Source organism: Phodopus roborovskii, unplaced genomic scaffold (assembly GCF_943737965.1).
Source record: "Phodopus roborovskii unplaced genomic scaffold, PHOROB, whole genome shotgun sequence".
NCBI lineage: Eukaryota > Metazoa > Chordata > Mammalia > Rodentia > Cricetidae > Phodopus > Phodopus roborovskii.
The window spans coordinates 75,711,520-75,781,786 of NW_026126418.1; the positions used below are offsets into that span (position 1 = coordinate 75,711,520).

Genomic DNA, 70,267 nt, shown 5'->3' on the forward strand with positions numbered 1-70,267 from the left:
ATGTATGAGATTGAATCAGTCTAAAAGAATAACAGATCAAACACCTTTAATCCCAGCACTAGAGGGGCATAAAGGACAGGAGCAAGTATTCAGTAGGAGGCATTCATTTTCTAGCCACATTGAGGAAAGGTTACAGTCTGAGGCTTGGTGAGAGCTCAGCCTGAGATAGCAGTAAGAGCTAGTGGCCAGCTGCTTTGCTTTTCTGATATTTGGCTTGAAGTTTGAACCCCAGCATCAGTTTCTGGGTCTTTTATTAATTCGTGCTACATCATGAGTGTTGGGATTAAAGACATGAGCCACTACTGCCTGGCGCCTATCTTTTTTAAAAATCAACTTTTTAAACTAACAAATAAAAAAGTATAAGCTATTATGATTATCACATGTGGAAATATATTTGCACTGTAATATATCCTAGGCAAACAAAATTTGACAGAATACATTGTTAACAGTTATCACCTTGTACTTGTTCCTGGTACTTTGAATGTTCTAACAGCTATACAGATATGCCCTAGTAGCCCCTGTAATCACTAACCTATTCCTGAGTTTAACTTTTCTAGATTATACATGTAAGTAAGATCACCTAGTATGCATTTCATTCACCATGTCTGTTCTTCAGGCTCAACCAGTGTGCAAATGACGGGATCTCTATTTTTGAGGCTGCATAGCATTCCACTGTATATACAGTCCATATCTTGTCCATTGAAAATGCTGCAGCCTGTCCTGAAACTCGCTCTGTAGACCAGGCTGGCCTCGATGCTGGGACTAAAGGCATGCGCCACAAACGCCCGGCTAGTCCACATGTCTTTACAGGAGTAGGATGGGTGTTTTAATTACGAAGTATTCTTTTTTCAGATGCTATCACGATGGGAGTGTTTCCTTGAGTTCTCTTTGAACAGTTTGTTAATGTCATAGGCTACGAATCCTGTATGCTGCTGCTGATCCTACAACTTCACTGATTTCATTTCTTAGCTGTGACAGTTTCTGAGTGGAGTCTTTGACGCATTCTGCATGTATGATCATGTCACCCACCCCTATAGACAGGAATAATTTCTTATCTTCCTCTTGGATTTAGATACCTTTTTTTTCCTTTCCCAACATGTCTAGGATTTCCCACATTACACTGAACAGAAGTAGTAAGAAAGGGATCACTGCTCCTGATCTTAAAGGAAAGGCTTTCAACTTCTGACACTTGAACACATCATCAGCTACAGATTTGTCACTCATGGCCTGTACTGTGTTAAAATGCATTTCTTCTTTTACACTAGTTAACCGAGCTGTCATAAAAGGATGTTGGAATTTTTATCAGATGTATCTTTGGTATCTGCTGGTATGTTTTAGTCCTTCACTTAGTAATCTGGTGTATTCTATTGGTGGACATGGGTTCACTGAGTCATTCGATGGTGACTCGTGATCCCTTCACTTGACTACTGGCAGCTGTGGATGTCCTGTACAGGAAGCTGTACTAAGAAGGGTGATCCTGACCTTCAGATGCCCATGTAACTCAGCTCTCACCTGGCAAATAGAAGCCAGAGAAAGGGTCTGAATCTGCTCCAACAATTATATTAGATATCTGGTCAATGACTCCTTCCTGAGCAAGGTATTGTCGTCCATGATGGGTATATGCTAGTGATGTCACCATTTCTATACAGGTGGCTCTAAAATCAAAAAGGATAAAAATGGAGAACATTTTAAAACGGCTTTCACACTAGTTCTATTTTAATTTTCCCCACTAAATCTGATGGCCCATGTCCTGGCTTCCTTTTCAGATGAGGACACAAGAGCAACACTATTTTCCTAATTTGGAATCACTTGTTACAGTGGAGTTCAAATTTGAGGCCTGACCTTCAGACTGGAGACCCACTATTTCTCTAACAGCTATAACATACTAAGCAAAGAGCACACTTGCCCAGGATTAGAGGATATGGTCACATGAAAACAGCTAAAACTTCTCGCAGGGCTTTGCCAAGCTCAATATGTCATGATATAATGTGTGATTTCCTAGAATGCTTCCTGAATATAAACAGCAGTCCTGAGACTGCAAACTGTGTACAGTCTCCAACAGCACAACCCACTTAAGACCCACAGTTGCTTTCTGACATTCCAAAAAAGGCATTTATCTCTTAAGAAGGCTGAGTCCACACACCTGACCAGCACGTCCTCACCCGTCAGCTCTCTCAGGAGCTGGGTCACCAGCCCACTTGTGGTACAGTAGTTTAAAGATTCTGACGACACAGAAGAAATCTCTACAATTAGCTGAAAGAACAGAGAGACAAAAGGTCAAAACAATCCCAAAACCACTAGATCTCACTTAAGTTAAATGCTGAACTATGCACTATATTTGTAATTGAGTTCTCTCTCTTCCCTTTTTTTTTTTTTTTTTTTTTTTTTTTCTCTCGAGACAGGATTCCTCTGTGTAGCCCTGGCTGTCCTGGAACTCACTTTGTAGACCATGCTGACCTCAAACTCACTGAGCTCCACCTACCTTTGCCTCCCAAGTGATTAAAGGTGTGCACAACCACTACCTGGCTGTAATTGAGTTCTTAACAATTCATGATGCTTCTAGGAAAACTTCACTGAACATAAAACAAATTGCTCTGGCAGAGAAATAGTCCACATCTAGGTATATGTGTAATTCCACCAAGAAACCATTACTAAGGGCATTAAAGCTTGCACCATCAATAAATGTAAAAATGAGTCCCCCCCCACCCCTCAGTAAGAGAGCACTTGTCTAATATGTACAAGGCATGTATCTTAAACGCCACAAAACAAAACAAACAATATGTATCTGTCTGTCACATCTTCGTCTGATAAGCATGTTCTGAAGTTGAATGACAAAGGATGCTGAAAGGGTTTAAGCAGAGAAGTGGTAAATCAGGAATTTGCTTTTTACATCTTTATTTGGTTATTTATTTTGTGGAGGGGAGTGTGTGTGAATGAAGCGAGGTGGGGACCAGAAAGCAACTTGTGAGAGTTGGTTCTCTCCTTCTGCCATAAGAATTCTGAGGACCAAATTCAGGTCATCAGGCTTGGTAGCAGGTGACTTTCCTCACTGGCCCAAAGATCATTCTTCTTCTATATACTACAAACATCATGCTGAACACCACAAATATACACAATTTAGTGTATTAATTAAAATACAAATTTGGGGAAAACAATACTCACTGCACTTAGGAGAAATTAGAGATGATGAGAAAAAAGGAGGGAAATTTATCTGGATGCAAATACAGTGCAGAAAGTTATATTGGTTGGTTATACCAGTGAGGAGGAGACAGCTTCAGTAACTGATGTGAGGACGGGATGTGTGACAAGGAGAAGCCTTTGTGAACAGTGAGCTCAAGGTCCAGACTCAACAAAGAACGACTGGACAGCACAGACCAGGAATTCAGTCCGAGCACAAATGTGACGGGCCAACACTGAGCAAGTGGCTGCATCAAGGTTGAAGTCTTAACTCAGAAGAGAGGTGTGAATTAGAAGTTTATGTACCAAAGTCTTATCACACAGGTGAAAATGGAAACCAAAATCATTAGAATAAATTTGCCTGAGTGTTGTCTTTGTTTTTTTGTTCTTTACTCTTTTGGCTTTTGGGGGAGCCCACCAGCAGCTCCCAAGTATATCACACATAGGCTTATTCTTAGTTATGAGTGCCCGGCTTTAGCTTCTCTTATTTCTAGCCAGCTTTTCTTATCTTTAAATTAACTTGTCTACCTTTGCCCTCTGGGCCTTTATCTTTCTTGCTTCTGTATGTCTTACTTTCCTTCTTACTGTGGGGCTGGCAGGGTGGCTCCTGACGTCCTCCTCTCCTTGTTCTCTTCTTGGTCATTCCTTTTCTTCATTTATCCTTCTATTATTCTGTCTGCCAGCCCCACCCATCCTTGATCCTGCCTCACTATTGGCCATTCAGCTCTTTATTAGACCATCGGGTGTTTTAGACAGGTAAAGAATCAATCACAGCTTCACCAAGTTAAACAAATGCAGCATATACAAAAGTCACACACTTTAAAATAGTATTCTCCAACACTCGAGTATAGAGTGAATGTGAAAGCACATGGGACATCACAATCATCAACAATGATGTCCAGTAAGGAATAATGAGCCAGGAAGCCGAAGAAATAGACAAAGGAACACCAAAGCTCACAAAGCCAGTGTCCTCAGGAAGGAAATAAATTATGTAGTGAGGCATTTAAATTATACATGGCTTCATTTTAGATATGCTACTTATGTGTGTGGACTTGGGTCAAATATTCTTCAATGGTGAGATTAACAACATACAATATTTATTATATTGGTCAATGAGATAGGGGCTAAGAAAGTTGGGCATTAACGTGCTTACATGCATGCATGAGGACCAGTGTTAAAAATGCCCAGTGCAGTGACATGCAATTATAATCCCAATGCTGGGCAGACAAAGACGGGTAGATCCCTGAGCTCACCAGCCAGGCAGCTTAGCCTGATCAGTGGATTCCAGGCCCACAAGACCCTGTCCCAGAGAACAAGACAGATCCAAGGAATGATGCAGACCAACTTCTGGCTTCCACACGCTCACATCTCATACCAAGTGCAAACACACAAAAAGAACTAATGGCAGTGTTTGTGTGAGGTTTAGCAGTGTTTAACAGGAAACTGGTGGGAAGAACAGCCATTTCTTCCCACCACCAGGACTAACACCTTTTCAATGGTGTCCTGTCAAGAGTAATACTTACACCACACTCTAAGTTTGTGAGTATCTCCCTTATCAGGATATGGATGCATCTTGATAATATGAGCACCATATCATATGGTCTAATGCAGACTAACTACTCAATAAATGTGTGCAAGTGAGCCATTTTGCCTTCCTTTGTGCATGTACTACATTGTTTTGAAAGTATCAGAGAGTGTGCTTTTAGTCTCACCTCATATACCCTGTATCGAACGACGTCATTTGTTTTCATTACATTTTTCAAATCATCCAGCAAATTACTTTCAAATAAAGCTTCCAGTCCAGCTTGAGTTAGTGATATTCTTGACAAGGATTTAATAGCCTTATGCAGAAAGAAAATATTTCTTGTCAAAAAAAACACAGAATTTTTACACTTACTTCCTAAGCCTGATATGAAAATTAGTACATAAAATGCCCCAATCTAACAGGTATTCATTCACATTTTAGCTACTGCTATTCATTCATTCATTCTTCTTTTTGAGACAGGGTTTCTCTGTAGCTTTGGAGGCTGTCCTGGAACTAGCTCTAGACCAGGCTGGCCTTGAACTCACAGAGACCCACCTGCCTCTGCCTACCAAGTGCTGGGATTAAAGGCGTGCACCGCTGCCACCATCACCCAGCTGCTACTGTTATTTATAACTGGAAAACACTAAGCAAACAAATATAAGTCTGAGAGACATGTGTCTTAGGAGCTCACTGCTATGTATTTGACATCATTTACATACGGCTGTACATTCAATTCTACCTTAACTCTACAAATCATCCATGAAACTTTCTCTATTGACTTTAGGATACAATGCCTCTACCAAACTCACCGTTTTGGCAACAGATAAATTTTCTCCACCAATGCAATAAACAATTTGTTTTAATAGTTCAGTGTTATTCAGAATCTCAGTAACAGCTTCAGAGTTTTCAACAATTCTTCCAATCTGAAAGAACAAAACAACAAAACAAAACAGTAGAGAGATTCTTCCCAAGGAGAACACACAAATACAGGATATCTATATGTTTTCTAGTTTATAATTATTTTATTAGTTATTACAGCTATTACACAAATTCCTACAAATTCACAATGATCCAAATTCACTAACGCCAAAGGCAAATAGGGTATAGTCATACTTTTAAATGGAAAGGAACAGTAAAGAGTATGTAAAGAATGGAGACAGGTAAATGAAAACAATATAAATCCTAATATGTTAATTTTAGTTACACAAATCTTGGATAAATTACTTTCTTTGAGTTTAATTTTTTAAATTAAGCAACATCAAATAGGAGTACAATGTTTAATTCTTGGGCAGTAAGAAGATTAAAAGAAGATAGGGTAAGCATCTGCTAGTTTCTGGCTTCATAAGGGGAATGGGCAAATATCACCCCGACTGAATACCAATGTAGAGAAGGGGAAGGCTGAAGACTGTCTACTGGGTAACCAGCTGAAGTGCCTAATGTTCTGGCAGGACCCCAGCAGCACGTCACAGAAATGCTACGACAGGATCAGAGTTTCTATCTTAACGCTGGCTAATGAATGTCACACTTAGTTCATGCTTCTACAAAACAATATAATGTAGAAAGGGAACCTTTAAACACTTAAAAATCATTTTCTTCAGAGTAGGCACTCCTTAAAGAAAAACAACGGGTTTGTTTTGTTAACTCAAACAGCAATGGCATGATACCTGGCATGTTGGAGAACTTCAATGAAAAGTTGGCAGAGAACGACTGTGATGCTTCTTGCATTTACTCTAAAATTGCATACCTGGGACAGAGTGAGGGTTTTTACAGAATCATCTGGGTGAGTCAGTCCCCTCTGTAGGTCAACCCTGAGGTTCCTGGCCAAGTGAACTGGCTCTACAGCTTGGAGCAACCTCTCCAGAATGGATACACACAAAGCAGTCTGTTCCCTAAAGGAAACATCACAGAGCTTATTCACATCATGCCAGACTGGAAACAAGCACCTAATGCTTAAAACTTGGCTCTATAACAATTTCTTCCTGAAGATTTTCTCCAAAGTAGTAGTGTCTAGTCACACATTAGACATCTGGTATATATCCATTGTCTGATGACTGTGTTGGGGCCACGGAGACAGACAGGACACATTGTCTAGCTTCAGAGAGCTTATTCTAATAGAAGATACACATACAAAAAGATAGACAGATTACAGGTGAATGCTAGAAACTATAGGAGATTAAAAATAAGTTTGGAAGGTATGGATAAGGATTCCAGGGCCAGTAATGCTGAACTATGTTTTATGGGAGAAAAAAATGGGAATGAGTGATTTAGACAGGTGTTGCAAGCAGATGAAGTAGCAGCATACAAGGAAACAGAGAAATAAGCTACTGCATTAAAACTTCAGAGGAACCTCACAGAACATGTTATGACTGGGGTCAATATTGGAGGTGGGGGGAGAGAGATGGTGAACGGGTAAGATGGATGGTAAAGAAGTGAAACTAAACACCACAGATGCCAGATGCTGATAGTCTCTTATGCTCTTCTTGAACTAAATGCTGGCACTTTCCAGAGAAGCAATGCCAAGTGATGGAGTGGCTTTATGCAAAGAACTAACATAGTGACATTTAGCTTACAGTAATCTCTTGGGGGCTGGGGATGTAATTCAGTGGTACAAATCCTAGGTCCAGTCCCTAATGCCAGAAAGCAGGAAGAATAAACAAATGCACGAAGAAGGAAGATCAAGCCACCATGCAGTGTATCAGAGAGTACAGGAGGAGATGAAGCGAGCCAGTGAAGTGGCAGCCAAGATAGAGAAGGGGTACACAAGAAAACTACCAGAAAGGTAAACCAATCCCAATCTGTCGACTACCCACTGAAGGTATAGATCTTGTTCCAAGAACAATTTATTACAATTTATTTGTCTTTTAATAGGCAATATAAATAAGTGCGCTAACCTATATCTGATGTCAGTACAGAATTAAACTGGCCTAACTTTCCTATTTGTGACAAGAATAAAAAATCAAAAGCCTTAAAAAACAAACACAACTGGGCTAGAGTGATGGCTCAGTGAGTAAAGCACTTGCCAGGTCTTACAGTGAGGACCTGAGTTCAGATTCCCAGAACTCACACAAGCTGGCTGGCTCAGTGAAAAGAAAAAAAAAAAAAAAAAAAAAAAAAGACTTGCTACATAAAGCCCAATGACTTGCAGAAGCCATGGAAAAAGTTGGATAAAGTAGTATGCACCTGACAGGAAATCAGCAGGATGCTCATGGGCCAGCAGAGGCTCTCAACCTGGGGTGTTCAACCCCTTAGAAAACCATGTCATTGGAACACAGACATTTATATTACGATTCACAGCAATAGCAAAATTACAGTTATAAAGAAGCAACAAAAATAATTTTATGGCTGAAGTCACCACAGCATAAGGAACTATATTAAAGGGTCACAACATTAGGAAGGTTGAGATCCACTGGCCTGGAGTAGGATGGGCAGGGGCAGAAAAACACAGAAGGCATGTCTCAACAGTTGGAAGGTAAGAATGGAGCCCTTGAAGGTGCCCCCCCCACAACCTCTCTTGTGAAAAGCATTTTAAAAAGCAGTGATGGGTTAAACTGTATTGTGTATAAATTGCAGATCCTATGTGAACCTTAGCTGACACACAAGCTAGAGGTGGTAAGCTAGAATCATTCTTGTTTGACTTCTACGGTGTTTATCAGTAATCTTAGGTGTTAATTACTTCCCTCACAAAAAGAGTCCATCAACTGAATTAAAATTCCTATCAGCAGAGTCTCTTAGGTGTTCTAGCCAAGATAACAGCAGTGTAATGTGGAGATGGCCAGAAATTATCCAGAGGAGAGCCACTCCCACAAATTGCAACTGGCACTGTAGACATCCAGCTCTAAATTTCCAATAAAACCGCTTTCTAGGTGCCCACCCCATCATGTAGCAAGTCGTCTTTTCCACTTACTCTACTCCCAAACTTCCCAACTTGAGTGCCTGTAGCCAGCCCACATTATGACTTCTCAGTCTTTTCATTTTCAGTGTGAAAAGCTGGCTAGGAGTGGTGTGCACCGGGGGCCCAAGCTAAAGGCCATAAGGCTCATCTTGTATTGAGCATGACTGAGCATGTATTTTATGTACAGTGCTTCAGGAGATGCAGAGATGAAATATGGTTGCTGTCCTTAGAGATGTTTCAAACCACAAAGATGGACACGAACTATAACAAAGGAACTGAGTCCAGAATTGTGAACAGAGACGATAATATCCACTAAGCTGTCTGAGGAACAGTCACTTGCAGGGATGGCTTCCGCTGGGCCTTTGCAGAATAGACCAAGAGGGGGGCATTCTGCTAGAAGCACTGATAAGCATGACTTTAAGAAAGTGCAAGTCATGCCTGAAGAACACATGAGAGGTGAACAGACAAATTTAGTGGAGTAAGTGATAAGTATTAGACTGGAAAAGATAACTGGAAATATACCAGGAAGGGCCCAAATGCCAAACTACATAGTCATGATTTCACACTGAAGGCAAGGATAACCAAGCCAACTGACCCAAGACATTAAACTCTGGTTACAGGGTGAGGACTGCTCAGAGAAGGGAAATAACCATTAAAATAATGGCTGTTAAAACCAACTCAAATGTAGCAAAAGGAGAATGAGAGCTTATATTGAAGAGAGAGGATAAGAGGGGTAAAAAGCCTTCTGAAAGCATTCAGTGTTGATCAAAGAGTTCACAATCTTTTCAAATTAAACAGTCACTTTTCAATTCTGGCTCACATAAAAAAATCCACTAAATGATACAAGATGTTTTTAATTTAATATTACAGGTGCACGTTAAATCAAATGTTGCTATGCTAGCATTGTGACTCCAATTTCCATATTAATAGTTTCTACAGATAATCCTGGGTTATAATCAGTTTATTCTTGCCTGTAGGGAGTATATAACGGACTAAATTACACATATCGGGATCCTAAGCTTTGCAATTTCCTTTTCTAAATCCACATTTTCATATCCACATACACAATTCAAATTTTAAATAGCTGCGCAATGTGATGCAGCAGTAATTTATGTCCTTAATTTGATTGTTTCTACTTTTTTGCTGTCTCAGAAATCTGCTATGACTAACCCTCTAAATACAGTACACTGTAATACAAGTATACAAGCGTTCATACACTGGATGCTGAAATTAAAAGTCATGCATGCAGAAGATCCCCTTTAGAACAGGTGAACCGTCCAGACCTGGTCAACACACACTTGTGGAGTTTTTCCAATGGGACAACCTTCATTTTTCTCCGAAAAACCAGGGGAGCCGTGCCTACCCACCCGTCTCCCCAGCCGCGGGGTTCTCTCACCGATTGTTCTCGTTAAGCAAGGAGAAGAGCGGGCCAAGGCGTAGCTCCGCCGCCTGCTCGCGAAGCTCGTGAAGCGGCACAGCGTACACCACGGACTGCAGCGCACGCAGTTCCTCCAGCGGCGCCTCCAGCCGGGCCACCTCCCTCAGCAGTGTCACGGCCTGGCCCGCCATCTTCCAGGTTCATGTCCTTCCACCCACCTACCAGGTTTGGGAGCCCTTCTCCGAGTCTCGCGAGACCTGAGTGGGTGTAGCCTCCCACCAGTCTGTCAAGTCTCGCGAAGCGAGATTCTTGGGGATTTGCTGAGAGCGGTGCCCGCCCTTAGCCGCTTGGACCTCGGTGCTCTGCTTGGGCAGAGTTACGGTGAGGATGAGGATGCGGATGCGCTGGGAATCAGAGGCATTGCGCGTGTTCTCCTCAAAGGCCTCCGCGGCGGAACGGGGATGGGTGAACCCGAATCCGGCTATGGATGGTTAACCACAAAAGGTACGCGGTCCTACGTCAGGAAGACAGCCGAAACCAAAGTTCCTGAGAACTGGACGCTGGCCTAAATAACAACCTGGACGTGTGCCGCACCGTTTTAACGTCTGTCAGCCAACGGGAAGCTTAAGACACGTTTGGGTCTAGTGTACACAAAGTTTCCGGTCTCTTCAAGATTCTGTGTGTGATGGAATCATCCAAAGGATGGACACTACATTAGTGTTTGGAGTGGAGGAGCAGGCCATAAAGGGCTGGCCTCAGACTCTGAAGGCCATTTGAGAGTTTGTTACATTGTATGCAATACAATTAAATTATTGACTATTGTGTGTGTGTCTGTGGGAGTCTGTCATGATGGATGTGTAGAGGTCAGAAGACAACTTGCTCCCTTTCCGTGACTTGGGTTCTGGGATTGACTCAATTCATCAGATTTGCTGGCAAGCACCTTTACTTCATGAGCTATCTCTCTGGCCCAAAACTCCCCAGTTTAAGTGTGTATTTTGTTGAACACACAAACACACACACACACACACACACCTACCTACTACTGCTACCACCAGAATAATCTAGATATAAAACAGTTCCTTAGCCGGATGGTGGTGGCACACACCTTTAGTCACAGCACTCAGGAGGCAGAGGCAGGTGGATCTCTGTGAGTTCGAGACCAGCCTGGTCTACAGAGCAAGTTCCAGGACAGCTTCCAAAGTCACAGAGAAACCTGTTTCAAAAACAACAAAAGAATAAACAGTTCCTTGACTAGTTTATGCTGGTCTCTGTACAGCTAAGCTCTTTCCCTGTGCCTGGAGTTGTCAAATTAGGATACTTCACAGTAAAAAAGCACAACCCAGCTGGCGTTGGTGACTCATTCCTTTAATCCCAGCAGTCAGGAGGCAGGAGCAGGTGCATCTCTGTGAGTTCCAGGTCAGCCTGGTCTACTGAGCAAGTTCCAGAACAGCCTCTAAAGCTACAGAGAAACCATGTCTCAAAAAAAAAAAAAAAAAAAAAAAAAAAAAAAAGCACAGCTCATAGACAAGTATACTTACTGTCAAATTTGGTCCCTAGGACAAACCATGTGGTTGGTAGACAAGAGAGAACAAATTCCCACAAAGTTGTCTTCTGACTTCCATAGGTACAGTGTGGCACATGTGTGCCAGAGCTACACAGATACACTATGTAAGTAAATGAGCAAAATATAGTTACTTTTTTAAAAAGTTCAAAGAACAAAAAGAATATATATTTGTATTTGCCTGCACCTGTGTCTGTTGTTGTTGGAGGTCAGAAGAGGGTATTGGGTTCCCTGAAATTGGGTTTATGGATGGTTGTGACTGCCATGTGGGTTCTGAGAACTGAACCCATGTCCTCTAGAAGAGCAATAAGTTCTCTTGAGCACTAAGCCATTTCTCCAACCACAAAACAATTTTTTTTTAAATTTTTAAATTGGGCAGTCTATGGGGCCTGCTGGCATTGGAACCAGTATTTATCTTTAGTGCATAAACTGGCTTTTTAGAGCCAATTCCCTATGGAAGGATACTTTCTCAGCCTAGATACAGGAGGGAGGGCCTTGGTCCTGCCCCAAATAATGTGACAGACCTTGATGGTCCCACATGGGAGGCCTCACCCTCCCTGAGGAATGGATGGGGGTGGGATGGGGAGATGGTGGGGGAGTGGGAAGGCAGGAGGGAGAGGTAACTGGAATTGGTATGCAAAATAAGATTGTTTTTAATTTAAATTAAAAAAAAAATTTAAAAGTTGGAAGCCCTAGCAACCGAGGACTCTCTTCCTGAAGGACAACACTCAGTTGGTGGCTTACTGCTTTTCTCCAGTTTGGGCACCTCCCTTGCTTCTAAGTGTGTCTAGTCTTTGTTGATATGGGATGGTGCTGGGTTTAATTCTAGGAAAAGACAACTGGCCTGGGAAGGAGGGATCAGTTCGGTGGGGGGAGAGAAGTAGGGAAGTACAGGAAGGTAGGGAGGGAGGCAGGCAGGCAGGCAGACAGGGAGGAAGCCTGGTAGGGAGGGAGGGAGAGAGGGAAGGAGAGAAGGACAAGTGACAGAGAAGCAGCTCTTTGTGTGTGTCATTTGTTTGTTTTCATGGGTGGCTTTGTCTTGTTGACAGAAGGGTTTTATCTGTGTGTTGCAGCTTTATATGCTGTGGTTTCTGAAGGTTTTTGTTTTCTAAGAAAGGTTTGTCTTCTATCTGTATGTCTGATTATATTGTTTACTTGAAGAGAAAGTAAAAGTAGCATTATTTTTGCATGAGTAGAGCTCTGGAAAGTAAGCTCAAAGGAGAAATGAGACCAGTATGAAAAACAAAACAAAAAAACGTGCCAGGCTGCTGGCAGTTGGTCTCCTGGCCAGCCTAGCTGGGAGGGGCAGAGCTGGATGTTGTCCTGGAAAAAGGTGTGTGTGGGTGGAGGAGGGTGCAATTAAGGCCCTCTGTTTGGCCTACCAGCAGCACCCTACCTAAGGCTATATAGTCCACCTTTACTGCCTAGTGCTAAATCCCCAGCAACACCATGGACAGGCCAGAATCACGGTGCCCTCCAGCAGGCTCCCTCAGGCTATTTGTCCTTACCTGCCTCTTGGTGAGTGCCCCAGTCTAACACAGTCCTCTTTGCCTGAAGCTTCTATTTGGGGGCTGAGGGAGAAAAGATGAAGGAAAGGTATTTCTCTTCTCTGCTCTTGGGATTTTGAGCTGTGGGCAGCTTGTAGAAGAATTGAGATCCTTGGAAGTCCTTAATGTCCTAGAAACTGTCCAGTGTTTCATAGTTACCAGCACCCTTTCAGTCTGCCTTGTGGGGATAAGTGGGGCTGTGTTCAGTGAGGGTGCATTCTCTCCTAAGACCCTTTGATAGGGTTAACCTATTGCATTGTGTTTTCCTACCATTTTCTGCAGTCTGTTTTCATCTCCCAAATGCTTTAGAAAATTAATATTAGATGTGACAGCAGAATAGTTGTGAAAACTGCTGTAAATCTCTTTGAGGGTTTTTGTTTTATTTAAGCTCTGAATTTGTAACTAGGAAAACTTCTGTTGTGTTGATGTCACGGTATTTACAGATAACTTAAAACTAGATTGGTGAAAATTTAGTTCACTGGGTTGGGTGAGGCTTGTGAAGCCGACTACCCTCTTTAAGGAATAGATACTCCAGGACACTGAGAGAGAAGCCTGGCATGGTGGTTCATTCTGTCAGCCCAACACTCAGGAGGCTGAGGCAGTGGGATCCCTGCATTTTTGAGGCTTACCTGGTCTATATAATGACTTCAGGCCATCCAAGGCTATATAGCAAGCTCCTGTCTTAAAAAAAAGAAAGAAAAGAGGGAGGATGGCTGGATCAAATAGGAGATAACTTAAATACATAAAATATTTCATATAAGTATAAACTTAGAAATGGTGAATAGTAAAGATAGAAAAGATATAAAGCATTAAAACTTTATAATGTGAAGACATTTCTTTAAAACTAGTTTGTGGAGTTGCCATAGTCTGTAAGGAGCTTGCCACGAACCTCATTCTGATATGAAGAAGAACTAGGCACAGCAGCACACATCTGGGACCTCAGCATTAGAGATGTTGGGACAGATAGACCCTTGGAACTCATTGACCTGTCTCAAAAAAAAAAAAAAAAAAAAAAAAAAAAATGGACCCTAGACAAAGAACTATAGGCAACTAAGGAATTCTGAGAGCAGGAGAAGTAGCCTTTCCCAGGGCCATGCCCCTAACTGGTTATTCATTACCAAGTGGTCAGCTCTGAAATTGTCTTTCTTTCTGTCTGTCCATAACACTAGATAGATTGAACAGGTTGTATTTATATATTTATGTGCACACACACACACACACACACACACACACATGCAGTGATAACAAAAGGAGAGGAATGGGAGGGGTTGAAGGGAGGAAAAGAGAGAGGGAATGACATAATTATATTTTAACTTCAAAAGAATAATTTTTTAAAAAATGGGGAAAGCTATTGGGGAAGACACCCAACACTGGCCTTCACAAGCTCAGTGTATCTGCACATGTATGCATATGTACACACACAATACATAAATTATAGTCAGATCTTTTCCCATGAAAGTGAGTGTTTGGTATGACACTGACAGTGCTTTGAATTGTAGTAACTGTTTCTGTCAGAGAATGTGATCCTTTTCATGCACCAATTTTGCATTCATAGAAGTCATTTTCTAAACTTCCATCCATTATTGGGGCCACACTGACCTTTTGTAGTTATGATACTTTGTTAAAGTCTATTGGTAAGATTTTTTTCTTATGGGGGGGCCCACCACCCAGCTCCCAAATGAATCACACAGGGAGGCTTATTCTTAGTTATGAGTGCCCAGCCTTAGCTTGGCTTGTTGCTAGCCAGCTGTTCTTATCGTAAGTTATCCTGTCTACACCCCCCCCCCCCCGGCTTTTCCTGTTCTCTTGCATGTGTAAATCTTATTCTGTGGACTGCTGTGTAGCTGGATGGCTGGGTAGCTAGTCCCTGATGTTCTCCTCTCCTTGTTCTATCTTTACTCTGCCTTCCTTTTTCTCCTTCTGTTTATCCTCTCTGTCTGCCCTGCCTATCCTTGCTGCTGCCTGGCTATTGACCATTCAGCTCTTTATTAGGACCATCAGGTGTCTGAGACAGGCACAGTAACACACCTTCTCAGAATTATACAAATACAGTATAAACATAAGTCACACATCTTAAAATAATATTCCCCAACAAATGTCCAATTTGAAGACTTAACTGTCCAGTGGGGGAGGTGATAGCAACCACAGTATTCAGTGTGCTGGCAATTCTGATCCACCTCTTTGATGACAATAGCATCCCCTTCCCAGTCATGAGCCAAAATTGTCTCTAGACATTGCTAAGTTCCTTGGAGGACAAAAATCACCCTGGCTTGAGTTTGTATCCCCTGCTTCTGGTTACTTTGAGCTGAGGGCTGCCTTAGTAACACTGGATGCTCTCATGCCCTTAATATGTTGGCTGTGAGCTCATCTCATGCTTCCACAGCAGCTAGTGTGAGTTTGTATTTCAGCTTTGGGTCCCCACCACGCCTGCTGGCTCAAACATTTCAGTATTTCAGCTGAAGTCAGGCTGCCTTCTTCCCTTCCAGTAATATTTGTGGGTCAACCTCCCCTTGGGAAGTGTTCCTTTTGCTTACAGTTGTGCTCAAACCTCATGTCAGGGAGCTCAGGGGTCACAGTCAGTGCCCCAGCTACCATTGAGATGTCAATTAAAACAGCCAAATAGTGAAAAGCAGGAAAAAGAAAGATTGATCCACACTGGGAAGAGAGATGAGGAGACCCAGTGGTCCCACCAGGTCCATCCTCATTGAGAAGCAAGATGTAAAGAGCCAGGCATTTGCACATGGAGGCTGTCCAGGTCAAGCTGACTCACCCACCACTGGCCCATCATTGTCTGGGGTCTGGTCTCCAACAAGGTGGTCCAGCAAACTGTCAGCTATATGTGAAATCTATTTCTGGGAGGGAAGTTCCCTCTTTGGTCAGTGTCAAATACAACCTTTTTCTTCTCATAGCATGAGCACCCAGGGGGGAAGAATTCTAGTTTCTTGGGCCCATTGTTCCAACAGTCGGATGGTCAGATTGAGGGACACATATGTTGTAGCAAGGCCAGTAATGCTTACAGTGGGTGGCCCCCAAGCCCTATTTCTTCAAGTTAGCTCCTCTTGACACTGCCATCTGGCTTGCATACTGATAGTGCATTTTACTAATCTGCAAGTATTTATTGAGAGCCAGTGTCAAGAGCTAACCTGGGGCTATGGTCATGAGGCACAGCTCTTCCTTCATTACATTAGCAATCCCAGGTTGTGCTTCTCTTCTCATCAAAACCCCTGGCACCTGAGTCAGGCAGCGTTTTGGGGAGGGGAAGAGCCCATCTCCAGCTCCCTAGTGAGACTGGTAAAAGGGGAGGAAGTACCTTCCTTCGCAGAAGTGACACGATCGATCCAAATCCCTCCCTCTAGTGCCTTAATTTTTTCCCCTATAAACCAAATGAATTTTCATTTAGGAAGCAATGGTAAAAAAAAAAAAAAAAAAAAAAAAAGCTTGGTTTGTTTTTGGTTCATAGTGTCTGGGTCAATTCCAAAGGGCGCTGTGTTGGAGTGGAGGCACCAGTGGATGCTGTAGGGGTAAGAAGAATTCACCCAGAACATTAAAATCTAACTCAGCACATTCAAAACATTACCTAGTGGGCTGGACAGCCAGTTTGGTTGTTAACAGCACTGGTTGCTCTTGCAGAGGACCTGGGTTTGGTTCCCAGAACCCACAGGGTAGTTCACAACTCTCTGTAACTCCAGTTCCAGGGGATCTTCTGGTCTTTGCAGGCACCACACATGCACATGGTAGCTAGACACATGCAGGCAAAACACCCATACATATGAAAAAAAATTAAAAGGTAAAACAACAGCAAAACATTATCAGAGGCTGTCAAGACCGACAGTCAGAAACCACGTGATAATATAAAATGGAGGGAGGGCAGAGGTTTACTAGAAGAAAGCCTGAGTCTGGGCTAGGAGACAAGAGGGGCAGCCATTGCTCAAGCTGGGTGGTTGCAGCCTGACTCTTAGGGTGCACTGTCCTTTTAACGATTTTCCAATGATGCTGGAGTGGAAGGTACTTCAGCTTTTTTCCTCTTAAGTGCCTTTCATTAAGATAATAAGAAAATGATAACTCAGATGTTTTCTCTACGGTGGCTGCATGTTACTCAGGATCTTGATGTCTTTTCTGAGCTGGAGAAATGACTTCCTAAATAGGCTGCTTCCTGGCTGGTCTCCACTCCTTACCTGCTCATTCTTTTGTTACTGCTCTACTTAAAATCTCCAAAGTACCTGCTACCTGAATCCAGACCCACACTCCCTAGCTTGACCCCCTTTCTTTGTTTCCAGCCAGCTTTATTGCCTTCCAACCTTCCCCCCCACACACACACAGGAAGATCCATGGAAACAGGGTACTCTATACGCCTTGAGCTGCTTTAGTGCCTTAGTGGCCCCCATCAATAATCTGACTTTACTGTCATTGTTTGAATGTTTGCCATAGGCTCATGTGTTCGGATACTTGATAACCCAGCTAGCAGTGTGGTCTGAAGGGACAGAGACTCTCTGGAGAAAGTAGGTCATTGGAGGTGGGCCTTGATGCTTATAATTTGACCTCTCTACTTCCATACATTGCCCTCCACCATGATGGGCCACTATTTTGTTCTAGAATGTTCTGATTTTTAAGGCTGTGTATGTGTGTGTGGCTTGTGCAGCTGCACACACATCTGTGCAAATTTGTGTTGAGTGTTTCTCACTGTTGTTCTCCATTTGTTTGAGGTAGGGTCTCTCACTGAAGCTGGAGCTCATTGACTGGCTAGGCTGAGTCTCTTGTGTGCCTCATAGCACTGAGATTACAAGCATGTGCCAGCATGCCTAGAGTTTTGCTTGGGTGCTGGGGATCCAAACTCAAGTCTTCATGCCATCTCTTTAGCCTGACTGGATTCCCTTAAACCAAGCCCAAATAAATTTTGCAGTCTTGTAATTTGCTTCTTGTCAGGTATCTGGTCAAAATAATGTCAAGAATAACGAATATAAAAATTGATGCTGAAAAGTAGGGCTGTTGGTGTCATGTCCCTGGAATTGGTTTGTGGGAGGAACCTGAAACGGTTTGGCGCTGTGGGCTAGGGAACCCCTAGACTGCTGTAAATGGAGCCTGTGGATCTGTGGTGACAGTTCAGAGGTCAGGGTGACTGTATAAGTGTGGGTCGTGATGACTGCGCTTCTGAGGTTTCAGAGTAGGACAAGGAGTCTGCTGGGATGAGCAAAGGAGCTCACTTAACCTGAAGGGTGTTTTTCAATATATTTTTATTAATTTATTTTTTATATTCCAATCCCAGTTCCCCCTCCCTCTTCTCCTCTCTTCCCACTCCCCCCCATCTGCTCCTGAGAGAGGGTAAGGCTTCCCCTAGGAAGTCTACTAAGTGCATCCCATCATCCTATTGAGGCAGGATCAATGCACCTCCCCACCCCAGGGTAGGGCGGGCATAGAGAAAGCAGCTGTTCTTGTTAAATAGATTGCCTTTAGAGAAACCCGGATTTAGCTGCTGGGGCATTAGGAAAGGTGCCTTAAGGGCAAATCCTTGCCCGTGGAAAGCTCCATTGCAAGTTCATTTGAAATGAGAGTGCTGGAACAGAGTGCCCTGCTGGAACACACTGCCCAGGGTAGTAGTTTTTCAGGTTTAACCTTAGAGGCACACAGAGAACACTGCATCTGTGGTCTAAGTGGGACAGGCTATATCTGAGCTGGCAGTGGAACCTGGCTTTCCTTACAAGATGCTGGTATTACAGGCTCCACAAAGTTCCAAGGCCAGGAAATACGTTATGGGGCAGATTGCATGGATGTGGCTCCTGAGTGGGCTGACTCTGAAGCTGTGAAGGTGACATCTCAGTTGCAGTGGCTAATACAAGACATTGGGGATGCCAGAAACATGGCACTGGTAGAGCTGACCCAGGACAGGACACACACAGAGGACATGTGACAGAGCTGGAGGGGCGGGGCTAACCACGCCAGCAGCAGTACTGAACTTTTTCCTGCGGGACCTGGGTCTGCACTGCTGGATTTTGGTCATACTTTGGCTAAGCATCTATTCCTAACTTTGGTAATGAGAATGTTCACATTAGGATCTTATATGCACTTTTGAATTATAGGGGCTCCTGACTTTGAACTTCTGCAGCACTGTAAGACTATGAGGACTTTTTGAGATAGATTGAATATATTAGCATTGTGAGATGGTCATGGACCCTTTGGGGCAGATATAGAATATCCTTGGTTCGATATGAAATGTTGGCTCATGTGTTTGAACACGTTTCCTAGCTGATGGTGTGGCTTTGGGCACTGTGAAACTTTCAGGTAGAGGCTGTTAATTGGAGGAAATTGGCGGGAATCCTCTGTCTGGTCTTTGCTTCTTGGCAGGCAAGATAAACACCTCAGGCCACAGCCCTGCCTCTTGCCTTGCTTCCCCAGCCACATACACACCACATGTAAGCCAAGTTGCTTCTCATCATCACAATGAGAAGAGTAACCAATACAGAGAGCATCTCAGCAAAGCCTGCTCATGCTCTGCCACCAAGGAGAACTGCTTCTCTGTCCTTGTAATGATTAGTCCTAGCACTGTGTGTCGCATAATTTTAAAACTGTATGTTTGCATTAAACTATGCACAACACCTGGTACAAATAAATGAATGCAAGTGAAATTATTGGAGAGATAAGTGCTTACCATTAATAATAACCTTCATAGAAGTTTAGCTCTTAAGTGAGTGACAGCTACAATTACCTGCAGTAACAATTCTGTGCAATAAAAATGCACATGAGCTCATCCAGACTTGAGTCCAAATTCTGGCTTCAACATATAAAGCTATGGTTTTGAGAAAGTTTTTTTTTTTTTTTTTTTTTTTTTTTTTTTTGGCCTTACTCATTTGTAATTCTCTATTTTTTTCCTTAGCTACAAAATGCAGAGGAAAAACATCTAGGCTTGAGACTTTGTGTATGTGTGGGTAAACTAATATGTATGGGTGCCAGAGGTTGACCTTGGTGTATCATTCTTCATTTATCTTGTTATTTATTTAATGTATATGGGTGTTTTGCTTGTACCATGTATGTGCTTTGCCCTAGGAAGCCAGATCCCCTGGAACTAGGGTTGTGAGCCACCATGTGGGTGTTGGGGATTGAACCCAAGTCCTCTGAAAGAGTATTCAGTGCTTTGAACCTTGCTTCTTTTTGGAGGTAGTTGTTGGGTAGGGTCTGTCACTGGCATAGAACTTGCTGAGTAGGAGCCACGGGTGTGTGTGCTGGCTGTCCTGTGAGCCCCAGGGATCTGCCAGTCTCTACATCTTCAGTGCTCAGATTATAGGCATGGACCACCAAATCTAGGGTTTTTCTATGGCTTGTGGGAATCTAACATAGGTCCTCAAGCCCACTTGACAAGCACTTTACCAACTGAGCTAGCTTCCCAGATCCTGGGCATGAATACTCTAAGTAGTAAAGTAAAATGCATGTCTCTGAAGTTAGTTTGTAGATGGGGATGACAGAGTGATTTTAGTCTGATGGAGCCAGGAGTCACTGACCTGTGTTTGTCTTTTCTGCCATACAGGTCCTGACAGCTGTTCTGACATATCCTATGCTCAGGACCGTTAGCCTGTGGTTCCACCCCTCCCTCACCAGGAGCTATGTCTCTGGCACTTACTCCATCGTTTTTGTTAACTGTCCCAATGAGCAAATTGCCAGAGATGTTGCCAGGTATAGAGCAGGGGCTAGGTGATGCCCCTAAATGCATGGGAATCCACCAGGGTGCTCTCTGGGGGGGGGTCACATGGCAGTCCTGCTGTTACTTTTGGCAACCCTTTCTGTCCAGGGATGATACTTTCTGCTTGGGGTGGGATGAGGAACCCATTGGATGATCCTGCTCAGAGTGATCCTGGGCTGATCGTACTGCTATACTAGAGGCTGTTAAGTAAATTGATGGGGCAGAGAAGGAATATGAGGTCCACAGGGATAGGTGGATTGTTTAAGGCCTTAAGAGAACTGTGAAAACCTATATGGGGCGATTTAAACCCCCAATTGCTAGTCTAACTTCTTTTCTCATCCCCTTAGCTCAGTTCCCGAGGTGCTTGTGATAAGAAAGAAGAGGCTGCCCCATGTATGGGGTATTTTTCTAGAAATGACTGTGGTGAGCTAGAAAGAGCACAGGGTTTGTAATTACATCATAGTTTTACTATTGACTGTGCTACTTTTATTTATGTGACTTTGGGCAAGTGTTTTTTACTTTTAGGGGGCCTGCCACCTAGCTCCCAAATGAATACACACAGAGACTTATTATTACTTATAAATGCCTGGCCTTAGCTTGCTTTATTTCTAGCCAGCTTTTCTTAGTTTAAATTATCCTGTCTATCTTTTGCCTCTGGGCCTTTACCTTTTCCTATTTCTGTATATCTTTTCTTTCCTTCTTATTCCGTGTGTGTCTATGTAACTGGGTATCTGGCCACTTTTTTTCTCGCCCCTTGATCCTTCTTTTTCTCTTTGTATTTATTATTCTCTCTGCCAGCCCCACCTATCCTTTCTCCTGCCTTGCTATTGGCTGTTCGGTTTTAGACAGGCAAGTATCACAGCTTCACAGAGTTAACCAAATGCAACATAAAAAATGCAGTACACATTTGCATCATTAAACAAATGCTTCACAGCATAAACAAATGCAACACATCTTAAAATATCATTCTACAGCTGGAGAGATGGCTCATTGGTTAGGAGCACTGGCTGCTCTTCCAGAGCTTCCTGAGTTCAATTCCCAGCAACCACATGGTGGCTCACAACAGTCTGTAATGAGATCTGGTGCCCTCTTCTGTCCTGCAGGCATAACACTATAAGCATAATAAATAAGTCTTAAAAAAAACCCCACAATATTAAATATTGGTAACCATATATGTCATCTGTGACCTATGTATGTCTGCTCTGCTCTGCTTCTTGAGGTTTCCTAGGGCCTGAGCTTCTTGGGTGGGTGGGGGGGACTCAGTGGTCTGTAGTGTTTGCATACCTTCTCTGAGGTAGTTGGAGTCCAGCCAGCCTACATACCACCCTTCTCTCTCTTTCTCTCTCTCTCCCTCCCTCCCTTCCTTCTTTCCTTCCTTTCTCTCTTTTTCTTCCTTTTTAAGGCAGTCGGGATGTTTTACATTACAAAAACCTCTACAGTTGTGCAGTCTGTTACTTAAGTACAGATTGTTGTGGTCAGTGGCAGAGAAGCTCACAGTCCAAAGAGATTGTGAAGGGCAAGCAGCAATTCCTTTTTGAATATGGGTAGTTCTCTCTTGTGTTTAAAGTATACCATGCTGAGAACCAAAAATGAATATTCCCAGTGGGTGGGTGAGTGAGTAAGACTTGATGAGGTTGCTTGAACAGCTAATTTTTCAAAGCAGAAGTGGTAGATGGGGATGACTATCACATTAATATACAACTTTAAGTAGAATACACTTAGCTTTGAGGACCATGGAAAGAGCAAGGAGAGCAGCCCCCTCCTTGGAACAGTGGAGTAGGGCTCTGATAAGGTTTTTGTCTTGGGTTTGCACTTGAGGTTGTGTTAAGAAACCTGTAAAATTAACAACAACAACAAAAGGCTGGAGATGGCTAAGCAATTAAGAACACTGACTGCTCTTCCAGAGATCCTGAGTTCAATTCCCAGCAACCACATAGTGGCTCTGTTTTTTTTTTTCTTTTTCTTTCTCAAGTCAGAATTTCTCTGTGTAGCTTTGTAGACCAGGCTAGCCTCAGATTCACAGAGATTCACCTGCCTCTGCCTCCTGAGTGTTAGCATTAAAGGCGTGCACCACCACTGCCCGGCAACCATCTATAATGGAACCTGATGCCCTGTCTTGTCTGATGTCCTCTTCTATCATGCAGGCACACATGCAAATAGAGCATTCAAATGCATAAATAAAGAAATTTAAAAAAAAAAAAAAAAAAAAAAAAAAAAAAAAAAAAAAAAAGAAAAGAAAAGAAAAGAAAAGAAAAAAGATCCAGAACAAAACAACTGGGAAAAGTCTTTCTGCTTACTCAAACAAATACTGGATGGTTAGCTTCTGCTTGGAGCTGTGTGAGCTCTTTGTGGTCACATGAGGATCTAGAAATCAGCCAGGTATTCTGCAGAGTGGGAGTGGCATTATGAAAGGAGCTCTTGGGAGTGAAGAAGGTTAGACACCACTGACTAAACCAGTCTTCATCTAGTCAGGTAAAGAGGAGAGCTGCTTATCACAGAGCAGGTACACATTTCAGACAGGAAAGACAGGCAGAGTCCAGGTCTGTCCTCTGTAGGCCCAGTGCCAATCACCCCATCCCCCACCACATTGAGCTTGCCCTTAAAGTGGCCTCCCCACAGCTGCTTCTCTGTGTCCTCAGGTGCTGTATGTGTGATTACAGGACATGCTGGTTTGAAGGTGAATGTAAAAAAAGGTGATCCCTACCCTTCTGTTGCTGTAACTAAAAGTCACAGAGTAGGTAATTTATTTATAAATAAAGATTTATTTCACCTTATGGTTGTAGGTGAGTTAGAGGCCTGCATCTTGCTGGGTTCTTTCTGCAGCCTGACATGACTACTAAAACAGGGGGCTGGGTGAGGGTCTGGTACCTTCAAACTAAGTTTACAAGTAAGAATTCTCAGGGCATATGTAAAGCACAGCATGAGAGGGACACCCTAAATGGTTGTTTACTTAGACTCAGATATTCATAGAAATTCCCACCCCTTCTCTTAAAACCTTGGATTTGCTGCAGTAATCACCCCCCTCTCTTTGCTCTAGGGCCATACTGGACAAGAAGTTGGCTGCCTCTGTGAACATCTTGCCTAAGACATCTTCACTGTGAGTTTTGCCAAGGCTAGAGGAGGGGAATGGGAGTGTTAAGATTAGGTCCTGGATGATAGAGAGCATGGAACAAACGGTGAGCTGTCGGAGAATGTTTCCATGGCATTTGATCAGCACTTCACAGTTGACCTGCATTCAGAGTTTATGTTTATTGTCAATTTATATCATCCAAGGAAAGCAAAAAAGAAAACAAAGTCACGTATAGAGAAAGGAGGGAAGGCTCAACTGCTCACATCGTTTTGAGCATGGCTCCTTATCTTTGCTTTGGCTTTACTTTTGATCTCTGATCCTTAGCCTAGGTCTGTTGAATTAGTCTGTCTGAGTCTGAGGCCTAAGTTTCTGACTCTTTAAAATGTTTTCTAGAATGTAGCTCAGTGGTAGAGGGCTTGCTTGTCTGTCATACATATGGTCTTGGGTTTGCTCTCCAGCATAACAAAAAAGGAAGAGGTGAGAAGGGATGGAAGGAGGACTAATAGAAGAAAAAAGGGAAGGAAAAAGGAAGAATGGAAGCAAGGAGAACTCATATGTAATCTTAAGTTAGGAAAAGATAACTTTCAGGAATGCCCTGGTAGGTGCCAAACTGACCTATGGGGTCTTGGCAAATTCTAGACTTTTTAAAATGGGTATCTTATGGTTTCTATTACTGCCATGAAACAGTATGACCAAAAAGCAAATTGGGGAGGAAAGGATTGACTTACACTTCCATATCACTGTCAAATGAAGTCAGGGCAGGAACTCAAGACAGGGCAGGAATCTGGAGGCAGGAGCTGATGAAGAGGACATGGAGGATGCTATACAACTTCTTATAGAATTCAGGACCCCATCCCAGGGATGGCACCCATAATTGGCTGGGCCTTCTCACATCAATCACTAAGAAAATGCTCTACAGGCTTGCCTGCCCCCAGTCCTGTGGAGGCATTTTCCAAGTTGAACCTCTCTCCTCTCTGATCTCTCTAGCTTGTGCCAGCAAAATAGGTTTGGGGAAGATTGTAGCATCTTTTCTTCAATAATTTACCTGCTCTAGCAGGTTTGACATTTTGGCAGGCTCCTATTGTGACTGTTACAATTTGATTTTGTTCTCTAGGTACTTTTGGGAAGGAAAAATAGAAGAATCTACTGAGATCTTGTTGGTAAGTAAGGATGGGGCAGAGATTGTTCTATCAGGACAATGAGTGACATCAGGGCCATTTTCCAAATTCTAATTAGAAATTAGCAACGAGGTTGGGGTATAGCTCAGTGGCTACTTCTTACATGTAGCAGTCCTTAAGTTCAATCCCCATAGATAAAAAACAACATAAACCAACTGACTGAGGTTTTTGCCCCACCTAAGATGTCAGGCTCATTAGCAATCTAGTGTCCTGGTCTGGTGACCTGTGAGGAATGCTAAATGGCCAAATAAATGGAGGGTTGAGCTGGGATTCAGGTCCCAAATTGTTGATTAATTTTCTTCTTGTCACAGCTAATCAAGACAAAGACTTCCAAGGTCTCCAGGCTGTCCACCTATATGAGGTAAGGCCACAGGACCAGGCCAGGATGTTCTGGGCACTGAGAGAATGAAGCTGGGAAGTGGGAGGGCTGGGGTTTAGCTTATGCTGCCCATAAGTCTCCTTGTCTTTGTCTTTGTCTCAAGTTCTCCATCTGGACAATGGCTAGTAGAATGAGATAGTTTACACTTGTGGTTTCAAAATCTTGGTCTCAGGGCCTTTTCATACTTTAAAGATGATTATTCAGACTCACAAAAGCATCATGGGTTAATTTCTAGCTTGTCCCAGTAATGCAGTCCTAAAGCTCACACTTTGAGTTCTGGTGATTGATGTCAGTGGTTCACAGAGTGAGGTTTCTTTACCTCCAAGGTCTCCAAGACTTTGCTCAAATCCATGAGAGTTAACCTTTTAATCTTAAGTGCTAAGGAATTTGAAAACCGTTTTTTGCCTTACCCAACAATAAAACCATTTATATATTAATAACACAAATACCCTATTTTTATGAAAAGTAGTCATATTTTTCCAAAACAAGAAGTTAATGAGAAAATGGCATCATTCACATTTTGCAAATTGTGACTTCATAAGATAGCTGCTAGGGACAGTTTTAAGTTTACAGTGGCAAATTCAGACAAAATTTAGAATTTTTTTTGCAAACGATTCTCTCAATGGTGATAAGGAAGTTGTCCCTTTATACCTCCAGTATTAGAGATGGGATTTTGTGTCACTTTAGACATACTGAATGGAACTCCATTCCAAGAATCATACCTAGAGATTTTTGTCCACATTGCCACTTGAAGCATTGTTCAACCAATGGCCTCAGTGCTGGCCATGTGTTACATTGTGTGAAGATATTTTTCATTTCTCCAACATAAGCACTACCTCATAGATTTTAGCTTCGTTTGTCTGCCATGGGGATCAAATGCATCATTGTTATTATTTTATTCTTTCTCATACATTATAACCCAACCAATTTCCCCTCCTTCCACTCCTCTTAACCCCTCTCCCCACCTCTCCTCTCCCCCAGATCCACTCCTCCTCTGGTTCCTTAAAAAAAAAAAAAAAAAGCAGGCCTTCCAGGGACATCAACCAAACATGGCATAACAAGTTACAAGAATACTAGGCACAAACCCTCCTCATATCAAGGCTGGATGAGGCACCCAGTAGGAGGAAAAAGGGTCCCAAATACAGGCAAAAGAATCAGAGAGACACCCCTCCCCACAACTCTCCCACTGTTAGGACTTTCACAGAAACACCAAGCTACACAACCAACCATAATGTATTATGCAGAGGACCTAGCTCAGGCCCATACAGGGTCGGTGACTGTCCCCTTCAGGCTCTGTGAGCCTGGTTTAGTTAATTCTTTGGGTTTTCTTGCGGTGTCCTTGATCCCTTGGCTCTTACAATCCTTCCTTCCCCTCTTCTGTGGGGTTCCCCTGAGCTCCAGCTAATAATGTTTGTCTGTGGTCTCTGTATGTACTCCCATTAGTTGCTGCATGAAACCTCTCTGATAACGACTTGGCTAGGCACATTAGCAGAATGTCATTAGGAATCATTTTATTGACTTTTTTTTTTTTTGCCAGTCATGTTTGGTTCTATCTTGGGTCTCTGGGCTGTCCTGGCTCTGTGTTCTGGCCGTCTGGTGTGGGCTTCCTCTCAAGTTGGACTAGTCATGGATTGGCAACTCCCACAAGTTCTATACGACCATTACTCCAGTACATCTTGCAGGCAGGGCAGATTGTAGGTCAAGTACACCATTCTTAAGTAGCATCCCAGGTTGACTGTAGTGTGTAGCCTGCGCTATACTCCCTTGCTCTGCATGATAAAATCATTTCCTTCACATCTTAGGGAAACTAGGATTTCATGGTCATAGAGATGTAGCTGAGTTTAAATTCTAACTATAAAGAAGGCCCTTTTATTAGCACATTAGCAGAGGTAAGGGAATGGGGCATCTTGGTTGAATCGAAATTGAAAACTGTGAGGGACAGCTTCTGGGTTAGGAGAGAACTCCAGAGCTGTATTTCTTATGTTGAAGTCTGGCTTCCTACTCAATAGTTGTACCATAGTGCATCTATAAAATGGGTATCAATCTACCAGGTTCTTATACATATGAGAATATATGAAGTATACCTATGGAATATTTCAACAGTTCATCTTATTGCTAACATATCTGATTCTTTTAATTAAATATGTCTGTTTATAAAAGATTCTGGCCTTGGTGTCCATGAAATGAGCTCATCAAACTAATAATCTTCAGGTTTTGAATCAACCAACCCTACTTGCTATAAATGCTACAGTGTTTATCTATCACTATGATTAGTTAACTGTGTTATCTCATGAGAATTTCCCAATGGCTCTATGTTGATCAGAAAGTAAGCAAAGAATTACCGTGCGCATTGACACATGAGAGAATGACATGAAGACAACTGGCTTTTGCACTGTGTGCCAGGTGAATTAAGCAAAGAGGCAGGTGACTTGCAAAAAGGGCCTCATGGGGGAAGGTCAGGGATTGTTTGGCCTTGAGGCTCAAGAAAGGGGATTTTGGTTGATCAGCAGGAGTGGTGAGGACTTTACAGGTAGGAAGGAATATATAGACTCTGGAGAAGGGGTAGGAAGACAGAACAATGTGTATGGATAGAGGTGCAAAGAGTAGTGAACATGAGTGTATACAATGCTGGCCACTAGCTAAGTGTCCTAGCTAGTCCTCAGCAACCCAGCCAAAAAGGTGTTTTTATCTCCTTCTGTAGGGGCATTCAGAGAAATTAAATGACTTGTCTATAGCCACAGAACCAATAAGAACAGACATAGAATATGAACTCATACCTCTAAGAATCTAAAACAGCAGTTCTTAACCTAGGGCTTGAAATTCATAACAGTAGCGACATTACAGTTATGAAGTAGCAATGACGTGGTTTTATGGTTGGGGTCAGCACCACATGAGGAGCTGTACTAAAGGGCTGCAGTGTTAGGAACGTTGAGAAGCACTGCTCTAAAGGTACTGATCCAAACCTCCTGTTGAATGGGAAACAGTCTCAGGCAGGCTGGGCCACAACAGTGAACTGCAGCAGCTTATAACAGCCTCCAGAGAGCCTGCAGGTGGGTTTTGTCATGTAGGTTGACCCTGTCACAGTCACTCATTAGAGCTCTGCTTTCTTTCCAAAGGTTGGCTCATCCTTTTGAAATCCCAGAGGTCTTCAGTATTCCCATGGACCAAGGAGATGCTCGCTATTTAAAATGGCTTGAGGAGGGCATGAAGGAGAACTAAGCAGAGAAACTGCAGGCTGCTGACTTGGCTATAAGCCTTTCCTGACTGCTCTGGGAAAAGCAGGCCTCCTTCTGCCTCCCTGGGGTTCCTAACAACACAGAAGTGACCTGTGTATGCTGGATGAAGGGCTGTGAATTTCAAGGCCAGAAGTGAAGGCCAGCCTGACCAGCAAGGACCAATTGGAGCCTGTCTCTGAGTGCTGTGTGTTTGCAGGTGGCCAGAGTGAGGATGCAGGGACAGAGGGGAGTGGCAGTGAGGGCACTGGACCTACCATAAGTACTTGGGTGTAATTGCTCCTCTGTTTCTATGGGGACAAAGGGCCTTGCTCACCTGGGTGTGTGTGGGATAAACATCATCTAAAGAAACCGACATGTGCCCTGTTCACAACCATGGATCGTGGCGGTAGAGTTTCAGGGATCTAACTTTTTGTTAGAGAGGCTTTTGTTGCTCCTGAACTTAGGTGAGGCTGGGAAGGGGTTTCTTGAGCCTATTCAGACTAGGGGAATATTAGGGTTTCAACATAGCCTCATGGATTGAGAGTAAGTTTTGACTCTTTATTAGATTTAATATAACAGGCATGCAAAGACCCTGGAGACATAGGTTCTTAGCCCTGGGAATGAACCTGCTGGGCAGGGTTCTTTACATTTGTTGTATAGAGCTTCTAGGGCTGACAGAGGAACCTGAACTTTTGAGGAGTGCAGCCCCCATCCACATCCCAAGTGAAACTGCCAGGAGCTTGTAAATCATTGTTGTGATTTTGCCCATTTTATACATCATCAAGAAAAACTGCATTTTATGGAATTCCATACAAGGAGGCATGCTAAATTACACAGCCTAGCCATGGTTTCTCATCCCATGCTGAGGGCTCTTCTACACCTGTCCCCGGGTCTCTGGTGAAGAGAACAGGGAGTCTGGGGGATGCTGAACACAAGGCTGTGGAAAGGGAGACTTAAACCAGGCTTTTTCCATGAATCTCACATGGTAAGTCCATGGTGGTGGTGGTGGTCCCCACAGGGAGGTAGAATTAGGATCCAGACATCTGTGGTGTCCTGGTCTCTTGTCCTGGGGGCTTGTTACATATGCCACATAGCTGCTATGTGTCTCCCACTTTGTGTCCCAAATTCCAGATGGTGAAAGGTCTCTGAGGGCTATTTGTGAGAGCTTCATCAGGACTGAGGCCCTTCCAAAGGGCCAAAGAAGTCCACTGGTAGTTTTGAGGGCTGAGGAATGGAGATGTCATTGGTCTTAAACCCCAGTTTCTGAGGTATATACAAGTTTTGAAAATCCTACTTAAGATGTACCCAGGACCCCAGATGCACCATCAGTGCCACTTTAGTTTCTATGGCTTCCTTCTAGAACCTGTGGTAGATGGGTGGCTTCACTGTGCACAGTCCCTGTAGTCATGTCGTCCCCTCTGCCCGGTGTAACTCGTTTGAAAGGCCTCACTTCCGGGGTGGACCACCAGCTGCTGGAGGTTGGAGGCCTTTTTAAATCTTGTCGGTCTCTTGCACAAGGTTTGGGAATTATTTCTCAAGTTGACATTTCAGTTTCAAGGGTTTAAAAAAAACAAAGGTTTTTCTACAACATAGAGTTTACTGTTAAGTTTTGACATAGGCAAAGTATGTATTTTTCTCTTGACTTTTCTTAAACTTAAAAGGTTTTACACTTGTGACCTTCATTGGTTCATTTTCAGTGCTATGTATGCCATCAAAAAACCCTTTTTTGGTGACCTGTCTGCCACAGTGTGCAGGAAACAGGAGAGAGGCCTGCTTGCTGAACTGTTTAGGAAGCTCTCCAGCTTATCCTTTTAAGTTAGGCTTATTTGCTAGCATTTTGCTGACAAAACCTGAGGTCAGAGGGCATAAGCCACTTAAGAGGAAAGTAAGCTGTGGACCAGAATCTGACTGTTTCCCATTCAACAGGAGGTTTGGATCAGTACCTTTAGAGCAGTGCTTCTCAACGTTCCTAACACTGCAGCCCTTTAGTACAGCTCCTCATGTGGTGCTGACCCCAACCATAAAACCACGTCATTGCTACTTCATAACTGTAATGTCGCTACTGTTATGAATTTCAAGCCCTAGGTTAAGAACTGCTGTTTTAGATTCTTAGAGGTATGAGTTCATATTCTATGTCTGTTCTTATTGGTTCTGTGGCTATAGACAAGTCATTTAATTTCTCTGAATGCTAGTGTTTGCTATTACTCAGTCGAGGGAGAATAGAGAAGTCCCTGTTATCGAAGGGCAATAAGGGTGGGGACAGTGTTGAGAGAACAGCAGTTGCTGGGTGGCCAGAGGGATGGCAAACTCCAGGAAGCAAAGAGTGGAATGTGAAGGCTTTTCCAAGAACACATTTACACTGTAAACCAGACAACAATTACAACTTTAATATAACAAATATTAAAAGCAGCAATTCAAAACCAAAATCTTTTCAAAGGTGCACAGGTTTACACTGTCAGTTGGCAGTAATGCAGCCATTATCTGCGAGAGTGAAATGCTGGTGCGAGGGGTCAGGTGACCTGGCCAGGCCTTGTGCTAATTTCCCCAATGGGACAAGCACCCCCTTTCCTGCTCCTCAGGCCCAGCAGGGGAAAGGCAGATGGCCAGCCTTGCTCTTTGGCTTTCCCAGCAGCTTGGAAAGCAGATGTTGGAGATTGGCATGCTCACTGAAGCCAACAGGAAGGCACACATCTGACCCCAGTTCCCACGCTCCTCCTGGCCTGGGAGTTGGCTTCACAATTCTCCTTCCACCTGGCCCCACTTGGGGATCTCAGTGGCAGCAGCTGTGAGACTGAGAATCGGGACCAGTCTGATCTGCTCATCCTTGCCTGAGTCAAGGCAGGGAAGCAGAGGAAAATGGGTGGCTGTGTCCAGAGTGAGAGGTGATGTCCCATTGTAAGGCACTACAATTGCTGAGGTTTAAGGCAAGGGACCCCTGAATGCTCACAGACAGGTGTGGAGGGGTCAGGCCTGGTCATGGAAATATCAGCTCCTTTAATACAGGTGTGATGTTCCCATGCTGCCCATCTTCTTTTTTCCAGCTGGCAGCCTGCAAAACCCTGCCCAGCTGGAAGCCACAGCGGCAGTCAGGGAGGTTAGTCCCAATCTGGTGCCCCTGCCTCCCATCCCAAAGGCACTTCTTTCCACTTTCCAACCAAGTGAGTCAGCTTCTAATATTTCTGCAGGCAAAATAAGGGCTCCCTGCCCACCTCCTAATTTTGGTTTCCCTCCAGATGAGGCTGTTTGCCCATTCTAAGGGTTCTATTTATACCATCAAGGACAAAGGCTTCCTTTCTGAAGGGAGGGAATGATTCAGGCCCTTGAAAAAGCCCAGCCTGTTCTCAAAGTGATTGTCAGTTCCAGGGTGAGACAGGTGCTGTACAGGAGAGGGGTGTCTTTTGTGCTTCTCTGTGGGGGGTCGAGGCTGGGTTACAGCCAGAGGGGGCAGGAGCTTGTTTTTCACATTTAATTGCAGCATGCATCCCTGAAGAGGCCAAGGACAGGAGCCAGGGTGCCCAGAAGGAATGTGACTGATTCTCTCTCTCTCTCTCTCTCTCTCTCTCTCTCTCTCTCTCTCTGTGTGTGTGTGTGTCCACACAGTGGTGTGGTGTGGACTGTGGTGGATCTGGGATTTAATCTGACCTGGCTTGGCTCCTGATCTTTTTCTTTGAGATCTAAGTGTTTAAGAACACCTCTATGTAGCAAGGCCTGGCTCCACTCCATGACAACAGTGAAGGGTTATTGCTGGAAACTAACTTCTGGGACCCTGTAGTCTTCCCTCTGAGCCTCAGTAAAGGACCCTGGTGCTGGTCCCTTCAGTAGAGACCCAGCTCATCACTCCCCAGGCTCTGGGTCCCAGCTGCTCTTTCTCAGACACCCCTACCTTCCTGGCATTAGGGGCATTGGTGAGAAAGTGGAAGACCCTCAGGGGCTCCTTTCTCTCAGTGTGGTTCCAGTGAGAACTACTGGAGGCTACCCAATGAGGGACAGATGTAGATGTGCACGTGGAAGATGTTGTGAGGACACAAAATTCCCGAAAGGGCTGAGGTAAAACGATAGAGAACTGGGGATGATGAAAATCAGATTCAGGCCTCAGGATCAGGATTCCGGGCCACATCCAGGGTACCCTGTAACCCCAGGAACCAATAAACAGTAGAGGGGTATGGAGTGTATGGACAATGAGAAAGTCAGCGGGGTCTAGAGACACAGGCAGTCGGTACAGCAGCACACAGGCCTTGGCCTGGTGGGCAGCAGGCAGGGGTACAGCCAGGCACTTATGGCCCTGCCCTGCTTCCCTCCACCATCCCAGCCTGGAGAAAACAGGGAGCCAATGGCTTCTTCTGTCCCTCCTTTGGTTTCCAGGATCTAGGCAGCCCCTGAGGGGTAATCAGTAAGGAGTAGTCCCTTCCCATTCCAACAGGTACTGAACTTTGCCCTCTGGTGTGACCCTCCGAGCCAACACTTGATACTTCTCCCCACAGGCCAACCGTCCAGCTGCGCCAAAGTAGTTGGTGATAGATGACTTGAGATGGGACAAGGAGGAGTCATCTTCACTGATGCTTTCCAATGTGTGGCTGTCAATGCCTTCATCTGGCTGCTCAGGGCCCAGAGCTCCCTCTGCACTGCTGTCTGAGGGGCAGCGTCCATCCAGCTCAGCCACCTGACGCTTTGCCCGAAGGGGCATGTACGCTTTGGCTGCCAGCTTCCTCTTGCGGCTGCCTACTGTCCATCTGTATCAGGAGGGGAAACGGGATAAGTTGGAACAATCATTAGATTCCTCTCCCTGAGAGTCTCTTAGGTACCAGGTGGGACTGGTGTTCTTAGGTACCATGCTAGACCCTGGGCATGAATTATCTTGCTGGAACGTCACAGTAGCCCTATAATAGGGAAACTGAAGCTCCAGAGAACAAATCGTTAACAGATGCTGAGGCATGACTGCCATGACCTGAATCACTAGTGAGAAACCCAAAAAGCAGGAAGAGTAGGGGTGATAGCTCAGTGACAGAGCACTTCTTTAGATGCATGAAACCCTGGTTTGATCCCTAGAATCCAATTTAAAGCCACAGAGGCAACAGCAGAGAAGGGCAGCCAGTCAGAAAGTGTGAAAGTAGAGGAGGGTTTCCATCTTTATAGACACTGACTGCAGTTTTAAGTCTGCTCCCCCAAAGTCTCTAGAAGATGGAGATCCAGAGTTCAGAGGGGTCTGTGCCCAGCAGTAAAATAAACTATACCCTTAGCCAGACCCCCAGGGTCTTCAGCCTCCCCCTATAGTCTGCCCCCTCTACCATGCTTAAAATAAATGAATTTTCCTCTTAGAGACACTGGCATTCAAATCAGACAGTCAGGAACTGAGAATAGGAGCCCTGTGGTCTGAGTCACAGACACACACACAGTCATAACACACACAGGCTAAGACGCCCAGAATGAAAAGGACTCTGACCAAATAGCCCCAAAATTGGATTGCTTGATTAGAAGGAACACACAGTCATCAAGCAACGGACAACCCAATCAGAAGGGATCGCATCACCTTAGCCTCCATGCTGGTGACTCCAAACAGAGGGTCCAGAGCAGACTAAGTCACAGAAGACCAGCACCCCTCCCCCACCTCTATCTCAAGACTTGGAAGTGCAGAATGAGTCTTCTCAAGCAATGGGAAGTGGATAGGCGGGGCCTGCTGCCCCTGGCGGAGCTCTGGGGCAGGCCCTCAGGAAGCTCACCTAGAGTCATAGGAGAGACTGGTGGAGGCTGAGCCCGACGTGCTGACAGCATCAGTGGAGTCTACATCTGAGAAGATGGTGTGGCCTGAGCTGGTGCTGAGAGGGAGAGAAGACAAGCCTGCTGCTGGGTCAGCTCAGCAAGGACCAGCCAGGCCCTCAGGGTCCCTTGGAGCCTCTTCACCTTCTACGTCTCTCATAGGCATCCTCCATCCAGCAGAGGCTGCCCATCTTCCCCTCACTGCCAAGCCGCTCACCCCAGACCTGCCTCTCTTATTTCCATGCATTTTAGTCTTCAAAGTTGGGAGTAAAAACCAACCAACCAAACAAACAAAGAACAACCCAACTCTCCCTGACCAACCTCCCCTGGTGATGGACACACTGGTGACACCAGCCACGGGCCATCAGGCACTTGTGCAGTTTCACGGATACAAAGTATGTAGGAAAATGAGGAGATTGGAGGTTAAGAAATTTAGCCAATGCTGTGTAGTTAGAACTGGCAAACATGGACCAGAGTTCCCATTTGACTCTAAATCCCCCACTTCCTGCTCCAGAGAGTTGGGGAGTAAAGTAAAGATGAAGTTCCTGCCCTTGAATTACCCAACTATGGGTGCTATGAGCTCTAAGCAGGCTTCTAACACAGCCTGGGAGGGTCAGTGAGGGCTTCCCGGAGGAAGCAATATCCTGAATTTTTGGATGGAGGAGGGCAGGGCACAGAGCGTTGCAGGCAGAGGCCTCAGTGGGATCACTGTGTAGCACTATCAGTGTGAGCGTGAGGTGGGAGAGGGTGAAGGGAGCTGGGACAGTAGGCAAGGCAGCCTGGGCCACTGCTTTGGAGGGCAGAGGGCGCCATGCTGCCAGCTGTGTACAAAAGATTCTCAGGCAGCCTGGTGCACATTGGACCTTTGAACTGAAGGCCCATGAAGAGAGTGTGTACACCCTCAGGATGTGGGGAGGTACCTTTTTAAACTCTGAATTTCATCCAGGGTGAAGTCGAATATACTGGCCAGGTGGTGGTTGGTGCTCCAGGCAGAAGTGAAGTCACTCTGTAGACATCACAGGGACAGGATCAGTCACGAGACTACAGACCTATTGGTTCCCAAGCAGCTTCCCCCCAGCTGAGGGGCATATAGGACCTGCCATTTCCTCTTGACTCTAAACTGTGACCAGAACTCCAAGTCACCCTGATTTCTAGTCCTGACCTCTCCAGCCACCCAGATGACTTTCATCTGCCTCTCTGGGTCTCTGTTGCCTCCACTGCAAAGCTCAGAGCCTGCCTTGCTTAGAGGTCACGGGAAGCAGTTAGGACTGTGCTGTTGTGAAAGTATTACAAACTATAAAGTGCTGGGGTGCAGAGGCATTGAGAACAGTTTCAGTGAGGGTAATCAAAGCAGAAAGCTTTGCTGATACGCTCCAGGCCACTGCTGTGAAGTGTGGCATCTAAACTGTGTGCCCCACACAGTTCCTGTTTTGCCCAGGATTATTATCTACCCCTGCCCCACCCATATGTTCTCAGGAGAATTTGGGGTAGATATGCAATAGTGGTCTTGGGGTCCATGGTATTTTCTTGCTTCTCTGTAACTGCAAGTATGATACTGGGGCATTCCTTGGGTCTGGGGACAGTATTGGGACAGTTCAGGAACCCCCTAATGCATGCCGTCCCTGCACATGAAACTGGAGAATAAGAAAACCAGGAACTAACACTGGGAATAGCATCTTCCAGCAAGAACTTTGATCTTTTTCTTCTATAAACTCGCCTTTTCTGCTGCTGGGATTCATGAGGCAAGAAACTGTGGAGACAGAAAAGGGAGAGGGTGGCCTAGTTAGAGCTGGAGGGGCCAGGGCAAGGCTCAGTATCAGAAGTCTCAGGAGTGCTGGGGTCAGGGACAGTGTGGGGTCAGGAGGGTTTGGGCAGAGCAGAGGGAGCCAGGGAGAAGGGCATCCTCCAGGGCAGTGAATGTGAGTAGCTTTAGAAAGTGGAAAAAGGAAAGGTCCCTCCTTATTCCAGTGCCCCTAAACAGGAGGTGTGCCCAGCCAGGAGAATGAGGACACATCACACACTTGTGTCCCTTCTCTGCCCAGTCCTAATGCAGCAGGGCTGGTTCCCAGGATTGGGAAGTGAGGGGCCTATGAGCTTCCCACTAGCTCTTCCAGGGTGCCTATAGCCGGACCCTGCTGGGTCTAGGGACCCCAGGCTTACAGTGGTGCTGCCACACCGCTTAGGCCCATTGCATAACATCTCCCATCTGCAGTTGCTGAGAGCTTGGTCAGAGAACCCCACGCTGGCTGTAGCCACAGCCCTCCACCAGCACTGACCCAGGCTTGCTCTTTCCTTTCTTACGAAGCAGCTCAGAGGTCCCTCTCTCACTGGGCACCAGCACCCTGTCAGGAAGCAGCTTTCCTGGAGGGGTGGGCGGGACGCGGATGCGCAGGCGGAAGATGCACTTCTTCTTCTTAATCTCCTTGCCACATAGGAACCTGGGGTGGGCAGGAAAGAGGCCAGGCTGTCAGCTGAGCCTCTGAGAGTGGGAGAGTGGAGTGAGTAACCACCAAGGCCACTGGCCTCTTTGCCTTCAGAATGAATCCAGTCCCCAGCTGAGAATGTGGCCCAGTGCCCCCTGCCTCCTGCATGTATTCTTGCTGGTGGAAAAAAAATGAAGGAAGTTGGGGAATAAATGCAGAGAGCATAGGAAAAAAGTGCTGGATACACCAGATGTGGTCGTGCACACTTGTAAACACAGCACTTAGGAGGCTGAGGCAGGGGGATCAAGAGTTTGAACCTGGGCCAGAGTGAGATCCTATCTCAAAAATCAACCAACCAACCAACCAACCACCAAACACCCACCAATCAACCAACTACCAACCAACCTCCAAACAACCTCCAACCAACCAACAACCAACCTCCAAACAACCAACAACCAAATTCTAACCAACCACTAACCAACCATCCACCAACCAACCAACCAACCACCAACCAATCAACTAACCACCAACCAACCTCCAAACAACCTCCAACCAACCACCAACCAATGGGTAGGAAGCCAAGGACTTAGAGGGCCTGGCTGATACCCAGAGTCCATAAGGCAAAAGGAGAGCAGAATGAGATGCAGACAGGGAGGACCATGTATAAAAGGCCTTGGACATGGCTGAGGGACAAGTGTGTGCTAAGAACAGGATGGGAAAGCACAGGCTAGGGAAGCATGGGTGGCTGAAGCCCTGAGACAGGTTTTTCCAAGCTCTCCAGCTGCCTGGGGCATAGAATGGAGCCTAGCACACAACTGAGTCAGTGTCCCTGAGCAATTGGGAAGGCTTTGTGAAGGAAGCCCCTTGGATGGATGGCTTCATTCCCAGGATTGAGAGAGTGGAAAGGAGAAGCCAGGCAGGGAGCACAGCTGGAGCAGAGGATACACAGTAGGAGGGGCCTTTAGATTGAGACCTCACCTGTCAGGCCTTTCCCCTCCCTCCCTGCACTCACCGGCTTTTGTAACTGTTGAGAGCATTGAGGAGATGCGGTCCTCGATCTGTCACAGGGGTGCTGGTGAGCTAAAGGAAGCAGGCCAGCAGGAAGGTCAGCCTTACGCGGGGGGCATCTGAGGAGGCACTATCCTGACCCCCTTCATACCCTCCCACCCCTGCCACCTCATGCTCCAGTGTCCTCCAGGTGAGAACCACTGACTCACAATCTTTTTACCTGTCTGAGCTCATCTTCCCACCTGTAATACAGAGGAAACCCTGGCACCAATGCTTCAGGAGCTGTATAGGGCCGTGACTGGAGCCCAGTGGGAAACTGCTCGCCTATCATACACAAGGCCCTGGGTTAATCCCTCATTGCTGCTTTAAAATGTCCACACTTGCCAGGTGTGGTGGTACAAGCCTTCAGTCCCACACTGAAGCAGAGGCAGGCAGATCTCTGTAAGTTTGAGGCCAGCCTGGTCTACAAAGCAAGTTCCAGGACAGCCAGAGCTATACAGAAAAATTCTGTCTTGAAAAAAAAAAAAAAAGCAACCAAACCAAACAAAAAAACCAACAACAAAAATCCCCAAACAAGCAAACAAAAACACCAAAACCAAAACAAACAAAAAGACACAAAGACAAGCAAATACACCTTTAGTGTATGCCTTTAGTCCCAGCACTCAGGAGGCAGAGGCAGGCAGATTTCTGAGTTTGAGGCTCGGCCTGGTCTGAAAAACAAAACAAAAAAACCGTCCACACTCTTGACCAGTAATACCACCCTATGAGATCTATGATTTTCGCACACAAAAATGTGCCCACCCTGAGAGAACATCAGTACAGCCATTTAAAAGGTTATAAAAACACCAATAATCTGGAACAGCTTAACCCTAACCAAAAAGACATGATCTAAAATAGCAAATACTATTTCATGTAAACTATAAGAAAATGGAGGAACAGGATATAGCCATGCTTTATTTCTAGTTATTTCTGAGTAGTGAAAATAGAGATCTTTTAAAAATATACTTCTGTTTTGATAATTTAAAATTTCCTTTCTGTTAGAAACATATTTTGCCAGGTGGTAGCTGGCGTATCTCTGTGAGTTCGAGGCTAGCCTGGTCTATAAGAGCTAGTTCCAGGACAGCCTCCGAAGCCATAGAGAAACCCTGTCTTGAACAAACAAACAAACAAAAAACCAAAAAAACCAAAAAGAAAGAATTTTAAAAAAGCATTTATTTTTATGAGTGTTTATCTGCATGTGTGTGTGTGTGTGTATCATGTGTGTGTAGTGTCCATGGAGGTCAGAAGAGGATGCTGGACCCCTGCAACTGGAGTTACAGACAGTAGTAAACTGCCATGTAAGTGATGGGAATGGAACCTGGGTCCTTGGTCTTTGCAAAGGCAGCACAAGTGCTCTTGACTGCTATCATCACTCTAGCCCTTATGCATGATTTTTTTATAAGTCAGAAAAATTATTAAAAATATTATCAACTCTAGAGGCTAGAGAGGTGGTTCAGTGGTTAAGAACAATTGTTCTTACAGAAGGCCTAGTTTTGAGTTTTACCACCAACATTCGTAACTCCAGTTGCAGTGTACCCAACACCTTCTTATGACATCTGTAGTCACCAGGCACACATGTGGCACACAGATGTGTACATGAGCAAAACACTCATTCACATTAAATGAATTAAATACTGACTCTATCTCTATCCTTCAAGACTTTCTGTGTCTTACAGCTTACCAAACACTATAAATGGAGACATTATATACAACTGCATGCCATACATATATTTGTGTGTGTTTTTTTATTACAGTGTGTGTGTGTTTGTGTGTGTGTGTGGCAATGTGCATGCCATGGCACATGTGTGAAAGTCAGAAGACAACTCAGGGCATGGGTCAGTTCTCTCCTCCACTCTGTGGGTCCTAGAGATTGAATTCAGACCCCCAGCGGGCACCCTCACCTACTGAGCCAGCTCAACAACCCTTGTTTGTTTTTTACAACTCTGCCCCATCAAAGAAAGTTCAGGCAGTCAGTGGGAGACATCTCATTCTGCAGCAGCAAAGAGGTCTCTGAGGTCCCATAGTCCCATAGAAGCGGTGAGGCTACTCTCCAGCTCTGACAATTTCCAAGTCTGTTAGTTATGGGCACCGAGGCCCCTGGAAAAATAGTGCAGAGCAAGACCAGCAGAAGACAAACACAGCCAGACAAATCTAGCCAGGAAATCTGGTGTGTGCCAAATTCCTTAGCAGAGAGTCCCATTCTGGTCAAACTTGGTGCAATGTCTCAGTTCCCTCAAGCTGAGTTAGTGAGACCCCCCCCAACTGACCACTGCCCAAAATGATCAGAAATCCCCTTCCTGGGACTGTCTCGGAGGTTTTGACTCAAGGAACTGTACTCGAGGGTGAGAGCTTAGGTTTCTACACCTAGTCCCGCACCGAGTGACCCTGTGCAGGTATTTCTAGCACCTGGGCCCATACATACCTTGCCAAGCTGCAGGAGCTCCCAATGGTGATTGACAAAGGCCAGAATCTCCTCAAAGTCAAAATATTTCTTCTTGCTCTGTACTCCCAGGTTATAGAGGGCCAGGTGAACTATGTCCACCCTGAGCAAGAAGGCAAGGGCCAAGTGAGGGTCAGGGTAGAGGGCAGAGGGTAAGGGAGGAGCTGGTAGGGACAGGTCCCATCCTCTCACCATCGCAGGGGCAGCCTCTCGATATATTCTGGGCCTTGGTTACACACGGAGCACAAAAACAGGTAGAACCTGGGGGTAGGCGAGTAGGGGCTGAGATGGGAGAGCACCTGACCCTTAGCCTAGACTATCCCTCACATTCCCACCTGTTTCCTCCTGGTCAGCATCCACTCCTGGGCTGTCAGCCTCTAAGCAGTGGAGGGGACAGGACCAAGGAATATGTCTCTATCTTTGACCCCTCTCCAAATCTCACTGACCTAGAGTTCAGCTCCATTTATAAAGAGGTTGGGCTGTAGTGGTCACCACTGTCTCTACACACACCATGCCATACACCCACACACACCAGCCGCCAGCCAAGATTTAAAAAAGCATAATATTTGATTCGGCATATATAATGCCTCCCATTCACTTAGCCCTACTAAATAGAAGCCATCTATTTCCCTCATAGTTTCTATGGTAACTTTTGATAAGGCTAAGGTAGAGACTATCATCTCTCCTTCCTGAGGCATCTGTAGAGACTGGAGCTTAGTGAAGGCAGGAATTTGCTTAAGGCTCCACATAAATCAGTGGTAGCTAGGCATGTAGCCAAGCATGTTGCCTTATCATCTCCTGGCCCAGCATAGCCAGGGTCCCTTTTATCTTGAGCTGTCTCCTTTAGATAATCATAGCCTATCACAGACCTCCTTTGTATTGAATCTAGCAGATAATCTGAGGTTGCTGCTGTCACCCTTGTCCCCTACACCCAGTCAGCACCTACCGGTCTCCAAACATCATAGGCTCATTGAGGCACTGGGTGCAAGCTTCATGAAACCACTGCCTACACTGGTAGCACTGCAGCATCCTCAGGTACCACCTGTAGACACAGGAGAGCCAGGTCAACCACATCACAGTCCAACAGACTCCCTGCCACCACAAGAAGGGCAAGAGGACTGTTGGCCACAGTCACTAAGCACCTGGAAGTCAGAGCTAGGTTAACATCATTGGATCTTGCATTTAGTAGAAGAAAAACGCACCATTGGCCCCAGCCCCAATGCATAAGGTTAATATGCAGATTCCCTGATCAGTTTCATTTCAGAAGAGCCTTTTGGAAGTGGAGAGCACCAACTTACTAATGCTATATAGGTTTCTGTATTCTGTTTCCCATTGTTCATTCATTAGGCCCTCCCAGAACACTGGGAAGCTCATGGGTAATTAAGGTAACTAAACTATTTGAGAGATGAAGCAGTTCAAATGGAGTAGTTAAGAGTCCAGCTGGGCTTTCAGGCAACTCCTAGACAATCAGAGCTGGCCCTCAGACTCAGGGTAGGGGAAGGGGCAGTCTGCCTTCTACAGAGGGTAGAGATCCTGACTCTATTATACATAGCCCAAAGGAGAAGGTTCAACTGTTCATGGAGGCCCAGGTGGGCAAGGATTCTGGCCCCACAGCAGAAAAGACTCTCCTTCATGACTTTAACGCAGACCCTGGCCTGCTGGAGGTCTCCAGGAAGTCAGGGTACCCACCTGTTCCCCTGACTGACCTCCACTCCCTTGTAACACTACAACCACCATTAGTAATAGATTACCAGGTCCCAGCCTGTGTGAGCCTGGGTGAAGTTACCTCTGCTCACAATTGTACAAGGAAAGACTAGTAAGTGAACCGAGATGAGGGGAGACACAGCTGGCAAGGTGCTATGATAGGTTATGGATATCTCTGTTAGACCTAGGTGTCCCCTCTCCCCCCAACTTGCTCCTTTCTCGGGTGACTCCAAGAAAAGCTCTCTGCCTCCTGCTCTCCCCTGCAGTCTGGACAAGTTCTCCCTCAGAGTTTGCTTTCAGAGTCCACCATTTAAGGCCCCTAGGCTGCATTATCGCTGCTATCCACCCACGGGGCCACTCTGGGTCTCCCTACTGAAGCCCCATCCTCTTGCAGAGTGACACAGCCCCAACATTAGAATCTACTCTCCCTAAGTGACATCGGGGATCTGCCCCTCCAGATCCCACCTCTATGGCCTGACACCTAGATCTCGCCCTAGCTACTGTCACTACTCCAGGCCAGTCTCCCCAAGACCTGGCCCCTTCGAGATCCACCTCCAAGCTTGACACTAATGCTTGGTCCTGGGGCTGTCACTCTGGGTCCACCCCTCTAGATCCTGCCTTCACAGCCTGACCCCTGACACTCAGACCCTGCCCCTAGCTGTCTTGTTACTCAGGTCTGGTCTCCGCAGCCTGATTCCCCAAGACCTAGCCACTGAGCTGACACTCTAGGTCCGCCCCAAGACCCAACCTCCAAAGCATGCCACTAAGGCCCCGCCCCATGGCTGTCACTCAGTCCGCCTCTTCAGAGGCTGCCACTCAAGCCCCGCCCCTCTGCCTATCACCCCCGCCCCGCCCCCTGAGGTCGGGCTCTCTTGTCTGGCTGTCAGGCCACCCGCGAGCCCAGGTCTCCCGCACGTGCCCTGCCCTGCAGCCTTACTCTCCAGGCCCTCCGCAATAGCAATAGCATTGCTGCTGGTTGGTGCGATGGGGCGAGTCCCACTCGAGCTCCTCGGGCTGGTAGGACAGCACCATCTTCACAGCCTGCAGAGTCCTGGCGATGGCGCCTTTCTTCAGCGCGCCGCCTTTCTGGGGGAAAAATGGGGCCCAGGTTACCAACAACACCTGTTAGCATACCGCTATCAGGAGAAATGCTGCCAGGGTTGGGGAGATCCAGGCATTTTAAGAGCATCAGGAAAGTAAGGAGCTTTTTCTCACCAATCCTCCCTCAAAGATATTAACAGCATTAGTAGTAATTAGCAGAACACAGACAACAATTAACCACGTATAAGGGGCATGTGTATAAAGTTGTCTTTCAATAGCAAATCACCCTTATTGGGTGCCCATTTTATGGTTGGGGAGGAAACTGAGGTTTAGAAAGGCCCTGAAATTTGGCCTAGGACAAAGAGCTAGTAGGTGGCAGAACATCCTGTGTCTCCAAAGCCCAAGTGGTGTCCTTCTGAGGACAGGGTCAGTGATGGGGGCTCGGCCTGAGGCTGGGGAGACTCTGGTCTACCAGGTTGGGAGGCAGGAAAGCAAGGACTGGGGAAAGGGGGTGCTCACCCTCACAGCCAGTGCGAAGATGCAGCGTCGGCAGAACCACGGAGTGAGGAGGGGCCGGTCGGCACTGCCTGCAATGGGGATGTGGCACTGCTGGTGGTACCCTAGGGCAAAGGAGGGAGTGGTGAGTTATTCATAAGGAAGCGGTGGCCCAAGGCTAGTTGGCCAAGGGCAGCGAGGATGGCAGAGCTATGGCAAGCCCTAGGGAGCATTGCCTGCCAGCTTCCAGGTACTGGCTGGTAGAACCCACCCAGGAGCCAAGCTGGTACCCAGGGAGGGACTAAAAGACAGTATTGGCCACTTCAAGAGGAACCAAAGATGGCTTCAGCGCCAGCCCCAAACTCGATAACCTTGCTCTTTCTCAGCTTTCCCCAAGGCGGGAGATGCTCTCAGGGACAGAAGGAGACATCAGAAGCCAGATGTGGGGAGGGACCCATTAGTCATGGCCTTCCCTTTTCATCCACTCACCCAGGCCACACTTGCCACAGATGAGGATCTCATTCATTGGCCCTGATGTCTTCCCCAGGCAGATGTCACACTTGGGCTCCTCTCCTGGAACACCGGCTGAAAAAAGAAGTCCTCTCTACTCAGGTCTAGCTCACATGATCAAGAAAAAGTCAAAATCACAATCTGGGAGGGAATCCATACTTGGAAATGGCAGGAAACTCATAGGTCCCCTACTAGGAAATTTAATTCTGGTGTTTAGCTAAATCGACACAGTGTTGATTTGCCTTCTAAATCTATGTTATACTAATAGACAGTTACTACTCAGCTTTAACCAGAGAGGTGTCTGTTTCCTGTGAACTGCAGAGAAACAGCTGTACAAAACACTGACAATAACTGACTGTTGACGGTTCAGCTCTAAAGAGGATACCCACACCACACCCTCCATGGATCATGTGGAAGAGGGGCCAGAAAGAAACCTAAGAGCTGGAAGACAGAAATAAGGGCTGTGAATAGTTAGTGAGCACTGCAATCCTGAACTGGTTTTTCCCCCTTCTTTCTGAGACAGGGTTTCTCTGTGTACCCCTGGCTGTCCTGGAACTCACTCTGTAGACCAGTCTGGCCTCAAACTCATAGAGATCAATCTGCCTCTGCCTCCTGAGTGCTGGGTTGAAAGGTGGGCGCCACCACTGCCTGCCACATCATGAACCCTTAACAGTTCAGATGATGACATTGGGTCTGCACAAGAATGGGCCATATACTGATGGCATAGGCCCTGTTCCTTGTGCTGGACCATTTCCTATGGAGACATTTTGGGGGATAAGGAATTGATGACTCTACTGGGCTCCAGTAGGTAATGCCAATATAACAGTCACAGAGATGACCCTGATTAAACCAAATGCATCTGGGAAAGGGCATATGGAGAGGACGGGGGAGATGATGGGGTAGGAGGGAGAGAGGAGTGGTTGAGAAGAGTGTAACAGGAATGCATACTGCACATGCATGAAACTGTCAAGGACGTTATTTATTTATTAAAGCAATAGTACCAAAAACCACAGGGAGGGTCTGAACTTCGGCTGTGCACTGAAAGCTACCTTACTGAACCTTCATAGTCCTTCAGAGGTGACTGTTAACACCTTTTCCAAAGATGGGGAAACGGAGGCTCAAGAAGTTAAGGTCCTTGCTTAGACATTAAATAGGAGAGTGGAATGCAAACTCAGCTATCCCACAGCTAATTCTTTGCTCTTTTTACCACATCTGGTTCCCTCTCCTACATACTCCAGCTTGCTTTGTTTTTTTTTTTTTTTATGTCAAATGACATTTAAAACATTTATTATTAGATAAGAATGTATGCTTATAAAGAAATTTCATACTTCCACCAATTGTGAACTCAAAGACAATCCTGTTTAAACTATATTCTCACCCATAACCTCCTAGTATTTCAAATCAAGACCCACACATCCATTCATTTTTCTATAACTATCTCAGGTCAGAGCTCTCTTTAAACACACTGCATAACCTAAAGTTACTTTTATTTACAAATGTCTAACAAATTAAAATGTCATTATAATTTTGTGTTTTGAATCAAGACCCAAAGTCCAGATGCAGTGACCGAGTTAACTTGTTTATTTTGGTTTTTTTGGAGCTAGGGTCCTGACCCAAGGCTTGTCCTTGCCGGGCACACTGTCTGCCACTGAAGCAAACCCAACCCCTAACAGAGCTATAGAATGGCTCTTCATTCACCTCCTCAATATTTTTTCATGTTGGTCTTCTTTTGTTAATGAATAAATATATTTTTATATGGGAAGTACGTGTGTGGTTATGTTAAATGCATTTTTTCCTTTTGAGGGATGCAATGGTGCTTAGCATAAAACCTAAGACTTTGCACATTCTAGGCAAACCACAGAGCTACTTCCATCCACTGCCCACAAATACAATTTTCCAGTGTATATACATGCATGTAGGTTCATGTGTGGGCAGGTGCACATTGTGTGCAGGTCACATTGAGCAGGGGCCACCATCTTGTCTTTTTTTTTTTTTTTTTTTTGAAGACAGGGTTTCTCTGTGTAGACCTGGCTGGCCTCAAACTCAGAGACCCCCTGCCTCTGCCTCCTGAGCCAAGTGCTAGGATTAAAGGCATGCACCACCACTGCTGGCTCATTTTATCTTTTTGAGATGGGGTGTCTCACTGAACTCTAGGGTTCACTGACTAGGCCGACTGGCCAGTGGGCTCCAGGTATCTGCCTGTCTTCACCTCCCCACCGTGGGTTATAAGTATAAACCACCATGCCAGCTTTCTTTGAAATGTATATTGGTTTTTATGTGTAAGGGTTTTGTCTACATGGATGCGTGTGCTCCACTTGTAGGCCTGGTGCCTGTGGAGTTCAGAAGAGGATGTTGGATAACCCACAACTGTGCTTACAAATGTTTGTGAGCCACCATTTGGGTCCTCTGGAAGTATAGCCAGTGCTCTTAATTTCTGACCAATCACCCATGTCCATTTTATTATGTGGGTTCTGGGAATCAAATCTGAATGCTTGTGCTAGCAAGTTAAGTATTTTTACTGACTGAGACACCTTCCCACACTCTCCTTAAATACATTTGAAAATGATTTTAAAAAATTATCTTTTTAGTACAAAAGGTTTATTGGGGGAGGGGACTTAAAGAGCAAAAGACCCCATTAGAATGGGTCTATGAGAGAGGCAGGCAGACAGACAGAGAAAACAGGGAAGAGTCAAGAAACAAACAGAACACGAGAAGTAAGGGAGGAAGGAAGAGGCAAGAAGAATCAAAAATGAATTTTTAAATTAATTTTTAGTTATGTGTCTATGTGTGGGTATGTGCACATGCGTGCACATGCCACAGGAGGTAGGAAGACATTACATTCTCTGAGATGGAGTTACAGGTGATTGTGAGCCACTAGATGTGGGTGCTGGGAACTAAATTCACCTCTGTAAGAGCAGTACATACTCTTAATCCCTTAAAAACATTTTGATGTGTTGCTTCTCTTTTGTTACTGCAGAAGGCTGCAAGGAATTTTTTGTTTAGTTTTTTGACAGTTTTTGAGATAGTCTTGCTGGCCTTGAACTGGTGACTCTTCTGCCTTATTCTCTTTAGGATGAAAGTTTTGTAAATGCAGAAATGGCCTTACTGCATCTCTGTGCCCTCAGGCCCCAAATGGGATATGGCAGGTAGTATATGTTCAAGGTGTATTTGTTGACTAAATGGCCAGGCAAGGACCTTGCCTTGTTCTACACTCAAAGACCATGGTACCCACATTGAGTGTCAGCCTCCCATTGCTTAATAAAGTGATACATAGTAACTGTATCATGCCCAGCTTTGAGTACTCATCTTAAGGGATGCCAAGAGGTTACTGGCCTGTTGGATGGATATGGGACAAACTGTCCCTGGATACACCCCTGTTGTGCCCTGTCCCTGTGCCTGCTGCACAGTGGGATGCTTCCCAAGCCCTATGCATTTGAAATATCTTTCTTCTGCTTCTGGAGTTTTAGGCTTTTCTTAGAAGTATGACCAGCAGGACTTGCTCATAGCTTTGGATCCACAGAAAACAGGTTTAGGGTGCAAGGGACTAGAGGAAAGAACCAGCCTCCCCTGGGCACAGGTTTTTGGAGAAAAATCTGTTCTTTTAAAGACCCACAAACTGGTTGGTCCTGTGGCCCATGTGGCCAGCTTCTTGGAATCACCCTTCCCAGTAGTAAATTCTTAGAAATGGCCCTTCCTATGGCACTTAGCTCTGGGCTGAGCATACTACATGACCAGCTCATCTAATCTTCCCACTGTAGTGAAGCCTGGGCTCCCTGTCTCTTCCTTTCAGTTGAAGAAATGAGGACTAAGGAAGGTGACATCACTGCTCAAGGCTCTGTAGATAGATCTGGAACATGGTTCAGGGGCTGTCTGACTCTAGAACCTGCTGCAGTGGGCCATATCTGTTCTATTAAGGATAACTGATGTTTAATAGGTTTCCTCTCTCATGCCAGTTGTCATAGTTGGTGTTTGGAGTTCCATGAAAAAGTACATGGGTATTGTGACTAGCGATTATGCAAATCTGTCCTGTGTAGCCTGAATGATCACAATCAGCTGTAACTATAACATAGTGCCAGCTGCCAGAAGGCAGGGGTAGTGCCCAGCCCAGTCCCCCTTTCATCCTGAAAGCTGACCCAGCTCCATCTAGGCCTGGCCATTTCATGCTTTCTTGGCTGTTCCTTGCTCTAACCTCTTTGCCTCAGGGGTAAAGATTCCCCATCAACTTCTTCACATGCAGCTAGGGAGCACAGTTCATGCTTATAGCTGAACCCTCTGTCCTCTGGCTTCTTCCTCCTCCTTAGCTGTAGGAGACCCAGAGTAGCAGCCAACATTCAGGAAGGACACAAACTGCAGGCCTGAGGCCTGAGGCCCCTCCTCCATCTCTCCTGCCTCCCTCCTGAAGTCTGATCATTCAGGAAGGGGATCAATGTCACACAAGCAGAAACTTGAACATTGTCCCTGGTGAGTCCAGGATGAGTACCCAAGGCCTGGGCTCCATGGACTAGCACAGGTGCCAGGATGAAAGAAAGGTGATGGGAGAGAGAGGCACGAGGAACTCTGACACTCACCATGCTGTATATCCTTCCACAGGACCCAGTATTTGGAATTATCTTCAAAAGTCACAAGGCAGCTTTGCTTAGGACTGCTGACCTGAGTCGAGGAGAGGGAGAAGAGAAGAAGGGCAGCATGAAGAAGCAGCTGGGAGGGCCTGGGTCTCAGTCCTCCTCCATCTCCTGTGCCTAGGGCCATCAAGGACAGGGTGACAACTGCATGGGAGTGTTTTTAAGGGCAGAAGAACAGGCTAGAACAGCTCCCATGCTCTGCCGGGTCTGGTGGTTTGCCTAATTTCTCTAAAGAATCTGTTGGGCCACACTGGCCTCCGAGGATGGACCCTGTGAAGCCAGGGTCTGGATCTTTCAACTTTCAGCTTCTAGGCACGAGGGACAAGAAGAGATGAGCAGAAAGACCTGAGCTTGAACCAAAGGACTAGGGAAGGACTCACCCTCTTGATCTTGCCGAGGTAGTAGAGCCCATCTGTCCACCGGCATAGCACATACTGTCCTTCTGTCAGCTTGGACATCAGGTCTTTGAAGTTCTTTTTGGTCTTAGACAGGGTCCCTGTGTTAGGGAGGTGGCTGGTGGCACCATAGGCTTCCCGAGTCCCTGGGTCTAGAGCTTGAGTCTCCATCAGCTTCTGCTGACACTGGGAGAGAAGAAACAAGACCTTATCTTGCTCCCTGCCCCTGAAACCCTGTAAGGCTTTCAAACACACTGATTGACAGAACAACTCTTGGAGGGAGATATTATTACCCCACTGTAAGGGTAGAGAAACTGAGGAGAGGCAAGGAAAGTGGCTGGTGACCCAGAGGTGAACCATAGCTCACAACGAATCAAGCTGGCTTCTCAGAGATGTATTTCCCCACATACCTGGAACGAAGGCCCCGCCCATGGATCTGAACCTCAATACCTGTCCCTGGAGGAGGCCTTATCCCGTATGCGAACACTGTGGACTCAGCTCTGAGGAAATGTACACTAAAGACTTTAGGAAAAAGCCCACCTAGCAGAGAAAACTCTCGGGGTGGCTTGGGAACAGGTGTGACATAGCCACGTGCCTTTTGTGAGCCCCCTTTCTGTTCTCAATTATTTGATGATTTCATGGAAACCAATTCAGGGTATTTAAAAAACCTGCCCATGCTTTTGTCCACTTGCACAATTGGCTCAAAGATGTTAAGCCCAACACACCTGGCTCTTCCCATCCCATTGAAGTGCAGCCTTTCACTCCCCTTTTCCTGATAACGGTGTGGTGTAGTCATGGCTATCTGCAGACTTCTCCAGCCAGTGGGCTGCCCTACCGGTTTCTGGTACAGTGGAGCAGCATCCCTGCCCAGCAACCCTGCTTCTAGTTCTGTCCTCATCTTTCTCCATCAATTAATTCATCCACCTTTTTCTGAGCCTGTTGCTTGCTATTGCCTGGCACCTGGAATGAGGCGTCCCCAGGTCATTCCAGTTTCCCTGCTTCCCCACCTGAGTCTTCCAGAAAACTTTTGGTTCCCTAAGCCTTCACCGGTATTCAGCATTATTGCCTTCTACCCTCTGTGGGCTCACTTGGCACCACACCCCTGCACATACACTCTCCTAGGGTCAAACATAGCTTCCTCTTGTTGCAGTGTGTGGGGATGGTGTGGGCGGTCCTGCTCCGGTTCCCTCCCTCTGCCTAGGTGCTGGGCACCTGGCGCCCCTGGCCTGCTGACAGGAAGACAGCGCTGGGTGTGTTTTCTTCAGAGACCGAAAGGACACTATCTGTGGCAATGTGCCAGTCCCTATGTAAAACTAAATACACGTGGGTATGTGAGGGGCCCTGGGGCAATGGGGCACAGTCAGGGCTGTCCAGATGAGGGGTGAATACTTCCTACTGCCTTCTCCTTCCTATCTTTTACTCCAGGGCAGAGGCACAAGCACCAGGTACAGGCTGCAGTAGGAACTCTTGCCCTCTTCACCAGCACTTGGCTCTTAGGGCTCTGGGAGGTCCCTGCTTGCTCCGGCCTGGAGCGGGACCGGCCTCGGCAGGTTCACAAACTGACATTTCCTCCCCCTCTGAGATTTTGGGGGCAGGACGGGTCGTTGCACCCCCGAGGCCAGGCTGGGCCCCCGGGTAGCAGCCCCCCCACCCCGCCTCCATCCTCCTGGAGCGGGCCCCTGCGGGCTGTGATTGGCTGATTCAAACACATCGCCACAGAAATGCTTGTTTGCGGGTTCCCGTCGGCGTCCAGTTCAAATCCGCGGCACTGGGCGCGCGGGGCCGGGCTGGGGCAGGAAGCGCGGATGATTCATGCGCCGAGGCCTCTCCAGGGCAGCCGTTGGCTTTTTAAAAGGGTGTTAAGGGGGAGGACAGCCTGCAGCAGTGTCCCCTACGGCTTCAGGCGCTCTTTTCCTCAGTTGCTCCAAATGCAAACTTTCCCAGCTCCCAACCCGTAGTAGCCTAACTTTGGACGTGAGCAAAATCCCAAATGCCCTCCTACCCTCCCTCCAGAGCTTCATATGGAAAAGAAAAGACTCACGGCTACAAACGGAGACCTGTCACACACACCCTGCCCTGGGTCGGGGATGTGGCTGGGATTCCCGCTGCCCTGAGGGTACCGCTCGGACTCCATCACGGTCCCCATCCCACAAGCGCGCAGCTCCGCAGGACTCCACCCCCGCCCCGGGACTGTAGGACTCAACCTAGTGCTCTAGAAGGAGGGTCGTGTGCAGGGACTGAAGCGTGAAATGCGGAGTCTCCCGGGGCGCCCGCAGCGCGGGACTTACCGCGAGGCAGCGCGTCAGCCGGTCCCACTTGGAGTCTGGCCACCAGGCACATCGGCGGCCGCGGTGCGCTCGGCCCGAGACTGCCCAGCCAAGTGTCCGCCCGTGGGGCCGGGGTAGGGGTCTCGGCGGGGGCGGAGCGGGGCGGGGGCGCCGCGGGGAGGAGGGGACGCGGGGAGGGAGGGGCCGGTGCGCTCAGGAAGGGGCCCCCCGGGCGCGGGGCGCCATCTTTTTCGCGTTTTCCCGCGAATTATTGACGTCCCCGCTTATGTAATTAGCAGGGGCCGCACCGGCTTCGCCATTGGAGCCCGTGGCCGGCGGGGCCCCGCAGCGCCTCACGGGGCCGCCCCCGCTCAGCGAGCTGAGCCGGCACACGCGGAAACGCAGCTGCACAGACCCTCGGCTGGGAAGGCGTGCGCACACCACACGCACACAGTTACACCCAGACCCGGGTAGGTCGCCCAGCACCTTGATCTTACAGCACTGACATCCTACTCCACTTTTGGGAGATCAGGAGAAGCCTAAGAGAACCAGACACAGGACACATATACAAGTCATGATACTCAAAATGATACTGTGCCCTCAGCAAAGGCTCCCGCGGAACCACGTGTAAGGCACACAAGTCAGCAAGCACAGAGCCCCGACACATTAACCACAAGACCCACGACAGCATGCCACCCACGCACTGCAGAGATATAAGGCAAAAGAGACAGTCACACACTACGTGCACAAACACAGCACTTAGGCAAAAAAAAAAAAAGCAAATTTAGGACAGATCGTGTAGATATGGCTTCAATCAGATAAAGTCTCCCTTAGGGAGAAAAGACAGAGTGTCCCCACCCAGACTCACTGTTGGCGCCAGGTCTGCAGAAAGTGCTGGCTAACACCCCTTACCCACATTCCTGCCTCCGCTCCAGAAGGCCCCTTGCACCTGCTAGCTCAGCGCCTGCAGGCACTCCTGCAGAGTGAGTGCATTTGTGGGAGTTTCCCTACTCATTGTCCAGTGGTCCACATTTGGCCCGCTGCTCCAGGGATGTTGGCAGTGCAGACTGCAGCTCCTGTTGCCTTCTACCTGTCTCCCAGCTTGAGATACAGGCATCCTCTTCCACCCTTCCTCATCCCTTCACCTCTGAGTCTTCCTGCTCCTTAGGTCTTACTGCCCTCATTCTAGATCTTTGACCAAGAGCAGAACCTCCTAATCGCGAGCATCTCTCTCCCTTTTGCTGGGCCTGGAAAGGAAGTTGGTAACAGCCCCATCAGACAGGATCTTCCAGTCTAGGAATGCCAATTCAAAGGCACCCACAGGACCAGCTATTTAGTCACTTTCAGCAGGGTAACACCTGACTGTCCAGGATGTTCTCAAGAGCCTCTAGGCTGGCCAGCAGCACCTTTAGAATTCCAGGGACTGTGATAGCAGAAGAAACCTGTCTCTGCAGCTCACAGGCTGGCTCCACCTGTGCCTGGAAATGAGACCCTGAGTGTGTCACTTCAGTTGTTGGGAAGGTTAAGGGGCTCTGTATGTAGTGCAGAAGGTGAATAGTGTGATTTGTCAAGAAATCTGTACTCACCCACTGTTCCCTTTTGTAGGGCTATGGCCCGGGCATATAGGTGAGTAAGAGAAACAGGGTCTGCAGTCTGGTGGGGGAGTTAGTAGTGGGGCAACACACTTATGTAAAAAAAAAAAAAAAAAAGATCTGGGCATGGAATTGGGGAATTCTTGCTCTGAGGCCAGCCCTGCCTCTGAGCAGAGGGATTGTGGATGCGCTAGTTCCCAGCGTTTATAAACCACATTCTTATCTATTCAAAGATGGTAGCAATACTACTATGCCTCACAGGGCCATTGCCTAGATAAAGGTTAATACAGGAAGGAGCAGGTGCTTGGTAAACTCCATGGTGGCGTGTGGAATGAGAAAGGTATTGAAATTCTATAAGGCAGGATACTGTAATAAATGCCACAGAAGGTGCATGTCATTCACCTTGGTCTAGAGGCTGAGTTACTTCTATGGAGAAACTGGCATTCTGATAGGATGCAGAAACAAGAGGGGGCACAAATTTACAAATTTCAGGAGGAGGGATTGAATGAACTGACGCACACATAAAAAATTAAAAGTCCAGGTTAAAAAAAGAGCAGTGAGCCAGTCAGTGGTGGTACACACCTTTAATCCCAGCCTGCAGGAGGCTGAGACAGACAGATCTCTGTGTGTTCAAGGCCAGCCTGGTCCAAATAGAGAGTTCCAGGAGAGCCAAAACTACATGGGGAGACAGATCCCTTCTTAAAAAAAATCATTCATTCAATCAATAAATAACCAGTGCTTTCTAGGGCAACATTTATACTAAAATTTGGATTATACAGACGGTTAGCATGACCCTTGTGCAAGGGTGATATGAATTCATGATTATTCCATGTTTTTCCCCATTAGAATGCTGTTTGCTGCAATTCTGGATATATTTTTTAAAAAGAGTTGTTGATGTTGAAAACCGTTAAATAAAAATGATTTAAAATTTAAAACCAGGCAAAAGGCATCAATAGGTCATTCCCCAAAGAGGAAACCCAAATGGCCAAGATGGCCAAAAATATAGAGATGTTCCCCTTCATCGGCCATGTAAGAGATGCAAATAAGAAGGACCGTGTCACATCATTACATGTCCCCAGTGTGGCAAAGAGTTAACATCTGTCTGTTTTAGGGAGTGGGGCCCATTAGGGTATAGTGCAGGGGCCTCTCAGGTTCTGCTGATGGAGATGTCAATTGCTAGGACTTTGGTGAGCTGATGGGGTAACATCAAGTAGGATTTAAGATGCTGGTACCTTCAGTTTAATGGCACTCAACATGTAATAGCAAACAAATAGAACTGAATCCTGAGAGAAACTTAACTAAGACAATGGACCCTAACATACATACTAGAAATAAATGAGCATGGAGGTAGCTAGGTAGCATGTGCTCAGTATAAAGATGGGCACGGGGGACTCTGAGAAGATTACAGATGTGGAGGCCTGGGGTGTAGTGCTACTTGTTAAGTGTGCAGGGTGGTTATAGTTCCTCCTATGTTTGGCATTAGTATCCTCCTCTTTAAGACTTGTCACAATGTGGTGAGTCAAGGTTGGCAGTCATCAGAGAGAGGATGGAGTGTTAGATCAGCAGAGTGATTTCTAACACACAGACCACACACACACACACACACACACACACACACACACACACACACACACACCAGGATGTGCTCCATTCCCTCACCGTGCCTCCTCCTTCCTTGGCACTGCCTCTCTTTTTAATTCAGTTAAGGAGAATGTAGAAATGTCCAAGGAAAAAAATAAAAGCCACAGTGATGGTCTCCATGTTACTCCTAAGTCACTTTTACTGGAATACAGTACACAAATCACAACTCTCTTATTCATGTGTACAGTCACTAACTTACTTTTAGAGGACTTTCTTTTGTTCAGGACCATTTGCTCAAGTCCTATAGCATCCATGATGGAAGGTGCTATATGAAGTGAACATACTTTTTCATTTAGTCTTTAGAAGTAATTATCATGCAGGTTAGATGGGTCTGTGTTCTGTGTCTAAGTTTGGGGGTCAGTTTAGAACGTTCTCATCATGGAGGTGTTTTCAAACTATGGTAGAAAACATGGCCATTAACATTATTTGAAAAGGGATGGGTCGATGGGGTCAGATTTTGACTTGTTGAAGTGCCTGTGGCCTTGGTTAGCTCCCAAGCCATAAACAATTTTTACCTGTGGCTTTTGTGGGTAAATAAAAGAAGTCAAGTTGTCTGCCCCTATGGAAAGAGAACCTTTGCCAGCTCACAGAAATGCTACTACCCCACCCCCATGTCACTGTGCAATCCAGTCTCTCCATCTCTTAAAAATGAAGTGATTGTTGGTGGTACACACCTTATCCCAGCATTTGAAAAGCAGAGACAGGTAGATCTCTATGAGTTCAAGGCCAGCCTGGTCTACAGAGTTCCAGGACAGCCAGGACTACTCAGAGGAACCCTATCTCAGAAAACCAAAACCAAACCAAATCAAAGCAAAAAGATTAAGTGGTCTTTCATATCTACTTTCAACATTCAACAGTGAGTTAGGGAGTCATGCTGTGGACACATTTTCTGCTGGGATGTTGTGTGTGCTATGATGATGAAGAAAGTCCAGCCTCAAGATGGGCCTCTGGGCCTCAAGATGTTCCTGGCTCAGAGCTGGTGTGGGGGAGAAGGCAGGACAGACACATCAGAAGGTGACCCTTAAAAGATGGGGTCAGATAAGCAGGCTGGCTCTGAGCAAATGACTTCTAGTATCCCTGCCTCCCCCCAAACCATGATTGAATCATCTGATCCTGTGACCTATAGTTGAGAATAATCTTGTCTCCTTGTTTTTATGGTGTGTTGTCCCATTTTGGTTGTGAGGAGATGAGGCTGTTGTAGAAATTTAGCAGAATCACTGTATTGGGGTACATAATAGAATGAACAAGTTTTTTGTTTTTACAAATACTTTGACCTTGAAGACTCTTTGTGGAAAACAGTAATTATTTTGCTGAAGAGGCATACCCAAGGCTCTTGTATTATTATTTCAAACTATACATAATAAAGAACTGGAGTCATGGGGGCAAGTGATGCTCTCCTTTAATAAGACATGTAAATTAGATTAGGGATCTTGGTATGAGGAAATACTTTGTGAAACAATCAATAAATACACCTTTGTACAGCTGTTGGGGTTCAGTCCACCAGAGAGGCTAAACCTGCCTGCTGCCACATAGGCCTTAAAATTTCAACTTGGAGTGTCTTTTTTAAAAAAATTTATTATTATTATTATTTTTTCTTATTTTACATATCGATCCTAGTTCCCTCTCTCTCCCATCCTCCCATGCCCCTGACCCCCCTCCCATCTCATTCCCCACTCAACTCCAGAGGGAGGGTGTGGCCTTCCAGGAGGGATCATCAAAATCTGTCAAGTCGTTTGGAGTAGGGACTAGGTCCTCCCTCCTCCTCTAAGCTAAGGGAGTATCCCTCCATGGGGAATGTGCTCCCAAAGTCCTTTTGTGCACCAGGGATACATCCTGGTTCTACTGTCAGTGGTCCTGTAGACTGCCCAGGCCTTCTAACTGAGACCCATGTTCAGGGGGTTTGGGTTGGTCCTATGCTGGTTCCCCAGCTATCAGTCTGGAGTCCATGAGCTCTCCCTTGTTCAGGTCAGATGTCTCTGTGGATTTTTGTAGTCTGGTCTTGACCCCTTTGCTCATCACTCCTCCCTCTCTGCAACTGGATTCCAGGATTTAGGCTCAGTGTTTAGCTGTGGGTGTTTGCTTTTGTTTCCAACAGCTACTAGATGAAGGTGTGGAGTGCCTTCTTTCTTCAATCGACCTGCACTACCCAGAAGCACCTTGGCAGAGAGGCAAAGCCAAGCCATCAAGCCATCGCCTGGCCCCCGGCCCTTAGCTTGTGGCCTTTTGCCTCAGTGAATGTCCATCTGCAGCTTAGGATACCTTTGATGTGTTGTCTCGTCAGCTCTCAGGCAGTCCTCTGGAGTCTTTTTAAAAAACTAGTTTTTATATGCTTTAGTTAAAATATAATTCTATCACTTTTCCCTTCCCTTTCTTCCCTTTATCCCCTCCCAACTCTCAAGCTGATCCCTCTTTTTCTCCAATCATTATCGTTACATATACGTAACATATGTGTGTGTATGCATGTGTGCTCAAATATATAAATATAATCTGCTGAGCCTGCTTTTGTTGTTTGTGTGCATATGGTTTTAAGGTTTAAGAGGCTTATCCCTGGGAGAAGCTAGCTCTTCCTCTTTCTTTCAAATTTTATTTTTAATTTTATTTGATATGTTTTGCTTGCATGTATGCCTGTGAACCATTTTTGTGCCATGGAGGCCAGAAGGCATCAGATCCTCTGAAATTGGAGTTATTTGCTGCAGTTAGAGAGCTAGGTGTTGAACCAGGACCTCTGGAAGAGTGGTCATGCTTTTAACTGCTGAGTCATCTCTCCAGTCCCATCTAGAGTCTTTCTATCACCATTATTTGTTTTTAAAATTCTGTGGTTAGAGACTAGAGAGATAACTCAGTAGTTAAGAGCACTAACTGTTCTTCCAGAGGACCAGGTTCAATTCCCAGCACCCACATGGCAGCTAACAACTGTCTGTGATTCCAAGATCTGACACAGATGTACATACAGGCAAAACCAACAATCCACATAAAATAGAGATTAAAAGAATTATGTGGTTCTATATTCTGTGACATGAAACAAATTTTGAATGGAATTCTTGCCCGAGTGGGAAGGTATGATTGTCCCTTCAGGACTCTTCCCTCTTGGAGAGTTATGGACCTGCTGTCAGGGTCCCATGGCTCTTAGAAACAAAGAGCAAACTCTGAGGCCTTGTCCCCATTTTTTGTCTGTTCTGTTCCCAATATTGCAGCATAATTTTAAGAGCTTAGCTGGGGCTTTAGCTGGCTTCTTCTAAGACATAGTTTGGGGGCCATGTCCTTCCACCTCAGAGGAGAAAGAGCCAGGCTAAGCTCTATGTGGGGAGAGGTGGCACTCAGTGTTGTGGACACTGCCTTGAGTTAGGAACCTGTTAACCTACAATGCAGGGTAAGGCATGTGAAGCTCAGGGGACAGGCCAGCAGGGAATCTAGAGGGGCTAGCCTGCACGGGAGAAATTATGAGCAGTGTAGAGTTGGGAATAGTGGGCACAGTTTGAAAGGAAAAAAAAAAGGGATGCCAAAGCAGGGAGATAAGAAACAGGAGACAGGGACCCACAGAGGGGCACGCCTCTGCAGAGACAACCTTAGTCTGTGTAGAATACAGGGAAACCAAAAGGGAGCAAGAGGGACTGAAACAACAAGTAACATGTTCACCCAGCCTTCCAGGCAAATCCAAGCATGTTTTTGTATGACTGGAATCAGCCCTAGCATTTCCTATTTCCATGATTAGTCCATTTAGCTTGCAGCCTCCTCTGTCCATCACAAGAATATGGTGTGGGCTGCCTTCTCTGTGTTGGTTATTGACAGCTTTGGTGTCAACTTGTCTAGGTGGGGAGCCCCAATATAATCAAACACCAATCTGGGTATGGTTGTGAAGGTAACCCCTAAATCTGTGCATATATATCAGTTAAGTTGCAGGAAATGTTCCTCCCTAGAATGTGAGTGGGACCCAGTCAATCAGTTGAAGGTGTTCAAAGTAAAAATAAGGCTTCTAGAGAAAACTTTTCTTTCAAGATAGCAGCATTCATATAAGGCTGCTAGTATGTCCTGCAGATTCTAATCTTGGAGGCCTGACATAGCCCTGCCATCCAATTCCACAAATCCATCCCTTATGTGTATTGCATGTGGACATGTGTCTGTCTCATATTGGCTCTGTTTCTCCCCAAACCAACTGAAACATACTTGTTTGAAGTCTGTGAGGGCAAAAAGAGGGCAAAAAAGCCTCTGGCTCCTGAGGCTGTCTATCCCCGCACCCTCCTTGCCAGTCTCACTTTCTGTTCAGAGATCTGACACTTCTTACCCCAGCCCACCACAGCCATGGCTTTTCTTGTAGCCACCTTCTGCACACTCATGCATGACCTGTCAAAGGCTAGAAGGGCCCAGATAGGAATGGGACCACCAGAGAAAGCAAACCTGGAAGCTGGCCCTGGGCCACAGGTGAGAGTCTCTGCCTGGTTACTTAGGACTTTGGCAGCTCAGCTCACACTTATTGGGCCTGTGCTATGGTGTTCCTCAAACCACGGTAAGAGAGGCTGTGCCAACATCTTCATAGTATCCAGAGTTGTCCAGAGCACTACAGGAAATAGTTATTTCCACCAGTCTGCAACAGGATGAAGAACTATGACCAGAATGCTATCCATCCATGCAGAGTCTTGCTTATAAGCCACCAGGCTGAACTCTTCCCATCTTAGGCAAAGTGGGATCTTGCTGGAGGATAGCAAGGGTCTACAGTGCCAGCAAGAGACTGGAGAACGGTCCTAGACAATGGCCCAGGGAGCTGCAGGAACTCCACCTAAGTAAGGCTCAGTCTGATATAGGATTTTCTCCAAGAGTCAGCCCAAAGAGAAATCTGATGTCATTCTGAGCTGCATTTCACACATCCCTGTGTACTGTCCAGGGAGACACAGTACTTCTACTATACATTTATTGTGATGTTGGCTAGGAAAGGTGTTAGTCTTCCATTCCCCAAAACGGGGAATTCTCCCCAAAGGAGTTTGAAGGTGGAGCTCAATACTAGGAAGATCCAAGTGACAACTAAACCTGTTGATTAGCTTAACCCAACTTAAGCTAATGACAACGTAAGCTAATCTAGAACTAGATCCATCTTGACTCAAGACCAAGTTTTACTACCTACTAGATCATAACTTTGGTCAAGATAGCTGTCTCAAAGGACCCTGACCCCTCTGAGAAATGATGGTATCAAACCTATAAACACTGTAAATTAAGAAAGGATTTTTTTTTTGAGCCTTGAGGGGAGTAAGGATGGACAGTGATGGCCAAGGCAGTTTCTCATCTGGGTATCCAATCCAGTAAGTGTTTGCTGAGTACCTTGATGAACAAGGAATCATTTGACCATTGATTTTGCGAAGACAAGCAAACTAATAATAACAACAAAACTCAAGAAAGGCTAGGAATGTACCTCAGCTGGAAAGTGTTTGCCTTGCATGTACAAAGTCCCAGGTTTGAGTCTGGGCATGGTGGTGTATCCTTGTAACTTTAGCTTCCAGGAAGTGAAGATATGACCATCAGAGGTTCAAGGTCATCTTTATCTACAAAGTGAGTTTGAGGCCAGCCTGGATTACACGAAACCCTGTCCTAAAAAAAGACCGACCAAACAAAAGCCAAGCAAGTGAGTAAAGTGAGTAAACAGACCAATGTCCATCACCAACCTATCACAATGGGCAGATGCCACTGTACCCACCATATCTATTGTACCCATGGTGATGCCACCATACCTATATACTCACTGTACCCGGCTTTTGTGAGCTACAGCCTCATGAATGAGCCCACAATGTTTTCTTTTTAGCAGCTCTTTTGACATTTTCACTTTAGTATGTGAAATCTGGCTACTTGTCTTCGGAGAGTTTATGGAAAAAGAGCTTCCAGCTGGCTTTGGGGCAGCCCATAAAAATGTTCTGAAAACTTTGCCCAGTTAGAAATGAGAAACTGCTGGCAACAGAGTCAGTGACACCACAGGCCTCGCTGAGTTCCACTGGACTGCACTCATTAGCAAGGGGATCCTCCTTCATTCCTTCCCAGTGCCTGGTCTAAAGGATGGGGCCCAGGAGCTGTTAAAGAGAAACCGCAGCTTTCAAGTATCGGATAAACACATCCTTTACACAGACGGTCTATGATTCAGACTGTTTGAAAGGGTGTGGACGCAGGAGGAAAGAGTTTCCATAGCCTTAACTGAAGAGGCTGACAGGGACCTTCGTTTTCTGCCCCGTCTCTTTCTTGTCTCAGGCTTGAGTCCTTTCTGGAAGTCCTCTTTGGTAATTGCCTCATCAAAGATTTGTTATCCATGGGACTCCTCGGCTTAAAGCCCTCTAGAGGAGCCTTCTAGCTTCAAGGTCAAGTTCAACCATAGCTGGCTCCCAAGTCACAGCCCTCCCCCTGCCTTCGCCTCCCCAGTGCTAGGATTGTAGGTGCATGCTAACGGCTTTGTAGGATATATAACTGCCCTGACTCTGTGGCCTCTTATGCACTCTATCCCACACCTCGCTGTGTCCTGCATTGTCCTCTCAGAGTCTTGGACTACATCCCAACTTGGCTGGGGCATATTACCCCCTTCTTTGTGGCTAGATACTTACTTCTCAGACAGTCGCAGCCTTTCCTGGGGGAAGTGGTTAGGATCTCACAGTCAGGGCTAGACTCCTTGTGCACCCCTATAGGGTACCCCTCTTTTCTTCCATCACATTTCTCACCACAGGTCCCTTGTATGGGTGATGTCTGGAACAGTGTACAGCAGCACAGCCTTCTGTTGAGCTGGTCAAGGGTGTGGCCTAGGCATGGAGTTGGAGCGTGTGTGTTGAACTTCTAGGTGATTCTATTGTGAGGCCATGGAGAAGGGCACTAACTGACAACATGTGACGGTATGACATAGTCATTTAAGGGAGCTATGCCCTGGACACCCACTTGCCAGGGAGTATGGACTTCATCTCACAACCTCTGGAGCCCAGTGAGTGTTCATCCATTTGGCTGGACAGGCAGTGCCGTGCAGCTGTCTAAGGCTGCCCAGTCTCTCCAAATCATCTGTCCTATCACAGCCAGGAGCAAGAAGAGTACCTGTGTACCCTCCCCCACTTCAGCCCCAGGAGCCTGACCTGGGACATTGCTTGCCTAGTGTTCTGAAACACTTAGCATCTTAAGGCTGGCTGCAGACTCCAGGTAACTTGCAGAGCTGGGGAGGGGCGTTGAGGCCGATAGGACATTCACAGAACCATGGAGGCATGGGAAATGAGGCCACAACTTATTCCTCCCTTTGAGATTATGGGCTCCTTGTCAGATTTCTCTTGTTTTAAAAAGAGAGATTGGCAACAATCTGGATTTGTGTGTGTAAGTGTGAAAAATTTAACTTTTTTGTTTTTTGAGACAGGTTTCTCTGTGTAGCCTTGACTGTCCTGAAACTCACTCAATAGACGAGGCTGGCCTCGAGCTCTGAGATTCACCTGCCTGGTGATTCTTGTTGTATATAGGCAGGTGTCTCCCAACACTTGGGAGACAAGCAGGTAAATCTCAGAGTGAAAAATTTTAATTTCTTAAAGCTGACAATTAGTTCAAACAATTTAAAACAAAGTTCAGGCAATGACAGCTCCTGAAAAGTGCACTTGGCATTTACTACAAGTGTGTGCTCTGACCTCCTGCAGATTAAACTAGCAGGAGACATGCCTGCCTCTTATGGCTCTGATCTCTGTTCTCAGAGCCTCTTAGGTGGGCCTGCACAGATCAGGGCTCAGGAAGCAGCCCCAAGAGACTTGCGCTGCACGTGCCAGCTGAAGGTTGCTTGGGGACTTGGATGCTCAGGATTAGCAGTATCCTCCTAGATGCCCAGCCTGAGGCCGCTGAGAGTTTTATTTTGCCTCAGTAACAGTATGTGGGAGGCTGTAGGTGCCAGAAACTGTGCTGTGTGGGATCAAGCTTTGTTGGCTAGAAGTCAGAAAGCTCTGAAGACCATCTGTGACCTCTCCCCAGCGAACGAAGGCCATCCCGGCTCCTTTTGACCCCTCTCCCTTTCGTTCTCCACACAGCTGAGCCTGTAAAAATGTATTCTTTTACTTCTCCACTGAAGACACAAAGTGCTCTCTGGAATAAGGTGTGCTATAAATAAATATGCCCAGTTAAATAGCCAGAGCTTCAAAGAAGAAAGGTGATTGAATAAGTGACTATGAGAATGAGTCACCACCTGAATGAACCACCCAGGACTTCACACAGAGCAGGTGCTCAGGAAACAGGGTGGGGAAGGTGGGGGGTGGGGGTGGGGGCAGGGAGTGAGGGCCGGGGGGCATGGGAGGGCAGGGGCCGGGAGTGGAAAGCACATCCTTACAGATGAAAGACCATAGCCACCTGCATATCTCCGCCTTGGTTTCCTCATCTATATAATGGGGATAACCCCACAACCTGCCTCAGCAGACTTGTTGGGGGACTAGATGTGATTGTGTGGGTAAAGTGTCCAGTACAGGACAACCAAATAAAAGGCAACTGAGATTATTTTAGTAATGAATGAATTTTGGCAAATGAATGTCATTCAGTCATCTAATGACATGGTTTGTGCCTGAGTGAGGCCCACTTTTCATTTTAGTAACTGGAATCCTGGCAAGAGATCCACAGGAACCCATATTCCATCCGCACCTTGCCGCAGGTCTGAGAACCCTCTTACTAGTCTGGGTGCTAGGTGCTGCCCCATTACTTTCCCAGCATGCTAGGGCTGACGATGCTTCCCTGTGCCCTGTCACTCATCTCATTTGTCCTTGCTCTCTGTGCCGGTTTTGGAAGTCTCTGACAGTTTTCTGCAGGTTTCCCTGGTCCTTCCATGGCATCATCTTTTTACATTTTACTTTTTAAAGATTTGTTTTCTTTTTAATTACATGTCTGAGTGCGGATAAGTGCACATTCATGCAAGTGTTGGAGATACCAGAGATGTCAGATCCCCTAGAGAGGGAGTTACAGGTGGCGGTGAGCAGTTTGATGTGGGTGCTCAGAACAAAATTTGAGTGCTCCCCAAGAGCAGCACATACTTTAACAGCTGATCCGCCTCTCCAGCCCCATCATTTTTATGTATGTGCATGCATAACATATTTGTGTGTGTTCATGTTGTATATATGCAGTTATATGATGTATGTGCATACATGTGGAGGTCAGTGGACAATCCTGGATGTCATCTTCAGGAATGCTGTCAACCTCCTTTGAGACAGTGTCTCTCACTGAACCTGGAGTTCCCCAAATAGGTGTGGTGGCTGGCCGGTGAGCCCGATATCCTGTCTCCACCTCCCCGGTGCTGTGATAACCAACCCACATGGTTGGGCCTGGGAGTTTTACATGTGTTCTGAGGATTGAACTTGGGTTGTCATGTTTGAGAGGCAAACATTTCCCAGCTGTCCCCGATCCTTCCAGTGTCATCTCGAACACTGGAGGCACTGTTGTGTAAGGCATTCCAGAATTAAGAGTATCTACATCAACCTGGAGCTGTGGCAAATACAAATTCTCCAACCCATGAAACACTGAAGGGAGGCTTGGCACTCTGTGTGACAACCTGTGGGAAAGCAGATGCATAGCCAGGCTTGGGACTTTCGACATCTCAGTGGATTTCAGTTTGTCACCATCAATCATTTGTATAGCAAAAGGTTTCTAGATATGGTGAGGTCATTGTGCACCCTGCCTGGCATACTGTGGATGCTAAACAATGGCTTCCTATCCATTCCTCAGACCAGCTACCACTCTCCATCCTGTGACAGTCCCAACCTCAAAACAAGACCCAGGTTACAGGGAGAAGGAAGACTAAAGGCCCCTGTTGTGAAAGTTAACTTGGGGCCCTGAATGTCAGCCTTCTAATGTCCCTGTACTCTCCAAGATCTGAATAATTTTATTAAAGATTTTGAAAAACTCATCTCCCCAATTATATAAATTTAAACACTTAAATGCCTGGGTATGAAATTTTAAAAAGTTCGTTTTGAAGTCAATATTAAGGCAGAAGTTGGACCCTCCGACACACACATGGATACACAGACAGGCACATGGATATAAAACTATCATTTTCCAAGTTGAACCAATTCCATGACTTCCAATACTACTTTCCTAAGTTCATCTAATTTCCTGAGACAGGTGACCAACTTCATCTGTTCTTTGACATTGGAATTAGAAGTCATTTTTAACATAGTCTACATGTTTAAGTTCTAAGTGTGCACTCTCCTGGATATTATCTTGTAATTAAAAATATAAATCCAGAAGCCACAGGCATCCTTAAACAGGAGAAATGGGAGAAATGAAACTCACCAAACAGAACTGTAGGGCTTCCCTTTTCATTTTGCCTCCAGCGGAGGGTGGCTCAAGTTACATTCCTTCAACACAGCAACAGATCCAGAGACATGCTGTCTCTGGGGCCACCTGGCCTCTTGTCTCCAGATCACCTCCCAAGAGGTGGCCTGACCTAGGAGCAGCTGGGCCCCAGCCTGGCCGGGTGGGAGAAATTGCTGTGGTTGCATGAGCCCCATCCAGCAGCAGGCATTGCAGAAGCCTGGAGTTCAGACAAGTTGTTTGCAATGTCTTTCTTGGTGTAGGGTGTAGGGGCACTGGCTGATGGGTCCAGTAGCCGCTGGTGCACCTCTGGCTACAGGAAGGTGCACTCATTTTACTCACATGCTGTCACCCCTCTATATACCCTGAGCACTGACATTGGTCTTGGGCAGGACCCCCAAAAGGCATCAGGAGGATACAATGGATGAATTCCAAATGAATGCCCAATAGCAGAAGCCTTAATACTTCCCCTCTTCAGCCAGCAAGCTTCACCTCTGCTTCAGCTAATGTTCAAGGCAGGGACCTTTTTAGTCATGTAAAAGCCAGAGCTACCCTATTACCTCAGGGCTCAGGGTTCCATTCTCCAACTTTGTCCAAGACCAAAGAGGGGTTCAGACCTGGCAATGTGACTGTTTCAAGGGCACACAGCAAGGAGCATGGTGGGGCCTGTGTTCAGGGAGGACTCTTACTTAAATCAGTGTTCATCCACAAAAACTCCATCACGAGGGAGGGAGCCCCCTCCCAGTAGTAACCAAGATGCAGAAGGCTTGGAACTGGCCCCCTATGAAAACAAAGCAAAGACAACAGCATTAAGCTCCTCTCTGCTCCCACCATCCAGGGCTTTAGGGAATGTAATTGCTCCAGTGTTTATGTAATATCTAAATGGCATCTTAATATAATTATTTGAATGGCTTTGTTGGAGACTGATTTACGTTGAACTATGATTTATTGTGTACATTTAAAAACATTCATGTTTAGAAATCATATCGTGTGAGGGTAAAATAGGTCTTCTAGACTGACTCATTTGGGTTGACTTATTGCAAAGAACTGACTCGATCTCAGGGTCTGCTGAGGCCAGTAGGTACCCCCTGGGCAGGCAGTGGGCAAGGCCAGCTGCCCCTCCAGCCCTCAAGTTGACAACTTCAGGGAAATCTCAGTTTGGTTCCTAGCACCTGCTAGCAGATCAACTAGGATAATCCTTTAATTAAAACTGACCAATTATAAACGGTAATTACATCCACAAAATCCCTTTCCAGTCACACCCAAGGACTGCTGAATAACTTGGAGACTACAAGAGAGCCAGGTTGATCCATTAAATTAACTAGGGCATAGGTGAAACTGTCACCTCCTGAATCTACTGTGATGTGCAAGAGACAAGGGAGGCACCATCTGGAGGCTGGGGGCTGGGGCTTAACCTGGGGTGGGCAGTGCTGTGATGAGGAAGCTTTAAGATGGGGCTGGCCTGGGCAGAGAAAGGTACAGTAGCAGCCTGAGTTTGTTTCACAGTTTCTTGATATAAAAACATAATCTTGTGCATGTCCCTTAGACAGCCTGGGCTTCAGTCTGCAGATTATAAAATCAGGTACCTTTTTTTATGTTTACCGAGAGGCTGGGGGTGATGCTTGGTGGTAGAGCATGTACTTAGCACACATGAGACTCTGAATTCAATCCCCAGCACAAAACCAAACATATAGTTTTGTTGCATGTGTTCTCTTCTACACACTGGTTCTGGGGGGGTCCGGTGAGGTAGCAGCAATGGCTATAGCACATCGTTTCCTGAGCCAGGGCCTGGGGCTGAGAACTTTGTGTAGACTAGTTTGCCTCACCTCACACCAAGCCTATAAGGGAGCACATCTGTGACCCCATTTTACAGAAAAGGGACACTCATGAGCATATTTGCCTATGGGCCAGTGAGATGGCTCGGCAAGTAAAGGGGCTTGCACGGGAGCCTCTTCCATGTTGCTTGCTAGTCTTGTTTAAATACTTTTCTAGGGCTGAGGGTGTGGTAGGGCAAACAGTACACCAGGGATTCTAGGTTCAAGCCCCATCATTGAAAAAAATGGAAACAAAAGACTTTCTAAGGCACAAAATTCTCACCCCTCTGCCCTTGGAGAAGCTTGTGTGAGACCCCAAAACAGCTGGCATTGAGTGGGTAGACCTACAGCTTCCTCCCTCCAAGTGTCATGCCGCTGAAGGAAGGCTCAGTTAGATGGTTTCCTTTTAAGATGCAGCCTTGCCACCTCTGAGCCTGCAGGAACCCCAGGTCCATTATCCAACAGCATGGACTCTGGTCCTTATCCTTGCCAGGGAGGTTGGGAGCTTGCTCATAGACCCAGAAAGACACCAGAACTATTGAATAGACCTTTCCTAAGACCTCCCACTGGCAGGGAGATGGCAGTTGGGGCTGGATTACACCCAGCAAGACTTCAGAGCCAGCTGTGCTGAGCCAGTGAGAGCTAAAAATAACTGTCACATCTTACAGGGCACTGGGCTGGCCCAGAGGCAGATGGGAGTGGGGGAAGGGGATGGGGACACTCACCTACCACCAGGACTCCTCACCTGTAGGGGATGTGTGTGTATGTAGGGGGATCCCCATGATAGGCTCTGCAGAGCTGGCCACAGGCCACATGGAGAGGGGAGGGCCTGTTCCTTTTGGCCAAGGCAATGGAGAGAGTTCTCTAGTATGGCTGGGTGTCAAGCTCCCATGGACTATGGTTGTGTTTCTAAGTTTCCTAGAAATCTAATCTATCCAGAATGTTGAAATCATTTTAGCATGTCAGCCACATAAAACCTCAGTGAGATAAGCGAAATTCTCTCTTCACTATAGAGTCTGTGTTGTAAGATTTCAGCACTTCTCAACTGGTTACAGCCTCAATTCAAGGGCTGCATTCATTTCCTGTGGCTGCTGGAACACATTACCACAAACACAGTGGCTCAAAGTCACATTCACCTCCAGACCTGGGGGTTAGGAGCCTGAAGCGAGATTTACAGGGTCAGGCCCTAGGTAATGGTATCCCTTGTGCTGCACACAGGCTTGGGGGTCTCTTTCTCCAAATTGAGGTGCATCCACTCAACTGAAGTTTGTATTGTCACCTCTTTCTGTTTCTATCATTATTTTTATCTTCACTGCCTTGGGCTCTTCTGATTCTTTTTATAATTTCCTTCGTGATGACCTTGGGCCCCTGGGTAATCCAAAATACTCTCTTAAATAAAGATATTCAATTTAATTGCATCAGCAAAATCCATTTTGTTGCTTAAGGTAACTCATTCTCATGTCTGAGCACGAGGAGGGCTGTCTTCAGCCTGCCTTATTGCTTTAGGCCCACGGGGATTAGTGACCACCATGCTAGGCAGATCCCTGCAGAGGCCCAAGCTCAGACACAAATTAACTGTGGGCCATGGGGCAAGTTATTTTATATCCCCACAACACTACACTGGTCTTCCCTGGGAAATTGATAACCTGTACAGATTAGGGTGATATCAGCAGAAGGTGAAGTGATTACTGTCTGCAAAGGGAGACGTGTGTGTGTGTGTGTGTGTGTGTGTGTGTGTGTGTGTGTAGTAGTAGTAGTAGTAGTAGTAGTAGGAGACCTGAGTTCTGGCAATCTGTGGTGCTCAGTAGATCTCAAGGGGCTTAGCAGCCTCATTTAATAGATGGAAAAACTAAGGCAGAGTGAAAACCAGGCTTCTGATAGGATTGGCACTCAAGGCCTATGCCTATCACCATCTACCTGGCAGAAATGCAGAACCCAGAGACATCAAGCATGTGTCCTAACCTACAGCAGACGGAAACTGCATGCCACTTTGTTCTTTTGCTGCAGCCAATGCCTATAAAACACAAACATGAGACTCAGAGCCCACGTGGAGTTTATTGAGAGAGGAGAGAAAGGGGGTAGCTGGTGGCCAACCGAAAGCAGGAGAGAGAGAGAGAGAGAGAGAGAGCAAGAGAGAGGGGGCCAGTGAGAGACAGAGAGAAAGAGAGAGAGGTGTGCTTGGCCTTCTTGCTTTAAAAGGGGGGCTTGCGCATGCGTGTGTAATTCAGTCCTCTGGCAGCCAGGTAAAGCTTGACATAGTGATGACATGGCCATGAGTGTCCCACCCTAAATGGGCGGGGGTCAGCAGGCTGCTGATTCCCAATACACATGGTCTGAGGGCCTAGGCTCAGGTGTCCTTATCACCCTGCACACTACAAGCTGTGTTTGGGGCATGAACTTCCCAGGACAGTGGCTGCAGGGAGAAGCTTGTGTCTCAAGTTGGGGACTTCTCCAGAGGTGGGACTGTGCTTGGAGGTGAGATCAGTTTTGTGTACAGAGTGGCCAGAAGGGTCCTGGGTGTACCAGGGTCAGAAGGCCCAGGCCCACAGTGGCTTGGCCCTTTTGGAGGAGCTGCTTCCCTGAGTGGGCCCCTCACTGCCTCCAAGCTCTTTCCCTAACCCTCTCTCTGCAAAGGGCCTTCCTGGGAAGATCATTCAGTCGGTGAAGTGCTTGCTGCACAAGTGTGACCCAGTTTCAGTCCCCAGCACCTACATAAAAAATCAGGCATGTTTGGCGCACTTGAAATCCTAACACTGCAGAGGAATTGACAGGTGAATTCCCAGGGCTTGTTGCTAGCCAGTCTAGCTGAATCTGTGAGCTCTGGGTCACAGTGAGAGACCCTGTATCAAAAAACAAGGTGATACCACCTGAGGAAAAACACCCAAGGCTGACCTGGTCTCCACACATGCATGAGCATCCCTCCACAAGCACCTTCATATACATGTACATGTATGAGTACACACATGAGGGGGGACAGGGAGAGAGGAACAGATCGAGAGAGAAAGAGACAGAGACAGAGAGAGGGGGGAGACAGATGTAGATGAGAGAGGAGAGAAGAGAGGGAAGGGACAGCTTTGCCAATTCTGCAAGAGTGCAGTTGCTGGGGGAATGGATCCAACTACTCCATGGCTTATGGGAGGCTGAGGGCTGTAGGCAGAGAGGGGAGGGAAAGCTACTAACTTGGTAGGCCTGGCCCAGCCACTGCCCAACTCTGGATCTTGCTATTGTTCTTCGGTGGGATCTGGCCAGTTATGTTAGCACTGCACTATCCGCCTCCCTTTGCTGTGCTCCATAAATTCCATCTGGGCTGCATGCATGTGCTCTGCTTAAACACATGCATGTGTGTGCATGTATACCCCAGATGTGGAGGCAAATGAAATCCAGCTCCTGGCACAGGGTCACTGGGGTATCCCACCCAAGAAGCCTCCCCAAAGGCAGAGTGCTGCAAGCAAGAGGTGTCTGTACTGGGGAGGGAGCCCGAAGGGCTGGCAGCTATTCCAGGAGGCACATCACTTCCCATTTGATTCCCTGCCACTCACCTCAGTCCCCAGGGAGGGTACCACAGTGAGCAGTAAGCCTCTGACCATAGAGGCAGAGATCTGCCTATTGCCTGTTTGCCTATGAGAAAATGATCTGACCTCTCTGAGTTTGCTTATTCA

The 70,267-nt window shown here is 46.3% G+C and overlaps 3 protein-coding genes and 1 non-coding gene across 4 annotated transcripts in view; 2 read left to right on the forward strand and 2 right to left on the reverse strand.

The window, feature by feature from the left end:
* Positions 1-10,163, reverse strand: part of Psmd5 (proteasome 26S subunit, non-ATPase 5) — a 17,878-nt gene extending 7,715 nt beyond the window's left edge. Inside the window, exons 1-6 of the mRNA XM_051185277.1 lie at positions 9,991-10,163; positions 6,447-6,591; positions 5,512-5,625; positions 4,890-5,018; positions 2,144-2,253; positions 1,513-1,655 (exon numbers count right to left, since the gene is read on the reverse strand). Of these exons, the coding sequence (XP_051041234.1) occupies positions 1,513-1,655; positions 2,144-2,253; positions 4,890-5,018; positions 5,512-5,625; positions 6,447-6,591; positions 9,991-10,163 (814 nt within the window). The remainder of the gene's footprint in view (positions 1-1,512; positions 1,656-2,143; positions 2,254-4,889; positions 5,019-5,511; positions 5,626-6,446; positions 6,592-9,990) is intronic.
* A 2,819-nt stretch (positions 10,164-12,982) lies between these two features.
* Positions 12,983-28,634, forward strand: LOC127222144 (protein CutA homolog). Its single transcript, XM_051184024.1, has 6 exons — positions 12,983-13,051; positions 20,597-20,742; positions 23,787-23,846; positions 24,934-24,979; positions 25,309-25,358; positions 28,493-28,634. Exons 1-6 carry the CDS (start codon positions 12,983-12,985, stop codon positions 28,593-28,595), a joined length of 474 nt encoding a protein of 157 aa, XP_051039981.1. The 3' UTR covers positions 28,596-28,634.
* Positions 28,635-32,742: 4,108 nt separating this feature from the next.
* Phf19 (PHD finger protein 19) lies at positions 32,743-51,807 on the reverse strand. The gene is made up of 15 exons (XM_051185279.1): positions 51,311-51,807; positions 49,008-49,208; positions 48,574-48,655; positions 43,985-44,080; positions 43,520-43,620; positions 42,897-43,045; positions 41,202-41,297; positions 40,448-40,516; positions 40,238-40,358; positions 37,781-37,848; positions 36,622-36,783; positions 36,008-36,095; positions 35,266-35,351; positions 34,309-34,404; positions 32,743-33,321 (listed from the first exon to the last, which is right to left on the reverse strand). Exons 2-15 carry the CDS (start codon positions 49,191-49,193, stop codon positions 32,979-32,981), a joined length of 1,743 nt encoding a protein of 580 aa, XP_051041236.1. The 5' UTR covers positions 49,194-49,208; positions 51,311-51,807; the 3' UTR covers positions 32,743-32,978.
* A 1,809-nt stretch (positions 51,808-53,616) lies between these two features.
* Positions 53,617-53,718, forward strand: LOC127222906 (U6 spliceosomal RNA). Its single transcript, XR_007834586.1, has one exon. It is a non-coding gene; the product is annotated as a U6 spliceosomal RNA (small nuclear RNA).
* The last annotated feature ends 16,549 nt before the right edge of the window (positions 53,719-70,267 follow it).

Bases quoted from the DNA above. Each gene is read 5' to 3' on its own strand.
- Phf19 (XM_051185279.1), bottom strand. From the start codon at position 49,193: ATGGAGACTCAAGCTCTAGACCCAGGGACTCGGGAAGCCTATGGTGCC. The intron at 35,352-36,007 runs GTTAGTTCCTGG...TGATGTCTACAG, and splicing joins TGGAAGATGCTATTCCCAGT to AGTGACTTCACTTCTGCCTG. The intron at 33,322-34,308 runs GTGAGCTTCCTG...CTCCTGATACAG, and splicing joins AGTCTCTCCTATGACTCTAG to ATGGACAGTAGGCAGCCGCA.
- LOC127222144 (XM_051184024.1), top strand. From the start codon at position 12,983: ATGGACAGGCCAGAATCACGGTGCCCTCCAGCAGGCTCCCTCAGGCTA. The intron at 20,743-23,786 runs GTATAGAGCAGG...TCTTTGCTCTAG, and splicing joins ATTGCCAGAGATGTTGCCAG to GGCCATACTGGACAAGAAGT. The intron at 24,980-25,308 runs GTAAGTAAGGAT...TTCTTGTCACAG, and splicing joins AATCTACTGAGATCTTGTTG to CTAATCAAGACAAAGACTTC.